Source organism: Musca vetustissima, unplaced genomic scaffold (assembly GCF_032173495.1).
Source record: "Musca vetustissima isolate MV318-11 ecotype Yass unplaced genomic scaffold, APGP_CSIRO_Mvet_v1 utg331454, whole genome shotgun sequence".
Classification (NCBI taxonomy): Eukaryota; Metazoa; Arthropoda; class Insecta; order Diptera; family Muscidae; genus Musca; species Musca vetustissima.
This window is the reverse complement of record NW_026884571.1, coordinates 1-55,954: the sequence shown is the minus strand read 5'-3', so window position 1 is coordinate 55,954 and position 55,954 is coordinate 1. Positions and strand designations below refer to the sequence as shown.

The window sequence follows — 55,954 nt, the reverse complement described above, 5'->3', positions numbered from 1 at the left end:
GAAAAGGTATATGGGAGCTATATCTAAATTTGAACCGATTTTCACGAAACTTAGCATACGTCATTCTAGGCTTAATTCAGTAGGTTGTGCCAAATTTCGTGCAAATCGAAAGATATTTAGGGACTTTGGTGCACCATTTACATAAAATCGGGCGTAACTATTTATGGGAGCTATATCTAAACCTGGACCGATTTTCACGAAATTTGGCCGACTTCAATCTAGGCTCAAATCAGTACCTTATGTAAAATTTCGTGCAATTCGCAAGATATTTAGGGACGTTGATGCACCTTTTACTTTAAAGATCTCAACCTATTTTCACGAAACTTGGCAGACATCATTCCAGGCTCAATTCAGTACGTTATACCAAATTTCGTGCAAATCGAAAGATATATAGGGACTTTGGTGCACTATTTACATAAAATGTGACGAAACTATATATGGGAGCTATCTCCAAATCTAAACCGATTTTCACGAAACTTAACAGACTTCATTCTAGGCTCAATTCAGTACGTTATGCCAAATTTCGTGCAAATCGAAAGACATTTAGGGACTTTAGTGCACCATTTACCTTAAATCGGACGAAATTATATATGGGAGCTATAACTAAATCTGAACCGTTTTTCACGAAACTTTACACACATCATTCTACTCTTAATTCAGTACGCTATGCTAAATTTCGGCAAATCGCAAGATATATAGGGACCTTGGTGCACCATTTACATTAAATCGAACGAACATATATATGGGAGCAATATCTAAATTCGAACCGATTTTTTTCCAATTTCAATAGGGTTCGTCCTTGGGACAAATAAATTAGCTGTGCGAAATTTCAGTCAATTCGGATTATAAATGAGACCAGTACTTTGTTTACAATTTAACACCAACAGACGGACGGACATGCATAAATCGACTGAGAAAGTGATTCTATGCATATTCTCAAGAGGAACTATGGGTCTATCTCGTTTCCTTTTGCCTGTTACAAACATATGCACAAAGACAGAATACCCTGTACCACAGTGTGGTGAAGGGTATAAAAATACACGCCTTATATAGGTTCCTGAAAAATAATTTAAAAAAATCCTAATCTCTAAAAATATTCCTAAAAAATCAACGCCTTATAGAGTTTTCCAGCGAAAATATATAAATATATTTAAAATTTAACGTCTTTTACGTTAGGCGATTGTTTTTCACTTCCCTTTCTGAATATAAATTTTAGGGGTAGTTTCTTCGTAAGCTTTTTTATTTATAGTATATCAATATTTGCTTTCTCAAAAAAGCTCTCCCATCATTTTTTATTACCAAATCCTCACTTGTCAATGTAAGAAAAACATTTGTTGTTTGCTCAAACATGAATAGATGAAAATCAGAAATTCAGTTCGATTTGGTATTTGTTACGAAAAACAAAGGCGCGCTTCAAAAACGATATAAAATAGTAACTCGCTCTTTTGCAAAAAAAAAAATTGCAAAGAGTATAAAGAGAAAAATACAAATAAATTATAATAAAAATTATATAATCAAGAGAGAGTAGAAAATAATAAAAATAAATGAAAAATAATTTTTTATTAAAACAAATGCATTAAAAATAAATATTTATCAATAAAATCACTACGTATACGCCACCAAGGCACAGTTACTTGTGAGATTTTTGCTTTTGTTAGTATCTGTGTGTGTGGGTGTGTGTTTTGTGTACTCACAACCCAGAGTCAAACAAAGCCAGACAGCCAACTAACCAACCAAGCCAGCCACCCTCTCTAACTCAGTGTGACTTTGCAGCTCTCTATCACACACTCTCTCTCCTTCGCTTTCTCAGAAGGAAAATACTCAACCCGTTATTATAACCTAGAGAATTGTGTGTGTGTTCGTGTGTTGCCTTGCATAGTTGTACATGCCAAAATCATAACAGAGTACTGCTTGCGCGCTCTGAACGAAAGTTATCTTATAAGAAAAAGAAGAAGAACACGAACAATACATCCTACTACTACAACTAAGACTATTATTGCCATTAGAAAGCACACACAATAGCCGTTAGTATACTTTTGAAGAGAGTTGAGACAACAAACAAAGGAAGGAAGCTGCTGCTCTCTGCTCGTTTTGGACTCCCCTCCGCCACTCTGAGATAATAGAAAAAACTAATACAACTGGACAAAAAAACGTAACAGTTCTGCTTGGATTTTTAAAGGCAGAAAAAGAAGAATAGAAGAAAAAAACCCAACCAAAGACATTTTTTATTGTTGTTGTTTCCTCTTTTGCTGCTGCTGCTCTCTGTGTATGTTTGTGTGTGAGACTGTGTGTTTTTTGCCAGCAAAACTACAGGATTTGAAGGCAATTATTTACACTAGAGCTTGAGAAAAAAAGAAAAATAAATACCCCACAAAAAATTACATAAAGTGTAGAGAACGAAAAAAAGAAGAAGAGCAAAAAAGCGAAAAAATACAAAAAAATCAGTGCAAAATAATTGTGAAAATTCAATAGCAAAAAGATTAAATCGATTTTTTGTGGTTTAAAAAAAGGAGAAAGGATTTCCTTTTTTGAAAAAAATATTTTTAAAGAAAATTTGTTGTTGTTGCTGTAAGCCAAAATGGATATGCTAAATCAAATATTAAATATGAATGCTGGCGGAGCCTATGGGGGTGGCAAGGCTGGTGGAGCCTTCGATCCACTGTCCTTTGTCATGAAACCCCAAGTTGTGATACGAGCCTTGTGTTGGGTAAGTTTGGGAAAATGAATAATTCTTTTTTTTTTCAAATAAAAAATGGAAATAAAGGAAAATGATAATAAAAATAAATAGAAAAAAGGAAGAAAAGGGAATTTTTTACACGAAAAAAAATAAAAAAATAGATCAGGGATTAGGAAAAAAATCTAAATTATATAAAAAATAAGGGAGTCAAACTAAATCGAAAAAAATGGGAATTTTTTTACACAAAAAAATAAATAAATGAAGAAAAAATAAATAAGAGTAGGGGTAAAAAATTTGAATTTGAAAATAAAAAAATTTCAGGGATTAGGAAAAATCCAAAAAAAAAAATAAATAGAGATAATAGTAAAAATCGAATTTTAAAATCAAATATTTTCAAGGATTAGGAAAAATCGAAATTATATGAAAAATAAGGGGAGTGAGTGAAGCTGATACGAAGAAAATAATAAAATAAAGAGAAAGATAAATGAGAATAGAAAGAATAAAAAAAATCAAAAATCAAAATTTTTCGAGGTGTAAGAAAAATTGGAATAAAAATGCTTCTGAGTGAGATATCGCAAAACTTTATCGAATTTCTGATTTATGGAGAATAATAGAAATTATGCTTCAAAAAAAGGAATCCTTTAAAAAATTATAATAAAAAATAAGACGAGTGAGACATTGTGAAACTAATACGCACCCCTTCTAAATCACAATTTTTTGTGTAAGCGGAAAAATTGAAATTATCATTTTCTTTATTTATGGAGGATAACAAAATAATCCTCTTAAAAAATCAAGCTGTTTGAAAAGTAGAAAAAAATATGTGAGGCAATATTAATACGCACCCTCTTCAAAATCGCAATTTTTTATGTAATCGGAAAAATCGAATTTATCGAATTTCTGGTTTATGGAGAATGATAAAAATTTAGATTCAAAGAAAAAAAGATTAGAAAATTATAGTAAAAAATAAGAGAAGTGAGACATTCTGAAACTAATACGCACCCCTCTTCAAAATCACATCTTTTTGGGTAAGCGGAAAATCGAAATTATCGGACTTTGTTATTTTTGGAGAACAATAAAAAGTCTATTTTAAAAAATTATTGAAACTATTGCGAATCACTTTCAAAATCACAAATTTTATGCAAGCGAAAAAATCGTTATTTATGGAGGATAATATAAATCCTTTATCCCTGTTGACTTCAAAAAATATATTTTTTTAAAAAATCCAAGCCTATAGTTGACTTAAAAAAATTTTTTTTAAATCCACGCCTTTTGTTGACCTCAAAAAATAATTTTTTTAAAAAAATCCACACCTATTGTTGACCTCAAAAATATTTTTTAAAAAATCATCGCCTTCAAAATCACAATTTTATTGAATAATCACAATATTAAAAAACTGGAAAATCAAATTTTGTGATTAATAGAGGATAACAAAGAATCCTCTTTCAAAACAAAAAAAAAAAAAACAATTTTAATAAAAATCCTTCAAAATCACAATTTTGTCGAGTAATCGGAAAAAGTCGCAGAAATCAAAATTAACGAAGGAAGATAATAGAAATCCTCTTTCAAAAAAAAAAAACAACAAACAAACAAAAAATCAAGCAGTATGAAAAATAGAAAAGAATATCAGAATACGAGTAGGATTATTAGGGCATTAAAAATTCTGAAACTGGAATTCGAAGCTCCTTTTTTTAAGGAGTCAGCAAAATAAAAAAAAATATCAGATTAAAAAAAATTCTGGAACTGGAATTCGAACATTCTTTTTTTAGGAATAAGAAAAATAAAAAAATTATCAGAATAGGGGAAGGACTATTAAGGTATTAAAAAAATTCTAGAACTGGAATTCGAACGTTCTTATCTAAGGAGTCAGAAGTATCGAAAGTGAAATAAAAAATCCCGCTTTTTATCTCTCAAATTCCAAACAAACAAAAAAAAACAATCAGTCTGAAAACATTAAAATTTAATAGGAGGAAAAGGAAGAACTCCCAATTAAAACCACTTCAAAATCCCTACTTTTTGAGGAGTTAGAAAAAATGGAAAGTATCGAAAATTTAAATCCCTCTCCACGAAAATTTCCTGTTCTTATTATATTTTTTTATTATTCGCCAGAAAAATAAAAAAATATAATAAGAATAGGATAAGGAGTATTAAAGGCATTAAAAAATTCTGGAACTAAATGCCAAACCTCCTTTTTTAGGGAGTCCAAAATATCAAAAGTAGGAAATGAAAAAAAAAAATTTTCCCCTACTCAAAATTTTCATATTATGGAATTCCAACAGTATTATTTCCCTTCAAATTCCAAAAAAACCGTTTGAAAAATTAAAATTTAATAGGAGGAGGAATATAACCTTCAAAATTCCGGAACTCAAATTTAAATCCACTTCAAAATCTGAAATTTTTGAGGAGTTAAAGTGTTGAAAATTATAATCCCTCTCTTCCTTTAATAGGAGGAGGAATACGACTTTCAAAATTCTGGAACTCGAGTTTAAATCCCCTTCAAAATCTCAATTTTTTGAGGAGTTAAAAAAATTAAAAGTATCGAAAATTAAAATCACTCTTCCTGAAATTTTCCTTGTTATGGAATTCCAATAGTTTTACTATTTATTTTACCCTTCAAATTCCATCAAATATCCCAAAAACAACCCCCAAAATCCCCCACTCCTCCTCTCCCCTCCCCAGAAAACAAAAATTCCTTTAGTTGATGGGTTTTTTCAGTTACTATTTTTTTCATTTCTATTTTTCTTTTCTTTTTTGTTATGGCCATGTCTTTGTTGTTGTTGTATATACTCAAAGGACATGCCTATATACTACACAACATATATACATATATACAAATGCATGTATATACATAGTTGTATATAACAAGCGACAACAACAACATCAAATGTAGGGTACATACATTATGCAAATTTGTTTTATTGATTTTGGCGTTTCAGGCTTTCTCTCTATGTGTGTGTGAGTGAGTGTGTGTGTTCATGATTTGTTGATGTTGTTGCTGTTTTTGTGTTCCTTCAAAATTTCATTAGATTAGATACAAGGTCTCTTCATTAATTCAGACAGAAGAAGAAGCAGAAATCCTTTTGGAAATTATTTTGCCATTAAATCACTTTTCCAACAAGAACCTCACACACATACACGCACTCACACACATGGCTTGTCATAACATAATCCTCAAAGCTCCAATCCCCTGGGAGAAAACAAAAAAAAACTAAGCAGTGATATAAATAAACTCCCCTAACACTTCTCCCACTCTCTCCCCTCTCTTTCCCTCGCTTCTTTCTCCTCATTAACTCAAAATGTTTTTTTTATTATTTCTGGCACTCCCTCCACCCCTGCAGTTATAGCCACGGCATAAAAGCAAACAAACCCAGGTCCTTAAGAAGTCATCAAGTGGAAAGTTGAGTACTAGCAAAAAAATCAAATAGAATTTTTTTACAAGGACCCACAACCAGGACTTCCACAGAAAGACACTTGATAATGAAGATTTTGTTTTTTTTATTTAGAAAAAAATTAAGTTGTTGTCGTTGTTGTGATTGTAATTTAAGTTAAATATCATCAACACATATCAGCTACACTCCTCTTGGGGAATACACAGGCACACACAATCTCTCTCACACACACACACACATACGTATATCAAAGTAAATTGCTGCTTGTTTACTTGCATAAATGTTGAGTGGGGATTTGAGACAAGTGGGGAGTGTAGATTGACATCAAAGGATATCTGATTTTTTAAATGGCACGGAATTCCCAAATGTTGTTGTTGTTTTGTACAAATGTAATCTCTAATAAACATAAACTAATTGGAATATTAAAATCCTAAGGAGAGAATTTTATAACCTTAAAAATGAAAGAGGTTGGGTAAAATAACATTAAAAAAATACAAAATTAGGAAATCACATATTTTTCTATAGAAAAAAATCGCCCTGTAGAACTGGGGTTCAAATTTTTTTTTCTGTAGAAAAAAATCGCCCAGTAGAACTGGGGTTCGAAATTTTTTCTATAGAAAAAAAAATCGCCCAGTAGAACTGGGGTTCGAAATTTTTTTCTATAGAAAAAAAATCGCCCAGTAGAACTGGTGTTCGAAATTTTTTTCTATAGAAAAAAATCGACCAGTAGAACTGGGGTTCGAAATTTTTTTTCTATGGAAAAAAATCGCCCAGTAGAACTGGGGTTCGAAATATTTTTCTATAGAAAAAAAATCGCCCAGTAGAACTGCGGTTCGAAATTTTTTTTTATAGAAAAAAAAAATCGCCCAGTAGAACTGCGGTTCGAAATTTTTTTCTATAGAAAAAAATCGCCCAGTAGAACTGGGCTTCGAAATTTTTTTCTATAGAAAAAAATCGCCCAGTAGAACTGAGCTTCGAAATTTTTTTCTATAGAAAAAAATCGCCCAGTAGAACTGACCTTCGAAATTTTTTTCTATAGAAAAAAATCGCCCAGAAGAACTGAGCTTCGAAATTTTTTTCTATAGAAAAAAATCGCCCAGTAGAACTGAGCTTCGAAATTTTTTTCTATAGAAAAAAATCGCCCAGTAGAACTGAGCTTCGAAATTTTTTTCTATAGAAAAAAATCGCCCAGTAGAACTGAGCTTCGAAATTTTTTTCTATAGAAAAAAAATTCAATAAACTTGGGACCAAATAAAAAAAATATATACCCAGTAACTTGGGACCATTTTTTATATAGAAAAAAATCTCCAATAGACTGGGGATCGGTGACCTGGGGACCAATTTTTTTCTATAAAAAAATCCCCAGAAGCTGGAGCCATATTTTTTAAATTCCCAAATTGGGTGGTGCTGTTATATGGGAGCTATACCAGACCGTTAACCGATATTGATAATTTTTGGCAGGAATATTTGCAACAGAACGAGAACCAAAAATATCAAATTACAGCCAATTCGGATCAACAACAAACGGAACAATGGGGATACCTTATATGGCGCCTACCCCGAATCGTGGGCCAATGTTGATTATTTTCAGTAGGGCGATTTGACATCCAAAGAGAGCACAAAATATCAAATTAGACCTAATTCAGTTGAAAACCTTACACAAAATCCTCAAAATATCGAAATTTGGGAGGTTCCGTTCTATGGAGATTACCCTTAAGATTGGACCAATAAAGATAATTTTAGGTGGGAATATTTGCTACCCAGCGAGAACCAAAAAAAAAAATCAAAATACAGGTCATTCGGTTTCAAAACGTGCCCAAGCTCCCCCAAAATACCGAATAATTGAGGTACGGTTATATGGGGACTATTCGGAAACTTGACCCAACATTGATAATTTTTTGTGGAGAGATTTTCTACTCAATGAGAATTCAAAATATACAAATAAAGGCAATTCGGTTGAAAAACGTGCCCAAGCCCCCCAAAATACCGAAAAATGGGGGTATCGTTATATGGGAACTACCCGGAAACTTGACACAATATTGACAATTTTTTGTGGGGAGATTTTCTACTCAATAAGAATTCAAAATATAAAATTATAGACAATTCGATTGAAACACGTGCCCAAGCGCCATTTATATACCGAATAATGGGAGTACGGTTATATGGGACCTATCCTGAAATTTGGGTCAATATTAATAATTTTTTGTACGGAGATGTGCTATACCATGAGAACCCTAAATGCCAAATTACAGCCAATTAGATTGGAAATGTGTCCATAATCTCCAAAATACCGAATATTGGGGGTTCCGTTCTATGGGGGCTACCCCTAAATATGGATCAATCTTGATAATTTTTGGTGGAAATATTTGCTACCCAACGAGAACCCAAAATACAAAATTACAGCCAATTCGGTTGAAAAACGTACCCAAGCTCCCCAAAAAAACGGAAAATGGGCGTACCGTTATATGGGACCTATCCTGAAACTTGGGTCAATATTAATAATTTTTGGTACGGAGATGTGCTACACTATGAGAACCCAAAATACCAAATTACAGCCAATTCGGTTAGAAAACGTGCCCAAGCTCCCCCATAATACCAAATAATGGGGTTACGGTTATATGGGACCTACCCTGAAACTTGGTTCAATTGTAATAATTTTTGGTAGAAACATTTTCTCCCGATTGAGAACCAAAAATACCAAATTACAGCCAAATCGATAGAAAAACGAGCTCAAGCTCCCCAAAACACCGAAATGTTGGAGGTACGGAGATGTGATATACCATGAGAATCTAAAAAACACAATTACAGCAATTTCTGTTGAATTATGTTTTCAAAATTCCCAAAATACTGAAATTTGAGAGGTACCATTATATGGGAGCTATACGAAAATGTGGACCAATTTCGATAATTTTTAGTAGGGAGATTTTCTATCCAATTATAAACCAAAATGCCAAATTACAGCTAATTTGATTGAATTCTGGATTTTTGTGAGCTCTCTTTTACAAATGGCGCCCAATTAAATGACATTTTGAGGTTATATTGCAACAGTTTCAATCGAATTGGCTGCATTGAAGCAGCTGAGGTTCTTCGCTGCTAAAAATTATACATATTTGGATATATCATCCATATAAAAGATAAATGCGTTAAGATATTTTGAATTTTCAAAAAATATCAAAGAATTTTGCAAAAATAACCTATACGGTTCTCCAGTTTTTTTACACAATTTCATAAATGCTTTGGGGTTATATTTATGGGATTTGCATATTTTATCAATTGATTCCAATCGATGAGATTAAAACTTACATTTTATTCAAATGGCGCCCAATTAAAAAATATTAGATTGTCCCATAAGATTCTTCCCTTTTCATACCGATTTGCATAGCCCAATTTGATCAAATGCCTATGTACCGTTGTCTTGGGAATGTTAGTGCAGATTTTCAACGAGCAAAGTCTTGATAATATCCGCAGCCGTCGTTACTGGCCCGCCGCTGCGGTCTTCATCTTGCAAATCAAAATTTGCGGCTCTAAATTTCTTAAACCAATTGTGGACGTTCCTAATAGTCGTAGTACCACTCCGGTAAATGGTGCAAATCTCCTCCGCAGTGTCCTTTGCAGGATTGCCTTTTTTTAAGGAATGAATCATAACATCCCGTAAATGCTTCTTTTGGTTCTCCATATTTAACGGGACAGAAAAAATTGTAAAAGAGGCTTTGTCATCAACGAAATGTACTTTGAAAGAGATCTGGGACGACTAAAACCGATGCCATAAAGGGCTAAGAGATACGCCTGCATGTTTATATAAGCATAGCCATAGTCAGACTCATTCATAGCGTGGCGCGGAAGAAACTTATGGGACAACCTACTAAGTTGAGATTTGTTCACTAAAATTAGTAGTAATTTTATACCCTTCACCATAGTATGGAGGGTATATTAATTTTGTCATTCCGTTTGTAACTCATCGAAATATTCATTTCCGATCCTATATACTTTATTCTTGATCAGGGTAAAATTCTATGACGATCTAGCCATGTCCGTCCGTCTGTCCGTCTGTTGTAATCACGCTATCTTCTGAAGGGTGCTGAAAATTTGCATAGGATTGTCTTTTGTCTGCAGGCAGGTCAAGTTCGAAGATGGGATACATCGGCCACCCCCCAATTTTCGATATTTTGGGGTTCTTGAGCGCATTTTTCAACCGAATACGCTTGGATAGGATTGCATAGGATTGCATAGGATTGCATAGGATTGTCTTTTGTTTGCAGGCAGGTCAAGTATGAAGATGGGATATATCGGTCCACGTTTAGGCATAGCTCCCATATAACAGTACCCTCCAATTTTCGGTATTTTGGGGTTTTTGAGCGCGTTTTTCAACCGAATACGCTGCAATTTGGTACATTGGGTTCTTATTGGGTACTTAATGTCGCCACAAAAAAATATAAATATAGGTCCACTTTTTCAGGTAGCACCCATATAACGGTACCCCCCCCCCCCCCTAATTTTCGGTATTTTTCGGTTCTTGAGCACGTTTTTAAACCGAATTCGCAGAAATGTGATACAATGGGTTCATATTGGGCACTGAATGTCTCCACAAAAAATTATAAATATAGGTCCACTTTTTCTGGTAGCTCCCATATAACGGTACCTCCTAATTTTCAGTATTTTGAGGATTTTGATCGTAATTTTCCACCGAATTGGCTTTAATTTAGTATTTTGAGTTCTTAGTAGGTACCAAAATCTCTACACAAAAAATTATAAATAGAGGTCCATTTTTTGCAGATAGCCCCCATATAAGGGTACCCCCAATTTTCGGTATCTTGGAGCGTTTTTCCACTGAATGCTTTGGAATTTGGTATTCAGTAGTCGTATATGGTAACACATCAAATTTTGGGGTAGTCCCCACATAACCCCCTTTTTTATATTAAAATAGTTATTTGATGTGTTCCGCGTTTTGGGTTTGGTTCTAAGATAAAAAAAAACTGGTTCGATATAAAAAACTAGAGCATATGGTTCGATAATGAACACTATATATGAGCTATAACCCGCATTAGGCCTAAATGCGGGTTATAGCTCATATATAGTGGTAACTCCCCTCTGTGGGAGTTACCAGATGGAGTGGACCGATATTCCCCACCTTCGAACTTAAACTAAGTTTGGGAGAAATAATATGATGGGCAAAGTTTGGATGAAATCAAAATTTTCTGAAACAAATTTGGTCCAAAGAAACATGGGGTCTAGAACCAATATTTCGATGAGGCTCATTTTCAACGTGTCAAAGTGTATACACCCTCATTAGTCATATGGCTGAGGGTGTAATTATCCATTAAAACTTTCTGAAAGTCGTATAATGGTTTACATAATCGGTTTGTAGAAAAGAGTTCTTAAATCCACTTTTTGGCGTTTTCCCTTTATGGAGGGTATCCAAAGTTCGGCCCGGCCGAACTTATCGCTTTTTCACTTGTTATATTTTGGTTTGTCCTGAAGGAGAAGAAGAAATCCTTGTTAGTTCCATATAGCTAAAAGGTCTTTTCCAAAAACAATTATTATTTTTGTTATACTCTCCATGTAAGAGTGGCGCCCAATTAATGGTTGATATAGATCATTTTTGCCAATAATACACCATTCACACAGCCCATTTCATTCTACTCAGCGTCACCAAATGTCATGCACATAAAAACAACCTTCATATTAAATTTCAGATTTGTTGTTGTTGTTTTTTTTTTTACTAAATGCTCAATGACATTGTAAGCATTGTTGTAATTTTTATTGTTGTTGTTGTTGTTGTTGCATTTTTTCTTCTTGTTTTAATTTCTAAACCAAAATCGTAATAGCTAAGAAATAATCACGATTTACTATAACCATGGACATGGCCACAATGGTGGATTTGCTTTGGTCGGCCATGGTCAACAATAATTTTTTTGTTATTGTTTGGTTTTTATGCTTTTTTCTTTCTCTTCTTGATTTTTCACATTACAAAAAGAAAAGTAAAGTGTAAATCAGTTGGGTGTAGTGGTGGGTGAGAAATGTCATACATCAATAACAAATGGGAAAACCCATTTTTGTTTGCTGGTCAATGAAAGAATTCAAGACCATAATGGGGAGGAGGAGAACATATTTATTCTCTCATCGTTTTCTTCTTCTTCTTCTACTGTCCCATATTGTTGCTTGGAATGGAATTTTTAGTACGTCATATTTCTAACCACCATTCATGGTGCCTTTGATATTTAATTTCCTTTTTTTTTGAAGAGGCAATGACAAGAACAATAAATAGAAAACAAAAAACAAAAACAACAAAAGTTCCTGAGAACAATGACATAGTGTGTGCATTTTCTTTCTTCTTCTTCTTTTCCTTTCCTTTTATTGTTCATTCACTTGTAATGAGTTGTCCAAGTGTGGTGGTGTTCAGTGGTGTGATTTTGGGTTTAACTAGGGACAATTGCGGGAATTTTATAGGGATTTAATATGAAATACTATGGTCTGGATAGTAGGTCCATGTATATACATTTTCTTAATTGGGCGCCACTTTAATATGTAGGCTATATCTAGATATGGACTGACATTGTAATCATTTTTTTTTTTTTTTTGTAGGATGAGTATTCAAAATATTGCGTTGGACAAATCGGAGTTGCATAAAAAATAATGGTCCAATTGGGCGCCACTCTTGAGAAGGAAACACATACGATGTGGGGATTTTATAAGGATTTAATATGAAATAGTATGATTTGGCTCGAAGGTCCATGTATATACATTTTCTTAATTGGGCGCCACTTTTATATGTAGGCTATATCTAGACATGGACTGACATTGTAATCATTTTTTTTTTTTTTTTTGGTAGGATGAGTATCCAAAATATTGCGTTGGAAAAATCGGAGTTGCATAAAAAATAATGCTCCAATTGGGCGCCACTCTTAAGGAGGAAACACATACAAGGATTCAGGCCTGGCCTGAATAAGGTGGTTTTGTATGAAATATCAATTTATAAAGGAATATCAGAGTCAAACTTAATTTTGGACGCCGTTCTCCTTTATTCTTGTACAATACTAAAGCCAACTTAACATACCAAGCCTGAAGTCCTCTTATGTGTTTTCCCCTTTAATATGCAAACTATATTTAGACTTTAAACTATATTAGACCAAAGTTGGGTAATTTCAAAAAATTTCCCGAATTATTTGAGTTCGATATTAGTCTCATTTTATTTATCGATTTTACTGAAAATGTGTTGGCGCCCAATCTAAGAATTTTATTAAAAATTTACTTAGATTGTTTCAATTCAATTGACTGTAAGTAAATATGTTAGACTCTTAGTGGGATGAATGTCTTACCAAAAATCAGTCTAATATCGTTTAAAGGCTAAATATTGTCTGCATTTAAGAGTGGCGCCCAATTGAAAAACGGTTTTTACATGTTTCTCAGATTTTTCAACTCAATTAATATTTGGGATCCTCATTGGGTAAAATAAACGTCTTACCAAAAGATGTATCTAATATCGGTCATAGTCAAGTCTGCACATACTGAAAAAGGATTGGCGCCCAATTACAGACTTTTTTGAAATGTAACTCAGATTTTGTTTATCTCATTTACTATTTTGGATTTTCAGAGGTTGAAAAAAACGTCTTACAAAAATCGGTCTAATATTGTTCAAAGTCTAAATTAGGTCTGCATTTAAGAGTGAGTTTTTTTTATATTTCAGATTTTCTAAAACTCATTTTCTGTGGGTAAAATAAACGTCTTAACAAAAATTAATCTAATATAAGTCCAAACCTACATATAGAGTGCATATAGAAGTGGCGTCCAATTAAGAAATTTTAGGCGCCAACACATTTGGCTGAAAATAATTATTTTCAGGATTGACAGTAATAAAAAGCACGTCTTATTGTAATTTTTCAATAAAGATCCATATATACGTATATCCTCCATATATATAAGAAAGGCGCCCTATTTAGAGAATTTTAATCTCCATTGGATTTGATAAATTTTGTGACCTATTTCCACATTTTTGTTATTTGATCGGTTTTTACTGAAAAATGTATATGAGTGGCGCCCAATTGGAGAATTTTTTTTTAAATGTTTCTTAGCTTTTTTAAACTTCATATCTATTTGAGATCCTCATTGGCTAAAATAAACGTCTTATCGAAAATAAATCCTAATATCGGTCCATGTCTAGATATGTAGTCTTCATATAGGAGTGGTGCCCAATTAAGAAAATATTGACGCCCAATTAAGAAAATGACTGTAAACCAATATATTTTCGATTTGTACATAATTATATAACGTCCTACAACAATTTTTGAAATGTCGATTTAAATCTACGTAAATCCTCCATATAAGAATGGCACCCGATTTTGAGAATTTTTTCTCTAATGGATTAGAGATATACGAAAGATTTTGACCTCCTTCAAACGAATGTATTGAATGGGGTGCAATAAAACCTATTTCCACATTTTCCCCAATTAATTGAGTTATTTCATAGATTTTAGTCCGATTTTATTAATCGATTTTTACCAAAAAGGGATTGGCGCCCAATTAAAGAATTTTTTAACATGTTACTCAATTACCATTTTGGATTCTTAGTGGATAAAATAAACGTCTTGGCAAAAAAAAATCAATTCAAAATTAGATATAGTCTGCTTATAAATATGGCGCCCAACGTGTGAATTTCTTTTTTACCCGATACTTAAATTATGTCCAACTCAATTAATATTTTGGATTCTCAGAGGGTAAAATAAACGTCTTACAAAAAATTATTCTAATATCGGTCCATGTTTATATATGTAGTCTGCATATATGAGTGGCGCACAATTTAGAACATGAAAGGCGCCAACGAATTTAACTGTAAATCAATATATTTTCGATTTGTGCATAATTAAATAACGACTTATTTTATTGTTATTATTTTTGAACATAATTAAATAACGTCTACGTAAATTCTCCATATAAGAATGGCGCCCGATTTTGAGAATTTTGTTTTCCACTGGATTGAGCGATATCTTGAAGATTTTGTTGAGATATTTTCCAAACAAATGCATTAAATGGGGTGCAATATAACTAATTCTTATCATTTCTCCAACTACTTGTGGTATTTGATAGATTTTGGTCAGGTTTTATTAATCGATTTTTACAGTAAAAGAATTGGCGCCCAATTAGATAAGGAGAATAAAGTCTGCATATAAGAGTTTCCCTAACTAGAGAAGTTTTTCACATATTACTCAGATTTTGTCCATCTTAATTTATATTTTGAAGATAAAATAAACGTCTTAGGTCTAATATCGATGCAATTGTAAATATAGCTAGCATATAATAGTGGCGCCCAATTAAGAAAGTGTTAGACGCCAATGAAGGCATTTAAAAATACGTAAGACCATCAAAATACCAAAAATGGGATGAGATTCTTATGTGGGCCCTATGTCAATGAATAAACCTATATCCTTCATTCTCTGCAAAGAAGTTTCTTGCCAGCCAAGGTCCAATGAAGCCAAAATACAACAACTTCGGTGAGAGAATGCAGCTACAACCACCAAAATACTTAAAATGTGTTGCGAAAAAATTCCACATTGAAGAATCCTGAATGTCAAAAGATCTGCAAAATATCAGAACTTCGTCGTACATCCAATTCGATTGGAAAATTGGAAAATGCGGCTAAATCATTAAACCCATCCATAGAAACTCAATTAAATATGATTTCAAACAGAGCAAAATGTTTGTAGGACTTAAAAAATCAGCTACACTGTGAGATGGATGGATGAAACCTTAGAAACATATTTTCAAAAAATCCACGGTATTTTATAGGCCTTGAAAAAACATGTTTAAAAACCTGTCTAAGTTTTGGTATATCATCCCTATATTAATGACTCCTGATTTAATCAATTTTGTTCTCCCGTGAATCTAGCTCAAACATACCACATGTGGCAATAGACAAATCTCAACTCATTTTAGAAAAAGTTCTTAACTCTTAAATACTCTTTTGACTAAATTCTCTCTCATCTACACAAGAAACCCACATCAGGGTATTCACTTTATTCGCTTCTAAATGGACGATCCAAATTTATGGATAGTCTTCACATAATAATGGCGCCCGATTTGGGGATTTTTGTCCTCCTGTTGATCTAACTCTAACATACCACATGTGGCAAAATAAAAATCCTATCTAAGTGTGGTTTACTAACCTTCAACAACAAAAAGGGATCCTATATCAAGTGAACTGAATACAAAAATATATCTCTGTTTAACTAAATTCTCTCCATCTACACAAGAAACCCACATGAAGGCATTCAGTTTATTCGCTTCGTGAACGGATGATTTAAATCTAAGGAAAGCCTCCATATAATAATGGCGCACGATTTAGAGAATTATTTTTTTCCCGTGGATCTAACTCAAACATACCACATGTGGCGAAAGAAAAATCCTATCTCATTACAGTCCTCTAACCTTAAACAAGAAAAAATGGGTCTTATCTCAAGTGGAATGTATACAAAAATATATCCATGTTTAACTAATTCTCTCTCCTTTACAAAAGAAACCCACATCAAGACATTCACCATATTAGCTTCGTGAATGGACCATCCAAATTTAAGGATAGTCTTCATATAATAATGGCGCCCGATTTAGAAAAAAAAATACATAGAAAATGTGGCAAAAGTTCTTAACACATAGACTAAATTTATCTCAACTAAATCCTTTCTGATCTGCATATGATACCCACATCCCGACATTTACTTTATTCGCTTCGTAAACGGACAATCCAAATCTAAGGATAGTCCTCATATAATAATGGCGCCCGACTTAGAAAAATTGTCTCTCCCTTTAATCTAACTCTTTTGCCACATGTGGTATGGCAACATAAAAATCCTATATCATTTTGATGTGCTAACCTTCAACAAGAAAAATGGGTCTTATCTCAAGTGGACTGTATTCAAAAATAGATATCTGTTTAACTAAATTCTCTCCATCTACACAAGAAACCCACATCAAGACATTCACTTTATTCGCTTCGTGAACGGACGATCCAAATTTAAGGATAGTATTCATATAATAATGGCGCCCGAAAGAAAAAATGGAATGTATACCAAAATAGATCTCTGTTTAACTGAATTCCCTCTCCTTTACACAAGAAACCCATGGCAAGATAAGCACTTTTTTTTATACCAAGCCATATCGTCGCTTCGTGAAAGATCTCCATATTCCCCAAAATTTTAAATATGTATTTTGAAGATGTTGACAATATTTTCATTCTAAAACTTTATCGATTCAGAATATTTTTTCGTCGTGTCAAATTAGATTTGATATGAAATTTCGATTCACCTCCTCATCAATTGGTTGTCAATAGCTTATTTTTCCTCGTTGACGTCTATGACATTGAAAAAAATGTTTAGCCTGGCCATTTTTGCGGTTACCAAGCAATTATTATTGGCTTTTCTGTACTTTCCCACAAAATACGTATAAGTAATAAATTTCTAATTACAACTTATACGCCTCCTTGTTGACCTTTAAAAGAAACAAATCAAGTTGAGTCAAATAACCACTACCCAACTTAGTTACACTTAGACTAAGAAACTATTTTTTGTTCATTCATACCTAGTTGGCAAGACTTGAACATGTTTGACCTGGTAATGAAAGAAAAAATACAAATAAATGCCTTGAAGATTTATGTGTGTATGAGAGTGTTCTATATAAAAAATATCCCAACCTTGAATTTATTTCTAACAACTTTGTCCCATATATTTTATAGAAAGGACATGCATATATATATATATATATATATCGTATATAAATTTTATGTACTACAACCCCATTCGTGTTCTCACGAAACCGCAAAACATGTTGGAATGCTAACAAGCAAACCAAGAACCTCCACTAACCACAATCTAACCTCCTGTATTCCCCCCAAACCGCACCCCCACACACGAAAATTCCATTCTAAAAATGGGTCAAATCATAAATTTTTCATTAGCAAAATGTGGCGAGGTCATCGATGACCTTCAGGTTTCGTTTCACACCTGTTTGCATTGTTGTTGCTGCAGTGGGGGTGGGGTACTATGATTCTACCTTTTTGCTTTTTTCCCCTTCCCTTTCCCCTTTGTTTATTTGTTATTTTTCTTCTCAGCATTTTGTTTTAAAACAAATACAATTACCAAGAAAAATATAGAGAAATTGCAACTATAACAAAAATCTATGTTTGTGTTGAGAGTGCTGAAGAGTGCACAGAAGTACTTCGTTGTATGTTTGTGTACCTGAATGGGTGTGTTGTGTTCAGTGATTTGAGGTAGAGGAGTAAATGCATCGAAAGTCGTTGTGTGTTTTGATTCAAGAGCCTCTCTTTGTGGAACTTTTTGAGTGTAGTTTAGAAGAGTGTGAGAGTAGGGGAGGTAACACATATAATGGTGGTATTGCAATGCCATGCATGTTGTCATTGCAAGAGGCATAATGCAATGAGTGGCCTTTCATGACGGGAGAAACATGGAGAGAGATAGAGAGTAGGGGGAATTTCAAGAGAATTGATGTTAGTGTGGTGATATTTAAAGAAGCATTTAGAAAATGCAATGTAATTCACAATGTGTAATGTTTTTTGATCGGACTTATGCCCAGAAAATCTTGTTTTGAATTTAGTTTATCGCAAACGTTGGTTCCGTCCAATTTTTTAGTGAAACATTTTTTTTTCGTAAAGTAATCTAACCCAAACATATCACATGTGGCAATAGAAAAAGCATATCTCATTTTAGTTACAAAAACATCTTCCACAAGAAGTACGACTTATCACAAGAGGACTGTATGCAAAAAAAATGATCCCTGTTTAACTAAATAAGCTCTCCTTTACTATAAGACAATATATTAGGCTAGGTCATTAGCAATTGTCGGCTTCTGTAAAAATATTCTTTCCAAAATCTCCGATCTGCGGGATATTGGAAAGATGTTCTTTAAAAAATGATACGCTCTGTAGATTCCTTCAAACCCATTTTTTTCATTAAAAAATCTAACCCAAATATATGTGGCAATAAAAAAATGCATATCTCATTTTAGTTTTAAAAACCTTCTACTATAAGTACGGCATATCACAAGTAGACTGTATACAAATAATAGATCCCTGTTTAACTAAATAATCTCTACTTCACTATACGAAAATATATTTTCTCTAGGTGGGCATCTTGCGGACTAGAAAATTCATGTAAAATATAAAAATTACTTACTTTCTTAGCTGGCTTGGGATAGAACATTTTGTTCCATAAGCCGAGCTTAAAAAAGATTTCCAAGCGCGTCGGTCTTCTGAGCCGTTTATACAATTGAAATACCATGTTCCTTGATGTAGCCTTCCATTTGATCTTTCCATCGAATTCGTAGCATATATATGCCTTTTGAGCCGGGGCATCCTCATCCATTCTCACAACATGACCTAGCCAATGTAGTCGCTGCTGGAGATGACAGTCAGTACCTCATAAAGAGTTTTTTCGGATTTTTTTAAAATGCAAATTTGTTCATATTTTATAAAAGTATAGGAGATTCAAAACGTGTTGCCATTAGCGACGAAAAAGATTTGGTCTGCGGAAGAGCAGACGAATGCTTTGTTACTTAGCTGGCTTGGGACAGAACATTTTGTTCCAAAAGCCGAGCTTAAAAAGGATCTGCAGGCACGTCGATCTTGTGAGCAGTTCGTCCAATTGAAAGACCATGTTCCGAGATGTTCTCTTCCACTTGATCTTTCCATCGAATTCATAGCCTTGCCCTTCTGCGTGAACCATATCGCTTTTATATGACTTTTGAGCAGGGACATCCTCATACATTATCACAACATGATGTAGTCACTCACAAAGTAATTTTTCGAATTTTTTTTAAAGTGCAAATTTGTTGATATTTTATAAAAGGATGGGAGATTCAAAACGAGTTGCCAAAACGGGTGAAATTGACAAGGATGATGAACCGTAGAAACAAGTGCGAACTGATGCTTAGAGCGATACGCCTTACATACCCTTCACTTCCTCAGAAGCGACGAAGTGGATTTGGTCTCCGAAGGATCAGACGAATGCTTACTTTCTTAGCTGGCTTGGGACAGAACAATTTGTTCCATAAGCCGAGTTTAAAAAATATTTTCAAGCGCGTCGATCTTGAGCGCAGTTTATCCAATTGAAAGACCATGTACCGAGATGTTGTCATTCACTTGATCTTTCCATCGAATTCGTGGCCTTTCCCTTCTGCGTGAACCATCATTTGGCTCGCTTGTATGTGCCTTTTGAGTTGGGGCATCTTCATCCATTCTCACAACATGACCCAGCCAATGTAGTCGCTGAAGCTCGATACGTCTGACTATGTCATGTGCGGAGATGTACCATCTATCACCGCACATTGGCATAGTTATACGCCCATGGTTCATTCGACGGCGATATTCACCGTCGACACCGTCAAACACTGCAAGTGCTACCTCATTTGCTTGCGCAAGTACCCATGCTTCAGACCCATACAACAGTACGGATAGTATCAGCGTCTTGAAGAGCGTCATTTTGGTCTGGCGAGAGATGACATTGTTTGTGAATTGCTTACCCAGACCATAGTAGCATCTGTTGGCCAACACTATTCTTTTCCGGATTTCAAAGCTGATGTTATTAGTTTTGCTTATGGCGTTACCGAGGTATATAAAATCATTTACAACCTCGAAGCTGTAGATTTCAAGTTCTAGAATTGGTCCGAGTCTACTGAACGACTTGTACGTTGATACCATCAACTTGGTCTTCTCGCCATTTCCAGCCACTCCCGCTTTGGCAGACTACTTCTCAATTCGTTTAAAGGTGGCTGTTACCGCTCGCAATGTTCGATTCATTATGTCGATGTTTTGTTGTGCACCTTTGAAATCGTCTGTTGTCGAGACAGTCTTTGGTTTCCTTAGATATGATATTCCATTAAGCGATAATCATAGAAACGAACGTTCAACTATGTCGTTTCCAATTTCACTTCCACACTCTATTTTTTCCTTAACATTCGCTATCATTTAACCGATCTGCGTCCACCGCTTCTGTTTGCAGATATGAAACCCCTCACCACAGACCTGGCATGAATCTTGCACTGTGTTAATTTTTTTTTCTTGAAATTCGTAAGTGGTTATCATTTTACCGATTCGTCCTCATGGGGATATGACAACATATTCTCACCGTTTAATTCTGCAGATCTCAGATATCCTCGGGGTGGAAGTTCACCGACAACAAAATGTCTGTTGTCAAGACCTTTGATTCGTTTTGTGATCTAAGCGGAAGTGACAAATTTCCATTTCTTTAGCTATGATCGTCCTTTTAGCGGAGAATTTAGATACGAACGTTCCATTACCTCGTGCCCAACTCCATTGTAGACTTGGTAAGAATCTGGAAATGTATTTGTCCCCCGTAGAGTTTTTTTATCTCTTTAAAAACTGTAGGCTATTCCTCCTCCAGCTAGTCCACTTTCTATCAGAATAGAAGGTATAAGACCATAAACCATATGCGCAAGATTAAGAGATTTGTTTATTTTTCTTTAGTTCGATAATAAAACACGTGCAAGTTAAGCGAAAGCTTAACACAGCGTGATTACCTCTTTAAATGCGTCGTTTTTGTGAGCCGTCCGAAGACGTAGAGCTTGGTAATTCCAGAACGAACTAGTTCATCAGAACTATTCCGATAAAGGAACGATTGGAACTAGGTTCACTTCATTAATTCCAAAGTTATTTTTTTCTGATTTCGTCCTTTTATGTGATCTCGTTCCTTTCACTGATCTCGTTCTTCCCACTGATCTCGCTTCTTTATTCACATATTATTTATTTGTTCTCGTTCGTATTTCTGTGGGGGAAATCTCAGTTTTTCCGAAGGACCAAAAATGTTAAAATATACAGACAGCCGCACCTCGTCTGTACAAGAAATTAAGACACGGTCCTCCCGATCGCTCTTGTTGGGTGGTTGTAAGACACTGATTTTATTGTAAATTATTTATCCTTAGGTTCTAATTAAAATACTCTTGCTTAGCCTAATCTCAAACACAAAATACTTATCAGTAAACTATTTGTTCTAATAATAGAATTTGATCTGTGGAGAGTTTTCCCATCGTGTGTGTCATAAAATTTTAACCACAACAATCTTATCAGCGTTGCATGTGAAATTTTAGACTCTTATCTTAAAACACTCCAACCTTTGTTTTTGTCTCGATCATCTGTCAAAGTTTTCCTTAATGGGTCGATTATGGAAAGCAACCAAATTCCAGTTGCGAGTTCAACTGGCAACGCAATTGAAATAAAACTTAACATTATGAATAGCAAATTTTCTCAGTTGCTGTCGATAATACTGTTTTGACATTTCTACAACTAGAAATATTGTAAACAAACAAAAAACTGAATGAAATATTTCAGAACAACTAATTAAATGTGATGATAAGCTCAGTGGAACTATTTTTTGATGATGAAAATTATGTTCAAGGTGTGTGATTTATTAGAAGGCATTTAAGAGATAAATCTATTAGAACTACCATCAGTTCTGTAAGTAGATGCTGACGTTTAGAGAAATGTTCAATCAACTGCTCATATTAGCTTGAAGGCGTATTTTCGACTACCACAAGATGCCGTTGTGTACATAGATGAAGCCTTAAACCCTGATTTCCGAAAAGCCTGGCGGTCAACAGCAATTCCTCCTCTCTTAAAAATGTGTGCAGCTCTGATGTTTTTTGATAGCAATGACTTCAGCCTTGGCATGGCTCAACTGACAATGTCGGTGGTTTTCGCCGAAGTTATCCGGCTAATAGAGGAAAAACTGTGTAAAATTTTGATTGTATCCAAATTAACGGAGGAGTAAAAAGGGAAGAATAACATTTTTTTATTCGAAAACTAAGTTCCAGGGTGTTGTCGGATGTATTGATGATACACACGTACATATCATGGACCCAAAAGAAGATGTTCGCCACTTTCTGCCATTCATTTGGAATGCCATAGCAGTTAAGGTCTTCTGAAATGGCCTTCCACACATCATCGATAGTGGCTTTGGTTTGACCAAAAGTCCGCATGCCACGTGCTACTTTTGGGTGACCTCAAATTGCTCTTTTGTAGTAATATTAACCATTATGGGAAGCCTATAAAGTTCAGTTATTATAAACAGCAACCAGAAATAAATGGTTGCCGAAAAATTATATTTGAAGCAACTGAAGTTGACAATAGTAGCCGTCCATAATGCAAATTTGGCAACTGGCAACGCAACTAAACTCTGGTTGCCATCCGTAATCGACCCATAAATTATTTCATATGGTTGGCAACATTGCACATCGAATTCTAGTAGAATTACGCACTTTGACAGTTAATCAAGACATCAGCTGTTCTAAATGGACTACCTATTCATTGTGCCATGACTCCAACAATCAAATCTTCTGTAACATAAAATTCTGTTCAAGATATTTTGAACAGTAACATAACCTAGAATTTTTGTTTTTTTTTTTTTAATTACTTAAAATTTTTTGGTTACTTTATATATTTTTTAATTAATTTCTTCGTATAGTATTTAAAATTCTACACATTTTGCATTGTATGTGATGCAATGTGACCTTCCATACTACCATACACCGCATGCAAATTAACGCAGTAATTCGATACTATATAGTAGGGTTCTATAGTATAGAATTACTGCATGCCTGCCTACGTGCCTAAGTGTAAATGGGGTGTTGGGTTACTAGGCGGTAGTTATTACTACGAAAGTGTATTTGAAAATCTATACATATGTGTGCAAGTCAGCTGTTTCAACCAGGTTCTCAATGTTACTATATATTCGATAGTAATTTTAAGAACAAACTTTTTCATGGTTATATTATGTAAATTTTATTCTTTCACTTGGCATCCTTTCTCTAACAGATTTTTTTATGTTTTTCAAACCAAATTGCCCTCATCATATACGACCAGGGTTTTTTTACATTTGTTACTAACTTTGTGTACATTTGACTGATGCAATACAAAGGATAACTTTTTCTGCCATTATCCTATTTTTCCTTTTGGTCTTTTTTTTTTGCCTTCCTGTGTTGTAGTTTTTGGTGTGTGCTTGTCATTAAAAATGCAACTCGTCCAAACCCAACCTGCCATGCCATTACTCATACCAACCACACACTCTCTCCCTCTCTCTCTCTTTCCATACTCTTTGAACATTTTCCCACGTTTTGTTCTCTCAATGGGCCTTTTCATGGAACATATGTATATACTCGTAGTTTAAAAAAATCTACATATGTTTTACATAGAAAAAAAGGACATATGAAAAGTAGAACCTAAATGTAAACTACATTAACAAAAAAAAAAAAAAAATCGGCTACAACTCATTCTAAAGTTTTGCCCCAGTTTTTTTTTTTTTTTTTTTTGTTTTTGCTTCTAGTTTATGGGTTTTATATTTTATGTTTAAATTTGTCATAATGATGACAAATGTTGAATGTGGGCTTTCAAGAGCTAGGTTCTTTATTTGAAAGTTGTTGAGATTTGTCTTTGTTTTATATGTGAATGGATGATAGGGAAAATGTGATAAATCAATTTGGAACAAACACTGCACTTTAAATTTGCTCTGTGTAAATGTGGTATTAGTGTGTATGGATACTTTAATAGGGGCGGATGCCAAACTTGTTAGAGAGTTGGGAAATTGTCAGCAATAAAGTTTATTTCATACAAAAATGATCTTGTTTTCTTAAAAGTGATACAAATGGGCACCTCAGTTGCACGCTTTAGGAAAATTTGTCATTTTTTTGACATGTGATCATGTCTGAAAGATATTCCCAGAATCTCAAATCTTAAAATCCAGCTAAACTTTTTTTTAGATAATATGGAAATGCTTCTAATGTCATGAATTTTCCCATGTTATTTTTTATACCCTCCACCATAGTATGGAGGGTATATTAATTTTGTCATTCCGTTTGTAACTCATCGAAATATTCATTTCCGACCCTATATAGTATATATATTCTTGATCAGGGTAAAATTCTAAGACGATCTAGCCATATCCGTCCGTCTGTTGTAATCACGCTATCTTCTGAAAGAATTGTGATAGGGTGCTGACATTTTGCATAGAGTTGTCTTTTGTCTGCAGGCAAGACAAGTTCGAAGATGGGATATATCGGTCCACGTTTAGGCATAGATCCCATAGAACAGTACCCCCACCCCCAATTTTCGGTATTTTGGGGTTCTTGGGCGCGTTTTTCAACCGAATACGCTGAAATTTGGTACATTGGGTTCTTATTGGGTACTAAGTGTCCCCATAAAAAATTATAAATATAGGTCCACTTTTTCTGGTAGCCCCCATATAACGGTACCTCCTAAGTTTCAGTATTTTGGGGATTTTGATCGTATTTTTCCACCGAATTGGCTGTAATTTAGTATTTCGAGTTCTTAATAGGTACCAAATCTCTCCACATAAAATTATAAATATATGTAATTTTTTTTCGGATATCCTCCATGTACGGGTACCCCCCAATTTTCGGTATTTTGGGGTTCTTGAGCGCGTTTTTCAATCGAATACGCTGAAATTTGGTACATTGAGTTCTTAATAGGTTCCAAATCTTTCCACAAAATATTATGAATATAGGTCCATTTTTTCGGATAGCCCCCATATAAGGGTACCCCTAATTTTCGGTATTTTTTTGTTATTATTTTTTAATAAAATAATTGCATTCCTCGTTTGATGCCGCCTATTGCCGAGACATCTTTTGGTTCGTCTTGTGATCTAGACAGAAACAGCAAAATCTCATTTCTTTAGCTATGATCTTCCTTTCAGTTGGGTTTCCATTGTGTTGGGCCCAACTCCATTGTATAATTGCCAATACTCATCTTAAAATTATGAATCACAATCCGTTCACGTTCTAAATGAATGATTGGCTCAAAAGGAACTAGGAGAGCGAGACAACAAGGAACTAGATGAACGAAAGAATCGAAACTAATACCGATCGTTCCTTTTGCGGAATAGTATTTTGAACCAGTTTGTTTCAGTATGACACTGCACTAAACGATAAACCATTCAAGTACCTACTAGTTTTATTTACTTGTAGTTCCGTCAACTTAAGTCTTACTTCCTCAAACGTCGGGGGCATATTTATTAAAAATGTTGAACTCTAAAGCCTCCTTTTAACTCTATATTTTCTTATTCAAATTTGAACCTCAATACGTTTACCAATCAACACATCGCTTGTCCTAGCTTTCCTATAAAAATATTTTTTTTAACAAAATTATGTAGATGACATGACCTTTTATGTAGATGTCAATTTAAATCATTAACATATGAATGATATATATTTAGAGCACATGGCTACTTTAACAGTGCCGTATGTCAAATATATCAGCTGTAGCATAGGACAAATCAATATTGCAATAATAAGGTGATGTATCAAAACAAAAATCTTTGTTTTTGTCTCGATCATCTGTCAATTTTTTCCTTATAATATTTCACATGGTTGGCAACATTGCACATCGAATTCAAGTAGAACTTTCGCACTTTGACAGTTAATCAAGACACCAGCTGCTCTAAATGGACTACCTATTCATTGTGCCATGGGACAATACATAGGTACTCCATTAAACGCAGCTGACTACCCTGATTAACTGTCAAGTGTGTGGGTTCTGTGGTCCAATAAAAACATATGTTTTTGTTCTGATCCATGAACTTTTTATTGTATCGTGATTTCTACCATGAATTCACATCAAGTAGAAACTGGGCAGTTTGACAGTTAATCGAATAGTCAGCTGCGCTAAATGGATAACCTATTTATTGTGCCATTGACAAATTTGACAGATAGTCGAGACAAAAACAAAGGTTTTTGTTTTGATACATCACCTTATTATTGCATCATGGATTTTACTTAAATTCGACGTCCAATGTTGCCAACCATGAAAAATATTACTAGTTAAAATTTGACAGATGGTCGAATAAGTATCAATTGTTTTTGTTTTGATATATCACCTTATTATTGCATCATCATATCATATCATAGTCCATTTAGCGCAGCTGATGTCTCGATTAACTGTCAAAGTGGGTAATTTCTACTTGAATTCGATGTGCAATGTTGCCAACCATGTGAAATATTATATGAAAAATTTTGACAGATGATCGAGACAAAAACAAATGTTTTTGTTTTGATACATCACCTTATTATTGGATTATGGTTGGTTACTTCAACAGTGCCGCATGTCAAATTCATCAGCTGTGGTTTGAATCTTATAGAAAGAGTCATTGATGTCCACTTTTCTAGTGGAAACGGTCGACAGCGACGATATTTATTATAAAAATTTGCAGGCTTTTAAATATAATTAAAATATAACTAATTTTTAAACAAATATTTATTTTTCATATCATTCAATTGTAAATTTTTCTTTAATTTTTCAACATCCTCTCTCTCCTTCATTTTCCAGCTCTTTTCAGTTGTCGTCTTTGGTTGTATATCCTCGGAAGGCTATCGCGAAGAAGATGGCAAAGAAGTGTGTCTATTCAATAAAGATAATATGGCGTGTAAATATGGCAATACCGTGGGTGTATTCGGATTTATTGCCTCCATAGCATTTATTGTGGGTGAATATCTGTTTGAGCGTATGTCATCGGTGAAGAGTCGAAAACGTTTCGTGATGGCTGATATGGGATTTTCGGGTGAGTAAACAAATTATTATTTTTTTCACACTGCGTTTAAAAGAGATGGGACATTCGGCGGGATGATTTTTATACCCTACACAACTATGTTGTCAGGGTATTATAGCTTTGTGCAGCCCCAAAAGTTTGTAACGCCGCGAAATATTGGTCCTAGACCGAACTTTAAGTATACCGATCGTCATATCTCGGCTAGCTGAGTCGATCTAGACAAGTGTGTCCGTCCGTCTGTCCATTATATTTTGTAAACACGATACAGGCCACAGTTATGGGACAATCTTTACGAAATTTTGCATGTAGGATGGGTTCTGGCCAATGAAGACCCATATTGTTTTTTGGGAAAGATCGGTTAATATTTAGGGGATGAAATGGAAATTTAGGGATGATATTGATAAATCAATTCGATATTTATGAAAGCAAATTCTCAAAAATGCCTTCTCTAAACGCAAAGTTAGGAATATTTTTGGGTTCATTTTTAACAAATTGTTTTTCTTTCCAGCATTTTGGGCATTTATGTACTTTGTGGCATTTATCTATTTGTGGTCACAATGGAGTTCAGCTGAAATGCCACCCGGTGGCATTGGTGCAGGCAATATGCAAGCCGCCATTGTATTTTCATTGTTCTCCATATTTACATGGGTAAGTTAAACTTAAAATCAAATGTCAAATACAAATTTTGATACTCCTGAAGATCTAGCAACCTTAACTGACACTTCTTTCTGTTCTGAAATTCGTCTAACTGTCAAAAAGCTTTCTATGTTCCATTAATCGCATGAAAATGTAAACAGAAATATTGTAAAATGAGCGCCATTCAAAATCAGCTGATCCATCCTCGGGCTGTCAAATTAATTTCTATTTTGACATAGTCGTATGAAAACTGAAATAATATTGTTGACACTACAATTTGTTGTTTCTGGTACACTTAAAAAAAATACTGGGAAAACAGCTGATCATCCCATGAGCTGTCAGACTGTTTTCTATTTTGAATAAATACAAGGCTTATTTATAAAGTCACCCAAGAAACGAGAAACATATGTTGCTTTTAACAACGTTTAATGTTAAATATGTGGACGATGTTGACGTTTTCATAATATTAATTCAATTCACAATAATGAATTTTGACAGCAAACTGGAGAACACCTGATTTACAGATGACCTTCCAGGATGAACTTATCAATAGGTCTTGGTTTTCTATTTTGAACTAATCGTATGAAAATGTATAAAAAATATTGACAACTAAGCATAATTCAAGATCAGCTGATCCCCAATTGAGCTGTCAAATTAATTTCTTTTTTGAAAGAGTCGTTTGAAAACTGAAATAAAATTGTTGACACCCAGGAATTATATCACAGCAGTGACATTTACAATAGTTTCTGGTTCACCTATTAGCAGTCATAATGTTTTCTATTTATATAAATCACCTGAAAACTCAAACACAAATATTGACAGCATGGAGTTTTTTTTCAATCACAATAATTCAAGATTAGGTGATACGTCCTCTAGCTGTCAAACACATTTCTATTTTTAATTAGCCCATGGCACAATGAATAGGTAGTCCATTTAGCTCAGCTGATTCCTCGATTTACTGTCAAAGTGGGTAATTTCTACATGAATTCGATGTGCAGTGTTGCCAAACATTTGAAATATTATAAGGACAAATTTGACAGATAATCGAGACAAAAACAAAGGCCTTTGTTTTGATACATCACCTTATTATTGCATCATGAATTTGCCCTATGAAAACATAAATATAATTGTGGACACCACTTACTAGAAATGCCTTAATGTTAACCGGGAAAACAGCTGATTATACCATCAGCTGTGATGTGATTGTTTATACGTCAAATATAATTCACTTGCTTTGTGAACAGAATTAACGTGACGTATACGCAATAGAATTGACATTTGAGATCGAATGAATTTAGTAGTCAAAACGTAGCCTAATAAATATTAGATTATTGCTGGTTCGGGAAACGAGCGCGTATTTTATTATGACAATTAAAAAGGCGTTTACACTATGCCTTCTAAATCGAGGTACAAAATCCTAGCTGTTTATACTAATATTATAATGCTGACAATCAGCTGTTTTTTTGTTTTTTTGCGTATACATACACAATTCGCTAGATTTCTAATTTCCGTATTGATCAAATCATGTGAAGCATTCATAACAAGGCCTATTAATAAGGGCATCCAGGGAGAATACCTGTATATCATGATGCAATAATAAGGTGATGTATCAAAACAAAAGCCATTGTTTTTGTCTTGATTATCCGTCAAATTTTTCCTTATAATATTTCACATGGTTGGCAACATTGCACACCGAATTCAAGTGGATATTACGCACTTTGACAGTTAATCAAGACATCAGCTGCTCTAAATGGACTACCTATTCATTGTGCCATGCTGTATATCAACTGCCTCTCAAGTTTGCTGTCAAAATCCATTATTATGAATTGACAATTATGAAAAAAAAAAGCTGACATTCGATTGCTGGGTAACTTTAGTATTACATCTTGTATTAAACAGCTGATCATCTGTCAGAATGTTTTCTATTTTGAATAAATCAAGACCTATTGATAAGATCAGATAGAAAGCGAAATACAGCTGTTTTGTCACATGTTTATTGTCAAATATTTGGACGAGGTCAAGATCTAATAATAAGGTCGCCCGGCTAGGGAAAGTCAGCTGTTTTTTTCCTCAAGACTAATGTCAAAACTTTGGCTTTTGTTTACATTTACATTTTCATAATTCAATTCACAATAATAGATTTTGACAGCAAACTGAAGTGGTATCTCGTATCCTGCTGGTCTCCTTGGACGGTCTTATTTATAGGCCTTGGACGAGGTTTACATTTTAATAAATTGAAATCAATTCACAATAATGAATATTGACTTGACAAACTTGAGGAAAGCTGATCTTCCAGGATGGCCTTATTATAATGCAAATGTAAACACAACTACTGACAGCATGGGGTTTATTCAATCACGATGGTAGATTTTTTTTCAATTTTAACCCTTTGTGGCCCAATGTTGCAATCAGGCCACAAAATGTTTTAGAGCTTATATTTAATATGCAGCTAGTAGATATATATTATTTGTCGTCCATAATCAAGACCAGATTATGGACGATACATATCAAAATAAAAATCCAAAAAAAATTCAAAATTTTGGTAAAGTCATAATGTTGTCAATATAGAGAAAAGGGTAAATTTGTGTACAGTACTAATTTGTTTATACAGTCCAAGTTTTATAAATCGCTTCGTATTCAAATTGCCATCAGAACTATTTTTGATTCTTGTAAAAATGAATATAGAGAATAATTGATAGAGAAATAATTTTTCTGTCGATTTTGCACTTGGTTTTCTGTATCTCCCGAATGCAAGGATGTATCGATGTCAAATTTTGTGCATATCCTTTTTAGGATAGTTACATTAAATATGTGAACAGAAATTTGTTCTAAGATTGCGGAAAAAAAATTCGGGGCTCAAAGGTCAATAGAATTTGATCTAATCATGTGAGCCACCCTTATTTTAATCCAAAAAAAATCCCTCTTCATTTTCTCTTTGTTTCCAGGCACTGTGTGCTTTCTTGGCCTATAAACGTTTCCTAATCGGGGCCGGTGATGAGTTTACATCGGCCTTTGAAAATGATCCCGCCAATGTGGTGCATCAGCAGGCCTACACAAGTTATTCCATGGACAATGATAATGACCAATATAGTGCTTCACCATTTTCAGGCCAGCAAACGGGTAAGTAGAGAGTGAGAGAGAGAGCTTTCCATGAAAGCATTGTAAATAAGTGGGAATGTTCCCGTAATATAATAATCTACTATTTTTGTCGATATTATAAAGGAAAATTTTGATATAATAGTAAAAAGTAGTAGATTCTTGCAGTGCGGGAACACACCGTATATAATATTAATTTAATATATAATAATTAATTGTTTTTTTTTTAATCTAGGAGGCATGGAACAGCAAGGCATGGAATACCAGCAACCCACCTATTAGATATCAAATTCAAAATAGACAAAACTTCAAAATAATTTAAACATATTAAATTAAATGCGACATAATTTGTTCTTTTTTGTAGACAATTTAAAACAACAAAACATTTAACTTAGTAATAACAATAAACCCCCAGATAATACGTCATTGCATACACTGAGAAAAAATCTTAAAGGAATTTAAACAAAAAATCAGCATTCACAATATAAAAGGCTAAATTTGGCGCCCAAGCGAAACAAAAATCCATACAAAAAACCCAAACAACTAAACTCTGTAAACTTGAACAATACAAAAAATACACCGAATAATAGAAAAAAATGTTACATTTTGTAAGCAAAGAATACCAAACCAAGAAAAAGAGATCTGAAGAATAAGGAGAAGAGAATTCCAACGTGAACACAATAAGAAAAACTGTAATAAACAATACATATTATTATAATTAATATTAATTATAATAATATTAAATAATTATTATATAACTATATATATACAGACATTTGCATAATATATACAGACATTTGCATAATATACTTATATATACACTGAGAAAAATGAACAACTAAAACTTAAGTTTTTTTCAGAAAAGAATATGAAAACACGCCCAGAAAGAAGTAAATCGAATAACACAAATGGTTTAATATTGTAAATCATAACTCTCAATTGCTTCAGCTTTAGATGACATCAAAGAATCACGGAAACAACAATAATAAAACAATAATCAAATAATTTTTTTTTAATAATAGTATAAACATTTATAATATGTATTATGAAGAAGATGGAAAAACAGTCTACATAAAATCACTCGAAATTGATTTGTTGATTAGGATCCCAAAAACAAGGTGGCAACATTAACATCAGCTGATTTGAGAGAATGAAATATCATCTATGAATCAAGGCCTATTAATAATATCATCCATGGATATCAGCTGTTTATCAAGTTTGCTGTCAAAATCCATTATATTGAATTCTTGTGCCATGAGGGTAACTAGTAATTGATAGGGGTATCTAGATCGAATTAAAGAAATTGACTACCATTATGAAAACGTAAACAATGGCAAATGTTTGACATTAGACTGGAGAAAAAAAGCTTACTTTTTTCGACACCTTTTGTATGTGTACGGGAACAGAACTATATTGGTAACAATATTAAACTTTGCTATTAATTTTGGAATTTTAAACGGCATTTAGATTAGATCTTTTTACGGGTTAACCTACTCTATGAGAATTTCTTTAACATGTATACAATGGAATTGACAATTGAAACCCACTGTGTTAACCAAAATCCGGTACAATGTAAACGTGCAAATACACTTTTTGTAATGGCAAAATATGAAGCCATTTCGATTAATAGAAGATTCTTGTACGCTCTAGAAACGTATACTGAACCTTGAAATAGAAAAGTTTACCCTTTAAGGCGAGTACACACTATAAGTTTGGTCTGTCAGCATTTTTTTATTGATTACTGAGTGTATTAATAAGGGTAACCAGGAAGATCAGCTGTATTTCAAGTTTGCTGTCATATCCCTTCACCAAATCGAAATTGGACAATTCACAATAATGGATTTTAACAATAAACTTGTAAAGCAGCTGCCCCGGAAGACAGCTGTTATTTCTTAAGTTAAATGCTAAACAAAATGTAAAACGTTTTCGCTAGAACTTTTTACTGGATTAACCTACTTTATGAGGATTTATTTGACATATATACAAAGTTGTTTACGTTTTCATAATATGAAACAATTCACAATAATGGATTTCAGCAACAAACTTGAGAAACAGCTGATTTGCAGCTGCTCTTCCTGGGCGACCTTTTAAAAAGACCTTAGAAAATACCATCAAATATTTTGACATTTAACTTGAGAAATTCATTTTGACATACGAAAATTTTACCAACTTTTGGGCGAAATGTTTCAAATCGACCAAAATAATAGCCATTTTTTATGGAGAAATATAACTTGTAGAGGGTAGATTTGTTCGAAGATCTATGCTGAAATTTTATGAAAAATATTTTTTCCAATTACACCACCACTCTAAAATTATGTTTTGAGGCCTATTTCTCCTCCATTTTGACGTATGGAAATGTTACCCACTTTTGAAGACATTTTCCAAATCGACCAAAATTATAGACAATTTTTTTGGAGAAATATAATATGAACCGGTTGGGTTTCCCTGGAGACTTTTACTGAAATTTTATGAGGAATATTTTTCCATTAACACCACTCCTCTAAAATTAAGTTTGAGATTGATTTGGCACCATATCGCAATTTTACCAACTTTTGGGTGAAATGTTTCATGACGACCAAAATAATAGCAATATTACTTGTACTGCTTAGGTTTGTTTGGAGATCTATACTGAAATTTTAGGAGGAACATTTTTTCCATTGACAGCACTTCTCTAAAATTGTGTTTTGAGGCCTATTTGTCTTCCATTTTGACATACGCAAATTTGACCAACTTTTGTGGGAAATGTTTCAAATCGACCAAAAAGAAAAGCCAATTTTTGATGGAGAAATATAACTTGTACAGGTTGGGTTTATTTGAAGACCTATACTGCAATTTTATGGGGAATATTTTGTCTATTGACAGCACTCGTCTAAAATTATGCTTAGGGATCATTTTGGCAGCAATTTGGAAGGTATAAAAATTTGATCAACTTTTAAAGGAAATATTTCATTCCGACCAAAATAATAGGAAATTTTATTGAGAAATATAAATAGTTCGGGTTTAGTTTGCTTGAAGACGTTCACTGAAATTTTATGAAGAATATTTTCTACATTGACAGTCCTGCTCTAATATTATTTTTAGGTGTCATTTTGGCAGCAATTTGGAAATATACAAATTTGACCAATCTTTGGAGGAAATGTGCCAAATAGACCAACATTTAAAGCCAATTTCTATGGAGAAATATAACTTGTTCGGGTTAGGTTTGCTTGAAGACCTTTAGTGGAATTTTATGAGGAATATTTTTGCCATTGATAAACTTGCTCTAAAATTATGTTTAGAACTTGATTTGGCTTCCAATTTGGCATATACAAATTTGGTGTACATTTGGAAGATATTCTTCAAATCGACCAAAAACAATAGCAATTTTTATGGAGAAATATAACTTGTTCGGGTTAGGTTTGCTTGAAGACCATTAGTGAAATTTTATGAGGAATATTTTTGCCATTGACAACAATTCTCTAAAAATATTTTTAGATATCATTTTGGCATCAATTTGGCAATTTACAAATTTGACCAATCTTTGCAGGAAATGCTTAATATCGACCAAAATTAAAAGCCAATTTTTATGGAGAAATATAACTTGTTCGGGTTAGGTTTGCTTGAAAACCTTTAGTGAAATTTTATGAGGAATATTTTTGCCATTGATAAACTTGCTCTAAAATTATGTTTAGAAGTTGATTTGGCCTCAAATTTGACATATACAAATTTGGTGTACATTTGAAAGATATTCTTCAAATCGACCAAAAACAATAGCAATTTTTATGGAGAAATATTAATTGTACGTCTTTGGTTTGTTAGGAGACATGTTCTGAAATTTTGTGAAGAATATTTTTTTCATAGACACCATCCCAGCAAAATTATTTTTAGAGGTTGAATTTGCCTCCATTATGAGGAATATTCAAAATTGATCAACATATTTTTTATTGGTGAATAATTTTTTTTGTATCGATTTTTTTCTTGGTTAAAAAAACTATAAACAACCCTGCTGTTTTTTTAATAAGCCCTCATCCTCAGTTATAGCTCAATAATAAAATTTCCATATTAAAAAAAATAATTATTATGAAATTAAATATTAATTTATATTAAACAGCATTTTGACAAAGGCTTTATAAAACAATACACATATAGGAATTTATTATAAATATATTTAATGAAAAAAAAACATCCCTACATAAACAAAATAGTATTATTTAAAGATTTTATAACAAAAAATACATGCAGAAAACCTATAAAAAAATAATTTAATAAAAAAACTCATTACAAAATAATAAAAAACAAAATTTACACCATAACCATATCCATAAGCCCACTAACCGAAAAAGAAAAAAAATTATAATTATTTTCATTAAAATAAAAAAGAACACATTCTTACCATAACAAATGCCAAACATAGGGTCTGTTCCCGTACTGCAAGAATCTACTAGAGTTTACTATTTTCCTCGATATCATAAAGGAAAATTCGTTATCGTAGTAAAAAGTAGTAGATTCTTGCAGTACGGGAACAGACCAATTATCATATTAAATTTTCTATATAGAAAAACCCAAAAAAACCTAACCCCAAAGAATTAAAACAAAACCTGCAAATACAAATTAAAATAAAAATATGAAGAAAAAAAAACAAATTGTTGCTAAATCACTGTTACATACATTTATAAATGTATTTCACTTACAAATAATAATAATTATCATTAACTATATATATATTTATATATATTTACATTAGACACATAATTATAATAATATATACATGCATATATACATTAATACAATAAATCACATAAACACACACAACATACACACACATATATACATATAAACAAAAAACAAAAAATAAAAAATAAAATATTTATATAACTGTCTATTTAAGTAGTAAATGTGCGCGTTTTTTTAGACAAAAAAGTAAATAAAAATAAACTACACAATAATAAATAATTATAAATAAAGATACATATTATATATTTGAAAAAATAAAAATATAAAATAAAACAAATACAATAACTAAATATGTAATGTTATTCAAGTGAAAAAAAAAAACAAATAAATCCCTAAACCGGAAAGCATATAAAAACCACATTGTAAGACAAGTATAACTTAAATAAAAAAAAAAAAACAGACAACAAAAACAAAGCATAATAGAAGACAACAACAACAATGAAGAGAAAAACAAATAAGTAAATATGTTTGGTTGATTGATTTGACTTTGAAAATTGAAATAAAAAAATTGAAAATACATTAATGATAAAAAAATATAACAACATTAAAATCAAAAAACAAATGTCTTGTGTGTGTTTTATTTTTTAAGGTTAAGTCCAGTACACACTGTCAGTTTACACTGTCAAATTTTTTTATCGATTACTGACTGTTCACCAAACATGAATAATGTCTGAAGAATAACGGACATGAACAGTCACACAATGAACAAATTCTAATTTGACCAAACTGCCATTCAAAACTGATAGTGCATGCACTGCTTTAAGGCGAATACACACTACCATTTTTTTACTGTCAGCTCTCAGTTATCGATAACTAACTCTCCAACAACCATAAATATTTTCGTGGTTGCCTGATGAATGTCGGGTATGAGAGGCCACACAATCAAGCAAACAAAATGCTGCCAACTGTCATTCAAAACTGATAGTAGGTACACGGCTTCATGTTCTGAGATGGTGTACCATGTTCTGAGATGGTATCTTCTACTTGATCTTTCCACCGGATTCGTGGTCTTCCCCTTCAGCGTGAACCATCACTTGGCTCGCTTTTATATGCCTTTTGCTTTGGGAATCCTCATTCATTCTCACAACATGACCTAACCAACTTAGTCGCTGCAGCTCGATTCTTGACTATGTTTCGACTATGACTATTCATTCGACGACGATATTCACCGTCTCAAACACTCCAAGAGCTGCCTCATCTGCTTGCGCAAGTACCGATGCTTCAGATCCATACAACATCACGGGTAATATCAGCATCTTGTAGAGTGTGAGTCCGGTCTGACGAGAGGTGGCCTTACTTTTGAATTGCTTACTCAGACCATAGTAGCATATGTTAGCCAAAACTATTCTTCTCCGGATTTCAAAGCTGATGTTATTAGTTTTGTTTGTGGCGGTATCGAGGTATATAAACATCGTTTACTACCTCGAAACTGTAGTTTTCAAGTTCCACAGTTGGTCTACTGGACGTCTTGCGCGTTGATACCATCAGCTTGGTCTTATCGCCATTCACTGTCAGTCCCACTTTGGCAGCCTCCTTCTCAATTCGTTCAAAGGTGGCTGTTACCGGCTCGCAATTTCGACCAATTATGTCCATGTCGTCAGCGTAGACAAGTAAAATATGCTGTTTGGTGTACAGAGTTACATTTCTGTTCACTTTTACATCTCGTATGACCTTTTCCAGCAGGATGTTAAACAGGTCACACGACAAACTGATCTTGTACCAGTTAATGTTATCCTGCATAGCCGTATTAATTTTTCAGGAATGCCAAACGCAGACATTGCTTTAAACACCTCTGAACGGATAGGGATAGGGAATGTGTCGATGTGTTTTTCGTGGGTCTTTCCCAGGATTTGGCGCAGGGTGAAAATCTGGCCTGTTAAACGAGGGATCTTTCTAGTTTACATGGATATTCTCCGCGGAGTGAAATCACGTCTTATTTTGTGTTTGGGCATTTACAGCCTAATTTATTCAAATAAAAGTGATCCTTAAGAACTAAGTATTACAATATGACTTAACCTATCTTAGACTAATGTGTAAAATAGAAAGAGAGTGTGAGTGAACCCATCTGCCATAACACATGGAGTGGACACACACATTTCTTTATATCACATGTGGCAAGTACGGTACACGTGCCTACCACTCTTCCCGTAATCTCACCCAAACATACCACATGTGGCAATAGAAAATTCCTATCTTACGAGGGCAGTTTGGAACATTCTTAGCCTTAGTGAAGTGTTTTGGAAACTTCGATCTCTGTTATGAACACATGTTAAATTTTGTTTCGATCTGGCAACCACTTAATATAGAAAAATGTGTTCAAAAAAGACGTATCCGCAATTTTTTACAATGGAAAAATTAGAAATGAGTGCTTTTTGGTAAATAAATTGTGGATCCCTCTTTTTTGAACCCCTGCTTCTATATGAAGGAATTGCTAGATCGAAACAAAATTTAACAGGTGCCCATAACAGAGATGGAAGTTTCCAAAACACTTAACTTTTTATACCCTACACAACTATGTTGTCGGGGTATTATAGCTTTGTGCAGCCCCAAGAGTTTATAATGCCGATCTAGACATGTGTGTCCGTCCGCCTGTCCATTATAATTTGTAAACACGATACAGGCCACAGTTATGGACCAATCTTCACGAAATTTCCATGTAGGATGGACTCTGGCCAATGGAAACCCCTATTGTTTTTTGGTAAATATTGGTTAATAATTAGGGAATGATATGGACCAAATACTTAATTTTGTCGGTTTTTCTGGTCGCTCTAGAGGCCGTAAATATGACCCGAACATCGCGAAATTTTACATGGAGAAGAGGATTGGGCCAAATAATATGCATGTCTGCTTTGATAAAGATCGGTCATTATTTAACGGGTCAAATGGACCCTGATTTGTGTGTGAAAAATTATAAAATTTGTACTCTATGGCGTATCCTTTCTATATCCTTCAGAAGTAAATATTCCTGAAGGATATAGATTCAGATGTGGGAGTTACACTAAAAAATTTACGGCTGCTTACATATTCAGATATTATTTAGTAACCCATTACCACACTAGAGGTTAGAAATATAGCGCTTCCAATTAAGTTCCAATTATGGTCAAGGACAACGCCTATAATTTTCGGTGATATCAGATTAAAATTTTGGAATGAAATGGATCGTTTTCTGTTTCTAGTCGAATATAAGCCGAATATTTGTAATATTCGGAAAATATAAGGAAGATGTGCTGTTGACCTCTTATAGGACAAGTCGAGGCAAATATCACGAAATATTATCCAGGATCGGAATAAACATCAGCAGAAAGTTAGAGTTCCGTGGTAGTTGTGTAGGGTATAGTATGGTCGGCCCCGTCCGACTATACTATATTGTGTTAGGCTAAGAACTTTCCGAACTGACCTCGTATTTCATTGTACAAATATTCAATAAGAAAATTCTTTTATCTCAAGTGGACTGTATACGACAATAGATCTCTGTTTAACTAAATATTCTCTTCTTTACACAAGAGACCCACATCAAGACATTCACTATACGAAACTCATGTTCGCTACGTGAACATTACGTTTACATTATACTGGATTTAGTAAACCTAGTGGGTTTTGATATGACAATTTCTTTGCTTATATTTCAAATAAATCCTCAAAAAGGGGGGTTTACCCTGCAAATGACAATTTCTTTGCTTATATTTCAAATAAATCCTGCAAAAAGTTCTAATTATATGACGCCTTAATTCAAAATTTTATAAATTTATCTTCTACCCAGCAATTTCTTCTCTTCAGATACCCATAGTAAAATTTTCTGCCGAACATTTCTTCCATTTGTCCCAACGCTTCAAAATGGATCAATAATAAAAAAATCCCCAATGTGAAATTATTCCCCTTCACAAAAACTAAAATCTTCCACCTGTTTCCCTTGTAAATCCCCTTTCACCCACGTGTGAGCTGGTTTTTTATACCCAAATTGAATTTCAAATTTATTTGATAAAGTGTTGAGAATTGATTTCTTGTTAATAAACTATTTTTGCAAAAGGCAGTGATTTATGTTTCTGTAAATCAGGGCTTTGTTGGTAGGTAGGGTTTTCAAAAAATATACACAAAAGCAAATCTTCTTCAAAAACAGCCATAGACGATTATAAAATAATTAACATAATTACGTCCAGTGGTTAGTTTATGGAGAAGGGTTCACAATGGAAACTGAAATAGAAAAAAAAAAACAAAACCATCGAATTGGATGTTAGTGGAGGTCTTGGTTCTGCTCAAGCCCATGGAGACGTAACTGGTGTATGTTGTGATAAGGTTGATGAACGGATGTTGTGTGAAACATGCGAAAAAATACATGATTTACAACAACACATGAGAGATGATACAATGAAACAATCATTAAAGAAAGACAACAACAACAAAAAGAAACTAATAAATTTACATTAATTATCAAACAGATCAATGGTGATAAGTCAAATTCAAAAACCCGTCATAGGTTATAACCAAAAAGTGAGGGTCAGGTTGAAATCAGCTGCAGGGGGGAAAGGTTATGTTTACAAATGTTTTTTATTGTTGTTTCATTTCCAATATTGTAGTTTTCACAAAAAAAAAAATAAATAAAAAACATAATGATTTTCTATAAAAATCTCTATCGGTTAGTTAAACAAATTTCAGTCGTTTGCAAGACGTTCGCCTCAGCGTTCGTTTCGAGAGTTTCGAAGTTTCAAATTTTTTGTTCAGTCGCTGTTATTAGTTTTGAATAATTTCGTTCGTTCGTCATAAGTGTCAAAACGGATATTGCAAATTTTTTTGTTATTGTTGGTGATTTCAATTTTGAAAAATAAGGTGTGTGTTGTGAAAGATCGAAAATAGATTTTGAATGAAATATTATTAAAACACAACGAAATTATGCCACTGTATCTTGAAATAATTGGCCAAGCAAAAACAAAAAGCTTTAGCTTTCAAATAAAAAAACATATTAATTTAAAAAAAATAAATAATTAGTTGAATTTATGAATAAAAAATTGATGAATGAAATAAAAAATATTCCAGATGCTAAAAAAAAACTGTTTAAAAAAATAGTTTAAAAAATTATAAATGTGAAAATACACTTTAAGATTTGAAAATATTCCATGCTTTCATTATGGATTAGTTAATCATTAACTACTGAAAAAATGCTCCCTATTAGAAAAACTTTTCGAAATCGAAGCCCTTGTAATATTTCAAATGGTACCTACGATGAGGCAACATCATGTGATCCTCATCGTCTAGGATTATTTTGTTTAAAAACTTCAGTAAAACTACAGAGGACATGTGTTTCAAGTTTAACAATGTGATGAGAGGCGTTTTTACACTAGCAGATTTTACACCACTCCACATGTCAGCTGACAGTAATAAACAGCTGATTTTTATTTACATTTAAAAAAAATCGCTCTAGAATGGACATGATTACTGAATTGTTCGAAATTGCTATTGGGTCAAATGGGGGTAAAATGTGTGTTCTTTAGGCTGCCACTTAATGAGAATATTGTCAGCAAATGTAAAAGCTGACAACCAATCCGCATGTCAGCTGACAGTAATAAACAGCTGATTTTTATTTACATTTAAGGGTACCCCACCCATTCTCGATTTTAATTTTTCAAGATTTTCAATGGGCTGGTAAATCAATACCAATGCTTGTTAAGGTTTGTAACATTGCACATATATATTTGAAGATTTAAAAATGAAGAAAAATAATTTACAAAAAAATGTTGTTATTGTTTTTTGTAATTAAAGAAAAGTCCTTATTTTTGATGGCGGGCATGATAACTCCTCACTGGAACATCGGAATCCGAAAATTCCAACGGTGTTAGAAAGAGTACATGTCTGGCTCTCGTATGAACTAGGATTATTGACTTCGCTCTAAAATTAGCAAAATGGTGGACCTTTGAAAAAATATTTTTGGAAAATCCGATTTTTTACCAAAACCCAAGTTAAAAAATAAGGAAGATCTTCACCGATTGGCTTTATCCTAGTTCATACGATAGCTATACACTCACAGAGAAACGTGTACAAATTTGAAATCGATTGGGTTATTAGTTTTTGAGTAATCGTGCCCGCCATTCGCAAAAAAAATGTTTAGAGAAAAACGCGTTTAAAGTTTGAGAAGCCCTTTAGCCGTCACTTGATGCTGACACAATAAATCGGCTATATCTTCAATAGTTCTTGAGATTTTCATTTGAAATTTTGTAGGGACATTCTTTAGTTAGTGTAGATTCGAATTATATCAACAAAATTTTTGATCCCGAGAATGTGGGGGGGGTCCCCTTAAAACAAATTTTATTCATAACAAATCGAGAACGGTCGTGATTACTGAATTGTTAAAAAAAATCCTATTGGGCCAATTGGGGTGAACATTTTTAATTTAGGCTACCACATAATGACAGTATTGACAGCAAATGTAGTTTTCCGATAGTGTAAAAGCCAAAGCATGTCATTGAAATACCGTTCTTTAAAGTTAAAAATTGTGGGTAGACTTTGGTCTTCAGAAATGAATCCACAATTCTCTTTCTCACAAGTTGTCTACATTCCAGAAGGTCTTAAAAAGTATACAGATATGAATAAAGACATCGATGTGGCTAAAATCGATGCCATTGCGAATTTTTCGTTTGTCCTCAATAGATTCCTATTAACCCTTTCCAATTGAGCCTTGGTGATCGGCAACAGCCTTAATCCAAATGACAGCAGATATTAAATCTCTATTGCAAGATGATTTATTCACAATTCTCATCCTCACAAGTTGATTACACTGCAGGAAGAAAAATACATCGATCCATTTTGTTATCAATATATTCCTTTCCATTTGAGCCTTGGTGATCGACAGCAGAAATTAAATTTACTTTAATACGGAAAAAAGACATCGATCCGGCTAAAATCGATGTCGGATTTTTCCTTTGCCATCAATTCCGATTCCTTCTAATCCTTTCCATATGAGTCTTGACGATCGACAACATCCTTAATCCAAATGACAGCAGATATTAAATCTCTCTTGCTTGAAGATTCGAAAAGACTTCGTCAAGTCTGAAACTCTTGTGAATTTACGACGTACCTTCATAGTTATAAAGTATTTCGGACTTGAATTTGTCTCCCCCAAACCTCAGATACCTCAGCACTATTCTATTCGTCGACCATTTACTCTCTAATTTATTAATATAAAAATTGTTGCTTAACAACAAAATATTACAATATGACTTAACCTATCTTAGACTAATGTGTAAGAGAAAGAGAGAGAGAGAGAGCGTGAAGCCACCTGACAACACATGGAGTTGACACACACATTTCTTTATCTCACATGTGGCAAGCTAAGGCGCTACACTTGCTTATCAGTCTGTAGCAAGATCTATTAAAAAGGTCACCTAGCAAGCGATAGTCAGCTGATTTTTTCTCAAGTTTTATGCCAAAAATTTGGACATTGTTTACGTTTTCACTGTATACCAAAATAAGTCCCTTCTTAATAGTTCCTTTCCTTTTGATAGAATCGTTCATCTAGATCTTCCCGATAGAACTAAAAGGAACTATGAAACTAAATGAATGACTTAGTTCATTTTGCGACGATTTTATTTTCGGCGAAAGCCCTCCTCAAATATAAAAAAAAGAAGAAATTCATCTTCTTGACAACATAAATCAGATGTATCGAGTAGGAAGGTAGTTCTGAAATGTTTCCCTGTTCTCATTTTTATATGTTCCTATAGTAATTTCTAAGATTCACCTTCTGCCCATTTGTGTTGACGATATGTCTGGCCCAAAGTTAGTGAATTTATTAAAACTTTAATATGTGGAATATATTTTCGATGTCCATTCGCTGCAGATTTGAGGTAGTTCTTAAAAAATCTTAGAAATTAATTTTACAACATTGTGGAAGTGGTTGTGAAATGTTTCCACATGTAAATTTATTGTTATGGAAAATCGATTATCGACAGAACATTATCTAGCATGAGACAGTTGAAGTCAAATCTGAAATTGAGTCTCCGTTTTGTGGAAGTAGTTGTGAAGTGTTTCTATTCCTGAGTTTAGTTTTATATGTTTGTACTGAATCTATAGACCTTGGGTGTACCCAATGCTGCCAATATTCGGTTTTGCCACATCCTAATCTTTTCCGTTTGAGCTCACAATATGTCTGTCGAAGAAGTAAAAGATTGGATGATACACATTTTCCGATTTCGCAATTTCTTAAAGTAGTTGTTAAGTATCTTCTGTACACATTCATTCGTCTCTGTATAGTCATTCCATATTCTCGAAATACCAAATCACCTTCTTGACTGGTCGTCATTCAAATACTTTGTTCTCAACTTGCAATATCGAATGTCTCAACCCTTAGGGATTGAAACGAAACAATTGGATTTTTTAAAGATAGTGTCTGGTTGCCAAAGGGCCACATCATTTCATTTTAGTTTTAGCCGTTCTTACACCCACTCACAATATCAGTTGCAGTTTTTACACCACATATCAGCTGTTTAATACAATAAGCTTCAGTTTTTATTTTATTAAGCCAATTGGGTTAAAATTTATTTCTTTAATCGGCCACTTAATGGGAATAGTTTTTTGTGGTATTGCCTTTGAATATAGTTTTCCGATTTTGTAAAAGCCGAAGAAGAATATTAGGCGACCGTTTTTACACCCACTCTTAATAGCAGGTTGTACACCACACCACATATCAGCTGATTTTTACAATCAGCAGTTTTTTTATTAAAAATAAAATGAATTAAAACCTATTTGCCTAGATTGGCCTTGGGTTGCTAAAAAATTATATTGGGCCTATTGGGGTAAAAATTGTTTCTTTACGATGTCACGTACTGAGAATAGAGTTTATGTACGAAAAAGAACATTAAGATACCGTTTTTACACTCACTCAGTCACAATAACAGTTGTGTAATTTAATCAGCTCATCGTCGTTTTTACAATTTGCCGATTTTACACTACCCCGCATGTCAGCTGATTGTAATAAACAGCTGATTTTTCGTTTATTTAAAATAATTTTTATTCCATACAAATCGATTTTAAAAGTACAGTGAAAATATTTACCTTAGCGTAGAAAATTGTGACGATCATCGGTAAAAATGCAAAAAATAAGGAGAAGGTTATTACTGGAAATGAAAAAGATATATATATATATATATATACATATAAGGATATCAGTTCAAAAAAGAAAATATTTTTCTCTCCCCATAACAGAAAGGATATTACTGGAAATTAAAAAAAAACATATCTAGATAAGCTATGTTTGATTGAGAAGTGTTGTAATTATTGAATGTCCGCGTTACGGACTTCCAACACACAACATACTCACGTAGGCTAATTGCGATGTGTTCGCTAAGTTTGACCTACACACAGACTTGTATATATTGGTAGTTTTCAGTTTTCTTGTCTAGTGTGTAACTTGTAAATAGTTTACTCTCAATAAAGCCGCCAGCCAGAGCACAAGCCGTCTTTCCTTTAATCCACTAGCAGTAGAAGATAAGTACGTTCAACAATAAGGATATCCGTTCCCACAAGAAAATATGTTGCTCTCCCCATAATAATGCTTTGAATTTAAAGAACAAATCGGGGGATCACTATATGGAGTCTGAAGACTAAGCTACCATATTCCCAAAAAAGACGGCCGTCACAAAATAGAGAGAGAGAGAAAAGCTATCTTCTTAAAAATATTAAAAAAAACATATAGAAGGATATCAGTTCCCCGAAGAAAACATTTTGCTCTCCCAAAAAGAAAGCCTCGAATTTATGGAACAAATTGAGGGATCACAAGACCGAGTCTAAAGGCTAAAACACCACATTCCCAGAGAAACAAAACGTTTAGATAGCCGCCACTTAAACGAATGACAGAAAAGCTATCTTCAGGAGGGTATTCTGAAAATGATAAATCTTTCGGACCTCGATAAAGAATAATTAAAGCGAAGTTTTGTTAGGGAAGTCGTAATGTCGGTCTCATTAGAAAATGAACGATTCGATAGCCATTACTAACAAAATCGTTAGAGGGAAAAACTATCTTCAGGGTGGTATTCTGAAAAATATGAATCATTCGAGCCTCGAGAAAAACAAATAGAAGGGATGTTTCGTTAGGGAAGTCGTTATACCAGTCTCATAAGAAATAAAGTTAGAAAATGAACGATTCGATAGCCATTACTAACAAAATCGTTAGAGGGAAAAACTATCTTCAGGGTGGTATTCTGAAAAATATGAATCATTCGAGCCTCGAGAAAAACAAATAGAAGGGATGTTTCGTTAGGGAAGTCGTTATACCAGTCTCATAAGAAATAAAGTTAGAAAATGGAACATTTTTAGCAGGAAAACTATATGCTGGTAATTCTAAACGATGTCAGGCTTCCGGAAATACACATTTCATTATGCTAAAACCTATCTGACCCCAAATAAACTTAAAGTTCAGTTAGTTTCTAAACGAAATAGTGTTTAGAACTTAGTTCAACAACTGCCGAACAATTTATCGAACAATTAAAAGGGGACATTTTGAGCTTCTGGAATTATGAAATCCATAGGTGGACAAGGTAATATTGACTAGAGAATATCTGCAGACCTTAGGCTCTCAACAAAGGTCTCAGCTTATTTTTAATGACATTTTTGTATGCGAACCTAAGGCTCACCACAAAAAATCGGTTTCTTCATTAATTACATTATATTATTTTCGAAAATTTTAAACATGAGATCTATAATTTAAATTCCCACATGCGAACATGTGCCATGACTAAGCTATTATTTGTTAAATTTATGCTAAAAGGTCTCCAAAAAACAGTTTTTAAAGCCTATAAATCGTAACCATGTTATGTGAGGGAGATTTCGTATGTAAATAAATAATAAATCAAATTAATTAACATTTTGAAAAAAAACAACAACAACAATAAAATATTCAATAACAAAGGTTTAGTCTGAACTCCATTTCAAGAGAATGGCTAGGTCGATGATTAGAACGAATAAATTCTATGGAATTTAGTATCCAATTTTACGTTTAACGTAGAAGCCACAATGAGTCCGCTCTGCGGGAAAGAACCCAACTTTCGCGTAACGTTCACAAAAAAACCGGATATACAAATTTTGCCTACGAAAATCATAAAATTCATTTGAAGTCATGGATTCTTATCACCTAAATGACAAATCTTTAACGATGATGGTGATGATGATGACGATATTAGTCTGCCCATTAAACGTGACGTTTATTGATTTTATTTCGAAGATTATTTCTTATTTTGGGCGATTTAAATATATAAATTTACAGTAACCCAAAATTAGCAACTTATATTCTTTCAATCTTTCACAGCAGAAGCAGGCAAGCTTCCCCACCTTACGGCTTAGAGCAACAAATCCGAACATAGGAAAAACAACAACAAAATGTTAGCAACAAAATTGTTTAGTGGCCTAATGCTAACCAGTTTAGTTACACTCAGCTGGAGTCTGCAATCATTTCCGAAACTGTGTAATGTTCAAGATTTCCAAGATTATCTCCAACAAACAGGCAAGGTGTACAATGACCCCAGAGAATATCAGTTTCGTGAGTCGATCTTTTTGGCCAAGAAGAGTGTGGTAGATACGGGAAATAAATATGCTGGCCAGGGATTGGCCTCATTTAATATGGCCATTAATCCATTGGCCGATTTGACACATGCCGAGGTTACACGGCTGTTTGGTTCGAAGATTACCTATATTGGAGAGTAAGTAATTTTCTACTCATCTTTTCTCTCACAAAATACTAATGTGTTTTCGCTCTCTCTCTCTCTCTCTCTTTTTCTAGAAACATCACCTCTCAACACACCAACTTTGTAACAGCCAAAACGAAAGATGATGGCCTGCCGGATCATTTTGATTGGCGTGAGCTGGGCGGTGTCACACCACCAGATTTCCAGGGCGTCGATTGTGGTTCCTGTTGGTCCTTTGCCACCATTGGTGCCTTGGAAGGTCATCTATTTCGACGCACAGGCCTCTTGGTGCCCCTATCTACCCAAAATTTGGTAGATTGTGCCGAAGATTATGGTTCCATGGGTTGTGATGGTGGCTTCCAGGAATATGCCTTTGAATATATACGTGATCATGGTGTTTCGGTGGCCAGTAAATATCCCTATACCCAAATGGAAAATGCCCAATGTGGCCGCAACGAGACGACCGATAAGGGTGTTTATATTCGAGATTATGCCCGCATCAAGCCGGGAGATGAGGCCAAAATGAAAGAGGTGATTGCCACATTGGGCCCTTTGGCCTGTTCCATGAATGCGGATGTTGTGTCATTTGAACAATATAGTGGTGGTATCTATGATGATAATCAATGCAATCAGGGCGAGGTAAATCATTCGGTTGTCGTTGTGGGTTATGGCACCGAGAATGGTCGTGATTATTGGATTGTGAAGAATTCCTATTCGGCTAATTGGGGTGAAAATGGTTTCTTCCGGTTGCCACGTAATGAGAATAGTTTTTGCGGTATTGCCAGTGAATGTAGTTTTCCGATTTTGTAAAACCATTCACAATAGATGTTTAAAGTGATCAGCTGCTGAGAGAGAGGCGTTTTTACAATTGCAGGTTTTACAGTACATTATCAGCTGTTTACTGTAATCAGCTGTTTCTTTTTATTTACATTTAAAAACAAATATTGTAGTTAGTATTAATTAATTTTATTAGAAAATTGTTACATCTTCACATACGTACATTTATTTTCCCCCAAAATATTCATTTAAAAATACTCATTCAAAATAAAATTGAAAATAATTTTTTTAAAACCACATAAATTGTTATTAAAAATATTTCAGAGGCTCGATTGGTAAGTACAAGCTAGGGATACGTAGTCGAGCGCGAAAGTCGACTTTTTTGCCTCTGACCAAAAAGTCGATTTTTACACTTTTCGATTTTAGCCTTTGACTAAATAGTCGACTTTTCGATCTTTCGATTTTGTCGAAACTGTTCAAAATCGATTTTCGACTTTTACTGACTTCTGCAAAATCGACTAAAAATTTGATTTTTTATATGAATTATTGTGAACAGATAAATTAAAGTTCCGGAATGTGCAATTTTTGGGCAATTTGAGCTTTGTGATAAAAAATCAAGCATCTATGAAGAAAATCGAAAGTCGATCTTCAAAAGTCGACTTTACGATTTTCTCATAGATCAAAAGTCGATTTCGACTTTTAGACTTTTCAATACCAAAAGTCGATTAATCGATTAATCGAAAGTCTATTTACTTATCCCTAGTACAAGCGTGGCAAAGACAACCTGGAATGGCCGAGATTATTGGATTGTCAAAAAAAGATTCATATTCCGAAGATTGGGGTGAAAATGCATTCTTCAGGTTGCCACATGATGACAATAGTTATGATGGTATTGTCAGTCGAGTTGGGTAGTTCCGGAACGAACTAGTTCATTGGAACTATTCCGAGAAAGGAACGATCGGAACTAATTCCAACTTAATGAATATAGTTCCTTTTTCTGATCTCGTTCCTTTTTTGATCTCGTTCCTTTTTGGTATCGTGCTTTATTCTCGTTCTTTTTTCTGATCTCGTTCTTTTTTGAACATAAATGAACTATAAAAAGCAAAGAAACTTCAAAGGGCAAAGGAACTGTGTGGAGTAAAGGAACTATATGGAGCAAAGGAACTATGAAGAGCAAAGGAACTGTATGGAGTAAAGGAACTATGTGGAGCAAAGGAACTATGAAGAGCAAAGGATCTGTATGGGGTACGGGAACTATATGGAGCAAAGGAACTATGAAGAGCAAAGGAACTATGAAGAGCAAAGGATCTGTATGGAGTACGGGAACTATATGGAGCAAAGAAACTATACGGAGCAAAGGAACTATTTGGATCAAAGGAACTGTGCGGAGTAAAGGAACTATATGGAACAAAGGAACATTAGTTCCTTTTTAAAAAAAAGGAACGGGAAAGATCGATCCGCTACGTGAACTAGATTGCCCAACTCTAATTGTAAATAGTTTTCCGATTTTGTTAGAGTAAAAGAAGAAAACTGGGAGACCGTTTTTTACACTTAATGTAGTCAGCTGAGAAGAGGCGTTTTAACAAATGCTGGTTTTACACCACACCACATATCAGCTGTTTATTGCAATCAGCTGATTTTTTAATTACATTAAATACAAATGCTGTAGTTATATTAAGTAATTTTATTAGGACACTCTCACGCATATCTTTTTTCAATATTCATTTGAAAATACTCAAAATAAAATTAAAAATCAAATTTGTATACAAAAATGCGTCGGAGGCAGGATTGAAAACAATCTAGAGAGGTTTTTATGCCCTTCACCACACTGTGGTACAGGGTATTATGTCTTTGTGCATATGTTTGTAACAGGCAAAAATAATCGAGATAGACACATGGTTCCTTTTGAGAATATGCATAGAATCACTTTCTAAGTCGATTTATGCATGTCCGTCAGTCTGTCCATGTTAAATTGTAAACAAAGTACAGGTCGCATTTATGATCCGAATTGGATGAAATTTGGCACAGCTCATTTGTTTGGCCCAAGGACAAACCCTATTGAAATTGGGAAAAATCGGTCCAGATTTAGATATAGCTCCCATATATATTTTCGTCCGATTTACGATAAATGGTGTACCCAAGTCCCTATATATAATTCGATTTGCACAAAATTTGGCATAGCGTAATGAATTAGGTCTAGAATGATATGTGTTAAGTTTCCTGAAAATCGGTCCAGGTTTAGATATAGCTCCCATATATATCTTCGTCCGATTTAAGGTAAATGGTGTACCAAATTTCCTATATATCCATCGATTTGCACAAAATTTGGCATAGCGTAATGAATTAGGTCTAGAATGATATGTGTTAAGTTTCCTGAAAACCGGTTGAGATTTAGATATAGCTGCCATATATAGTTTCGTCCGATTTAAGGTAAATGGTGCACCAATGTCCCTATATATCTTTCGATTTGCGCGAAATTTGGCAAAACGTTCTAAATTAAGTCTAGAATGATATGTGCAAAGTTTCGTGAAAATCGGTTCAGATTTAGATATAGCTCCCATATATATTTTCGCCCGATTTTAGGTAAATTGCCCACTAAAGTCCCTGGAAATCTTTTGATTTGCACGAATTTTGGCATAGTGTACTGAATTAAGTCTAGAATGATGTGTGAAAAGTTTTGAGAAAATCGGTTCAGATTTAGATATAGCTCCCATGTATAGCTTCGTCCGATTTTAGGTAAATAGTCCTTGGAAATCTTTTGATGTGCACGAAATTTGGCACAGCATAATGAATAAGGTCTAGAATTATGTTTGCCAAGTTTCGTGAAAATCGGTTCAGATTTAGATATAGCTCCCATATATATCTTCGTCCGATTTAAGGTTAATTGTGTACCAAAGTCCCTATATATCTTTCGATTTGCACAAAATTTGTCACAGCGTACTAAATTAAATATAGAATGATGTGTGCAAAGTTTCGTAAAAATCGGTTCAGATTTAGATATAGCTCCCATATATAGCTTCGCCCGATTTTAGGTAAATAGTCCACTAAAGTCCCTGGAAATCTTTTGATATGCACGAAATTTAGCACAGAGTTATGAATAAGATTTAGAATGATGTTTTCCAAGTTTCGTGAAAATCGGTTCAGATTTAGATATAGCTCCCATATGTATTTTCATCCGATTTAAGGTAATTGGTGCACCAAAGACCATATATCTTTCGATTTACACGAATTTTGGTATAGGGCACGGAGTTAAGTCGAGAGTGATGTTGCTAAGCTTCGTGAAAAGATCCATAGCTAGGCCGATTGACACAACGTACTGATGTTATATAAATTAGTATCTGGCAAGTTTCCCTGAAATCGGTTCAGATATAGATTTATAACAAAACGCGTCGTCTGTTAGGATACATATGTAAAATATACCCAATGTGGTGAAGGGTATCATATAGTCGGCTCAGTCCGACTTTACTACTTTCCTTACTGGTTATTATAGGATTGTTAGAAATTCCTATTGGGTCAATTGAATTTAAAATATTTTTCTCAGGCTACATCGTAATGAGAATATTTTTATGTGGTATTGTCAACGAATTCAGTTTTCCGATTTTATAAAACCAAAAAAGGGACATATGAAAGCGTTATTACACCCTGTTTAATGCCATCAGCTGATCCACATATCAGCTGTTTACTGCAATCAGCTGATTTTTAAATTACATTAAAAACTAATTTTTTCGCTCGTTTCATTAATTTTATTAGAAAATTCTTTCAGTACACCTTCACAAATACTAGAATAAAATTTAAAATCGATTTTTTCTACAAATAAATATATTATCAAAAATATTTCGGAGGTCGGATTGGTAGGTATAAATGTAATGAGAATATTTTTTGTGGTATTGCCCATGAATGTAAATCTCCAATTATGTAGAAGCATAAAAAGAGACGTTGGAGAGCGTTATTACACCCACTCGCAATAGCAGCTGTTTAACGAAATCAGCTGATGAGAGGCGTTTTTACAATTGCAGGATTTACAACACATATCAGCTGTTTATTGCAATCAGCTGATGTACATTTAAAACCTCAATTTACAAGAAAACGTCGATCAAGCCTGGCAACAAATCCCACGATTAACATTTCAGCTGCAGCAAGTAAATAATATTTTCCCAATACCCCCTTTCCCCCAAAAAAATTAAAACATCCACTCCTTTTTTGTATTTAAAAAAATAAACATCTTTCCCTTTTATTCATCTGCACCCTGATCAGGCAATGGATTATCCAACAACTGGATATCACTACGTAAATCTCTCAACTCATTAATTATACTCTTAACTAATTGTCCCTCGGGAGTTTCTGGTGGTTCGTACAGCAACAAACGCATTGCTTCCCTATACATTGCTTCACATTTCCGTAGATATTCCTGCAACTCCTCCGCATTTATTTCATCTTCACCAAATTTCAAACGATACAGTTCCGCCGATGCAATTGCCATTTCATATAAAGCAATAGCTTTTAATCTCGATATACCCGGTTGTATTATATGCAGTAGCACAACCAATTCTTGACATAATCGAATCTTCCTCTCATACAATTGCCTTCCGGGCCTCTGTAGGCTATTGCGTATTATGGACCTTAACATATTGGCAATATTTTGTTTAACATCCACAATGATGTAGTGATTTTTGTGAAGGAGTGTTGGTAATTTGGTGAGCAGGTATTCCAAATGTCGTATATCATCTTGGGCATGAAATACTTCCTCTTTGACTTTTTCCAATATCGTTTCGACCTGCTCATTTTTGAGGCAATGTTGGCAATTGGAACATTTCCATGTTTTCGCATCGATTTTCATAATGAAACCTTCTTGTTTATTTGTGGCACATTTATTGCAGATCAGGGTGCTCATGTGCGAACCCAACTCGGTGGGATCTTCACAGCGTGCGCAGACACAGTGGAAATATTTACCTTCACGCAGGAAATTGCGACGATCATCGGTGCCCTGGAAAAATGAGAAGGAATTATTAATAGAATAGAAATTAATAAATTGGGAGAAGGATATCAGGTCCCCAAGCATTGATTGTCTCTTCACACAAAAAGGTCTAGGGTTGCCTTATTTTTAAGACGAAATGTATCTGCTGCTTTGTAGTTTTTAGTTATAGAGACTGAAGGAAGCTTCGATCATTTTAGCATTGGTACTTCGAGACTAATTTCCTCACTAATGCTGAAGAAATTAGAGAACATTCTGTCAGCAGGTTGAAAATTGCCTTTGACCGGTCGTGATCGGTGAATAGAGGTGCTTCCTATCTGAATTTGAAGGACTATCAGGTATTTCCGATTTTGTAAACCAAAAAAAAGGGACGTAGGAGAGCGTTATTAAGCCCACAAGTACAGGTTTCTAAAACTGCAGGTTTTACACCACACCATATGTCAGCTGTTTATTACAATCAGCTGATTGTGCTTCAAAAGAAGAATATTAGTACCTTGCTGTGATTCTATTGTGATTTAGTTTAACAGGGATCTATTATTTTTAATATGCCATTAAAGATTTTTGTTTTTCTATCGTAATGAAAATATTTTTTATGGTGTTGCCACTGAATGTAGTTTTCCGATTTTGTAAAAATTAGATATATCACTTGTTTAATGTAAACAGCTGATGAGAGGCGTTTCTACACCACACCACATATCAGCTGTTTATTACGATCAGCTGATTTTTATCTCATGTGTTTCGAAAGAAGAATATTAGTACCGTGCTGTGATTCTATTGTGTAAAAGGGAGAAAATTTAGTTAAACAGGGATATATTTTTTAAATATTAAATGGTTTCGTTTTTGTATCGTAATGGGAATATTTTTTGTGTTATTGCCAGTGAATGTAGTTTTCCGATTTTGTTAAACCAAAAAAAGAGCGACTTAGGAGTTCGTTATTACACCATCTCGCATTGGCAGTTGTTTAATGTAATCAGGTGATGAGAGGCGCTTCTACAAATGCAGTTTTTACACCACATATCATCTGTTTATTGCAATCAGCTGATTTTTATCTAATGTGCTTCGAAAGAAGAATATTAATATCTTGCTGAAATTCTATTGTGTAGAAGGCAGATTTAGTTAAACAGCGATCTATTTTTTCAAAATGCCATTAAAGGATTTCGTTTTCCTATTGAATTGAAAAAGTTTCTCCGGGTAAGGGATATCAAGGTTCGAGTTTATATACAGAAATAACAATGAAGGAACCAGAACCCTCTGAAAGGTCCTCTAAATGGACATTTGATTTAAAGGATTTATGGAAGGCTGAGAATAGTAAGATACCCTGTATCATAGAAGAAACATTGGGTAAAGCCCCAACAATATCTACCAAAAAAATAATATGTTGCAATTGAAACGACACATCCAGTGAAATGGTCAGTCTGTTCTTAACGAATTCCTGGAAAGGACGCCAAGAAGTAGTATACCGAAAACAAATAGAGAATTGTAATGTCTTGCTGTGGTTCTATTGTGCAGAGGGGAGATAATTTAGTTAAACAGGGATCTATTTGTTTAGGTTAGATTACGATATGAAATGTGGACTTCAGACTTTTGGAAGACCGAATATATAACTACCCACCAGCATAAAAGAAAATGGGTACAGTTGAAATCTCCCGAAAAATATGTCCATACAGCGGAAATTCAAAAGATGCATTTAGTGAAATGATCCGTCCATTGGACAGAATAATCTCCGGCTAAGAATGCCAAGGTATGAATAATATAGGGACAAATACAAATGGAGTGCATCAAACGAAGGATAGTAATGTATTGATGTGGTTGTATGGAGGAGAGAAAATTTAGTTAAACATGGATCTATTTTCAATATACCATCGTCATTAGAGAAGATTTTCGGTATAATTACAGTAAAATGATATACAATTTTCCATTGCCTCGTGTGTTATGTTTGAGTTAGATTACGAGATGAAATCTAGACTTCCGATTTTTGGAAGGCCGAATATATAATTATCCTGCAGCATAGGCGAAAATGGGTACTGTTGCAATCACCAAAAAATATGTTCTTATAGTCGAGATGGGAACGACGCATCCAGTTAAATGATCTGTAGGTCGAATGAAAAGAAGTGTCTCTGGCTATAGATGTCAAGGTTCGAGTTGAATACGGAAAATATACAAAAGGGTGCTTCTGAAAAAGGAAAGTAATTTATTACTGTGGTTCTATTGTGTAGAGGAGAGAGCGTTCAGTTAAACAGGGATCTATTTTCATTATAACATCGTAGTAAGAGAAGGTTTTCGTTCTGCAAAAAAGGATTGCTTAGAAAAAGGATAGAAATCTATTGTTGTGGTTCTATGCTGCAGAGGAGGGACAATTTAGTTAAACCGGGATCTATTTTTAACATATCATTCTCATATAAGGTGAGGCCGAAGGTTATTATACTAAAATTAGAAAAAAAAATGCCATTGACTCATGTGGTATG

General features: G+C 33.9%; 3 protein-coding genes across 3 annotated transcripts; 2 read left to right on the top strand and 1 right to left on the bottom strand.

Moving 5' to 3' along the window:
* The first annotated feature begins 2,561 nt into the window (after positions 1-2,561).
* On the top strand, positions 2,562-31,687 carry LOC133331537 (synaptogyrin-like). The gene is made up of 5 exons (XM_061539923.1): positions 2,562-2,707; positions 27,413-27,644; positions 28,141-28,280; positions 31,214-31,388; positions 31,600-31,687. Exons 1-5 carry the CDS (start codon positions 2,579-2,581, stop codon positions 31,644-31,646), a joined length of 723 nt encoding a protein of 240 aa, XP_061395907.1. The 5' UTR covers positions 2,562-2,578; the 3' UTR covers positions 31,647-31,687.
* A 15,748-nt stretch (positions 31,688-47,435) lies between these two features.
* Positions 47,436-48,550, top strand: LOC133331538 (procathepsin L-like). Its single transcript, XM_061539924.1, has 2 exons — positions 47,436-47,755; positions 47,836-48,550. Exons 1-2 carry the CDS (start codon positions 47,436-47,438, stop codon positions 48,548-48,550), a joined length of 1,035 nt encoding a protein of 344 aa, XP_061395908.1.
* A 4,198-nt stretch (positions 48,551-52,748) lies between these two features.
* On the bottom strand, positions 52,749-53,576 carry LOC133331536 (SET domain-containing protein SmydA-8-like). The gene has a single exon (XM_061539922.1). The coding sequence runs from the start codon at positions 53,574-53,576 to the stop codon at positions 52,749-52,751; it is 828 nt and encodes a 275-aa protein (XP_061395906.1).
* Positions 53,577-55,954: the final 2,378 nt, after the last annotated feature.

Coding starts and splice junctions, on each gene's coding strand:
- LOC133331537 (XM_061539923.1), top strand. CDS start 2,579: ATGGATATGCTAAATCAAATATTAAATATGAATGCTGGCGGAGCCTAT. Junction 27,645..28,140: donor GGCTGATATGGGATTTTCGG/GTGAGTAAACAA, acceptor TTTTCTTTCCAG/CATTTTGGGCATTTATGTAC. Junction 28,281..31,213: donor TGTTCTCCATATTTACATGG/GTAAGTTAAACT, acceptor CTTTGTTTCCAG/GCACTGTGTGCTTTCTTGGC.
- LOC133331536 (XM_061539922.1), bottom strand. CDS start 53,576: ATGCTTGGGGACCTGATATCCTTCTCCCAATTTATTAATTTCTATTCT.
- LOC133331538 (XM_061539924.1), top strand. CDS start 47,436: ATGTTAGCAACAAAATTGTTTAGTGGCCTAATGCTAACCAGTTTAGTT. Junction 47,756..47,835: donor AAGATTACCTATATTGGAGA/GTAAGTAATTTT, acceptor CTCTTTTTCTAG/AAACATCACCTCTCAACACA.